The 60,948-nt window shown below is 39.9% G+C and overlaps 3 protein-coding genes and 1 long non-coding RNA gene across 4 annotated transcripts; 3 read left to right on the top strand and 1 right to left on the bottom strand.

The window, feature by feature from the left end:
• Positions 1 to 1,867: 1,867 nt before the first annotated feature.
• LOC111223127 (histone-lysine N-methyltransferase 2B-like) lies at positions 1,868 to 27,435 on the top strand. The gene is made up of 36 exons (XM_022747154.1): positions 1,868 to 1,873; positions 2,278 to 3,778; positions 4,208 to 4,374; positions 4,948 to 5,037; positions 5,356 to 5,512; positions 7,964 to 8,234; positions 9,229 to 9,290; positions 9,447 to 9,698; positions 10,481 to 10,590; positions 13,871 to 13,975; positions 14,742 to 14,855; positions 15,102 to 15,248; positions 15,532 to 15,624; positions 15,880 to 15,997; positions 16,223 to 16,336; positions 16,834 to 17,024; positions 17,183 to 17,284; positions 17,483 to 17,593; positions 17,838 to 17,914; positions 18,172 to 18,347; positions 18,608 to 18,693; positions 19,270 to 19,404; positions 19,593 to 19,751; positions 19,922 to 20,039; positions 20,183 to 20,261; positions 20,662 to 20,822; positions 21,086 to 21,247; positions 21,400 to 23,749; positions 23,954 to 24,079; positions 24,398 to 24,516; positions 24,854 to 24,979; positions 25,074 to 25,326; positions 25,493 to 25,603; positions 25,735 to 25,818; positions 25,908 to 26,037; positions 27,143 to 27,435. The coding sequence occupies exons 1-36, from the start codon at positions 1,868 to 1,870 to the stop codon at positions 27,416 to 27,418; spliced, it is 8,439 nt and encodes a 2,812-aa protein (XP_022602875.1). The 3' UTR covers positions 27,419 to 27,435.
• Positions 27,436 to 30,701: 3,266 nt separating this feature from the next.
• Positions 30,702 to 34,767, top strand: LOC111222977 (trypsin-3-like). The gene is made up of 5 exons (XM_022746920.1): positions 30,702 to 30,757; positions 30,964 to 31,117; positions 32,027 to 32,280; positions 33,076 to 33,212; positions 34,437 to 34,767. Exons 1-5 carry the CDS (start codon positions 30,718 to 30,720, stop codon positions 34,584 to 34,586), a joined length of 735 nt encoding a protein of 244 aa, XP_022602641.1. The 5' UTR covers positions 30,702 to 30,717; the 3' UTR covers positions 34,587 to 34,767.
• Positions 34,768 to 34,916: 149 nt separating this feature from the next.
• Positions 34,917 to 38,145, bottom strand: LOC111222979 (40S ribosomal protein S19). Its single transcript, XM_022746921.1, has 6 exons — positions 38,047 to 38,145; positions 37,735 to 37,805; positions 37,027 to 37,127; positions 36,047 to 36,230; positions 35,905 to 35,959; positions 34,917 to 35,201 (listed from the first exon to the last, which is right to left on the bottom strand). The coding sequence occupies exons 2-6, from the start codon at positions 37,803 to 37,805 to the stop codon at positions 35,154 to 35,156; spliced, it is 459 nt and encodes a 152-aa protein (XP_022602642.1). The 5' UTR covers positions 38,047 to 38,145; the 3' UTR covers positions 34,917 to 35,153.
• Positions 38,146 to 41,169: 3,024 nt separating this feature from the next.
• LOC111223498 lies at positions 41,170 to 53,697 on the top strand. Its single transcript, XR_002665174.1, has 3 exons — positions 41,170 to 41,236; positions 44,377 to 44,434; positions 53,654 to 53,697. It is a non-coding gene; the product is annotated as an uncharacterized LOC111223498 (long non-coding RNA).
• The last annotated feature ends 7,251 nt before the right edge of the window (positions 53,698 to 60,948 follow it).

The following is a 60,948-nucleotide window of genomic DNA, read 5'->3' as shown; positions in this document are numbered from 1 at the left end:
GAATAAGCTAACCATAGCATGTCAGCTGGATTGGTAACAATGCGGCTAATGGGGCATATAAAGACAGTTTGTCTAAAATAACGACATTTAAAAGAATTTGTTTTGCTATTCCCTAAAAGTATTTAAGCTAACGTAGAGCTAGTTAGCGGTAACTTAGCTTGCAAACACTACCCCAAATAAGCGTTGCAGCTAGCTGTTTGCCTGCAGGGGATGCTTAAGAGAGGTTGATGGGTGAACATTTACAGTGTGTTTGCTTCTGCAGGTAATAGGAATTCATTGTCTGTTTTGAAAATGCTATAAGTTGCAACAGCCATACATACACGGAGATCAGTGTCTGTCCAGCTGAGTTTGCTGAAAAGGGCATTAGGCGGAAAGTTTAGCGGTATTGTGATAGCCACGGGTGCGTTTTGTTGTGGAAACCATGAGATGTCTTTGTTTGTTCATCCACCTGACAAAATTTGGTCAGTTGAAGTTCCCACCTAGTGTTGACATCCACATGCTGCTAATCTGGTCGTAGACAAAACGTCGTTGCTGATAACTTGAGGACAGTACTCTCAGCGTCGGAGCTGTCAGCTGACCGCTCGGTGTTTTGAACTTCAGCTCAACGTGGGGTACAACGGGACGAGCCAGGACCGTTACCAAGGCATTATAATCACAAAGCTGAATTTCGATCATACTCCGAGAAATCTTGTCCTGTACCCTTTTTTGCATGGTCCATGTCAACAAACATTAATCACTCCCATTCATTACTGAAGATGATATAAAGATTAAGGTAATCAGGAAACATGTTCTACCCTTTTTAGTCAAACGTATGGGGTCAGTCCAATTCAAAGAAAAAGTAAATTTCCCTGTTAATGCTATGCATAATGCAACACAATTCCTGAATTCAGTTTGTTTGCAAGTTATTGCAAGTGTCATTGTACCTGCAGGTATAATAGATTGTCATACATGATTTCAAGTCTTGTTGATTGTGTTGTGTGAGAGTATTGGAGTGATTTAGACCTAGGTGACAGTTACACTTTTACATAACTTTTATTTTACTTTGATTTGAATATTCAAATGACAAAAGACTAGAAATGCTGGCAAAAGTCAAAACAATGTGGAATAATACATTTTATGTATTTGCTTAAGCACAATATGAGAGTTCAGCCTCTTGCTTTTTGCACAGCTTTGCTCTCTTTGTAGTTAGTTGTAAAAGCTAGAATCTAGTGCTTCAAATTATTAATATTTTAATTAGTGATTAATCGTTGATTCTTTGAAATATCAGAATAGTGAAGGAAAGCCCATAACAAGTTCCCAGAGTCTTCAGATTTGCTTATTTTGTCTAATCAACAGTGCAAAGGGCCAACAGGCTTCATTTTAATAAAGGTACCAGATGTTGACCTTTGGAACCAGAAAATTTTTGACATTGTCGCTTGATGAATAACTTGTGTCGATTCACCAATCATTGTTGCAATCATTCATAATATAACTCATATTATACTGCAAAAAGAGAGGATTCAGATCTGTCAATATGCTTTCATATTTTTTGTTCATAGAAGCCATAGTGTGATGTATCATTCACTTCTAAGGTGGTTTACTTTTAGCACCAGCTACGCAGGTGGTTGGTGATAATGATATAATTCCAAATTGGATCTAATAATATTATTTAATCTCCAGCGCAGAGTCTGACATCAGTCAGACTTCACTGATGCAATCCCTTTAGTATGGACTGTAACAGAGTCACATGGCTGACGCTAGAGCTTGTGGGTGATGCTCAACTGTCACTTAATGCCACACAATCACTTGCTCTGCAGTGCTATGGAACAGATTTCATTAGGGGAATTTCATCTGACAAATTTACAGAGTCCCTATTTTGTGTGTGAAGATGGATGTGAGTAATTGAAAATCAAGTTGAAGTGTGATTTTGATATGCTGTAGTGGGCAGTCTTTGCATCTGAGATAGACGGGTGCTTGAATTAGAGGATGCTGGAGGCTGAGTGTGTTTCAAAGGTTCTTCATAAACTTTGGTAGTAATCGATTTGACAAAATTTTTTATAAGTGGCCATATTGAAATGTTGAAGAGGAGAATTACGCTAAAATGTGCAATTTCTTAATTTCACTAAACATCTCAAGCACTACATTACTGTTGGATAGTGGATTATTTAACCGTATTAAAATGATTGTATCTTACTGAAAAAAATTACACATGTAGAGAGATGGTGCACAGGTAGAAAATCTGTCCAAAACATCCAAATATTTTGTTACAATCATTTAATTGTTGTACTTTTTCTTCAGGAGGAAGATTTCACTGGATTTGGGACCACAACCGTTCGTCCACAGAAAACTTCTGGCACTGTTCCTCGGTCTTTGTCACTCAGCCATTCTACAGGAACAAAGTCTCTCATTGGAAAAATTTTACCCAAGTCCCCAAAACCAGCTCTGATTGGGAAAATTGTACCAAGGGCTCCTAAAGAAGGCCAGGGTGCCAAAGAGAGCCCAGTAGAAGACAAAGAAATACCCAAGGTGGTAATTAAACTGCATGGCAAGCAGGTAGGTCTCACTGCAAAAGCCAAACATGCAGATGAGCAGGCCTCAGGTAGACAGAGCAGTAAAAAATCAGTTGACTTTGTAAAGAAAGCAGGAGAAACAGCCGACTCAGGCAACTCGCAAAACCAAACAGCCGCTACCTCAGCTGGTGGCACTAAGCAAAATAAGCTGGTGAGCACTGTGACAGCAGTCAAGGGCACAGAAAAAGCTTCCAAGGTCAAAGAACAAGGTGAGGTGTCAGAGGACTCAGACACAGACCAATCCCAGCCACAGAGCTCTGTGAAACAAATGAAGAGATTTCGATTTGGGCACACAAGGCGCACATCTCAAGCAGTCGCTCTGTCATTTACATCCTTTCACAAACGGCAGAAGAAGAGAATGGCTAAGGGTATGGGTGCCTCTCCTGAGGCTGGAGCTGAGGCCGGCGCTCAGAGTGGAGAGGAGGCAGCGATGCCCCTCGAGTGTAAAGCTGAAGTTTCCTCTGAGAAACGAACAAACAAAAGACCACGCAGGTCTTTGTTTGGGCACAGGCGAAAGGCTAAACCAACTATTAGACGTCCAAAGCTGGGCCGTACTCGCACTAGGCGAGTTTTTTACACCTATATAACTGAGCCCGTTCCAGCCACACCGACGCAGGACGGGAACGAGCAGCAACTGCAAGGTCAAAATATCACACCATCAGAAGGTGAACCCAGCTCATTTTCTGAACAAGTCCAGCAGAGCTCCAACTCCTCGACTCCTGTAATGAGCGCACGGTCCTCCCGCGTTATTAAAGCTCCGAAGAGGTTCTTGGACGAGGAAATGATTCCCTTTCCAAAGGGCCCTCTGTCAACATGGCTGAAGAGTCAACAGAGAGAGGATGGAAAAGCGAGTGCATCACATCCTGAGTTAGGTTATGATGGCAACTCATTACAGTCAGACAGTGACTCTTTATCTGCTTTTGACAGCCCATCTGCTGTGCCGAAGTTTTCATCAAAGCCCAGTCCAGGCACGAGCCACCTGGAGATCTACAAGAACCTCAAAAAACTGACCTTGAAACTGGCGGAAAAAAAGAAAGGCCAGCCCGACACTCAAGGGGATTATACACATCATGGTGACGGCTTGACCTCTCATGTCAGGAAGAGGAGGAGGTCAAAGCTTATGATGGAGGAGATGGAGTCTCCTGGTGTTGTGAGGAAACTAGCTGTTGTGGTGAACGCTGATGTGGAAGCGCCCTCTTATATGCCGTTTGAAGATATTGGCAACAATAGTAAGATTTTTTTTTTCTTTTTGGGTAATTATTTATGAAGATTGTGCTACTTAATTGTAGCCATAATTTTGAAAATGCCTTTTCTTAATTGGGCAAAACAGTTGATTTCAGGTTAAACTGAGAAAGAAAATATGGTTCTCGAGTCAGCAGAGATTTCAGTCCTTGGTTAGTGTTTTTTGATTTTGAGCTGTTTTAGCTTTATTTGACAGGTCAAATTCACTGGTGAAATCACCAAAACTGGGTCTGAGAATGCCATGATGGGTTTTTTAATATCGTGGAAATTGCAAAGAGATAATTTAACACACTGACACTGTGTTTGCTTGACTGTTTAGTTCATAGGAGGGTTTTTGATAAGTGGTCCTACAATTATGGGATGTTGTGTTGTACATCAGCTAACCACAGTTGCTTTTTTCATGCCAATTGGTACAGATCAAGCAGGAGGCATGACAGGGGACAGTCAGGAGGCTTTAGAAGTCAGTGGACCAAGCCATCGAATTGGTCTCAGTGGTGCTAATAAGAGGATGCTCCACCTGCTGAAGAAAGCCAAAGTCCAGCTCATCAAAATTGATCAGCAGAAGCAGCTCAAGTTGTCACAGGTAAGAATCCAAGTTCTCAAATCTGTGCAAATTTTGTGGTCTTACACATTGTAATTGACATTGATTGTAAAGAATAATTAATAGATATTTAAGGACGGCACCTTGGGCTCTGGAAAACCGTGAGGGGGGGCTTTTCACAATTTTCTGACATTTTATTGACAAAATGATTAATCAGTTAATTGTAATTTACTGAATAATCGACTGTGAAAAAATGTGAGTTGCAGCACTAATCATTTCACATATGTGCACAAATGCAACATTTCTTCTTGTAAAAAACGATCCCTTTTTTGGGCACCATCTTGTTTACTAACTAGTATCAATATACCAGATTCATTGTGGTAATGACTGCTGGCTAAAACTTTCAATTGATAAGTGACATCAGCCAAAATCATTACGACCAGTAGATCAAAGAAAGTACATGAACATGCACATAACATGTCTTATTTGAGTCTGAACCATACAGGTCAGATGGCAAGTGACTTTGCTATTTATTTAGGAAGGTATAGTAAAAAAGTGATGTTATAGTATATCTTACATAAAACCTTTGTTTTTCAACCTTGTCTGGACCAAAAGTTGGGCTCGAGAGAATCACGAGTGCCGGTGAGTGGAAGGAGGAGGAGGAGGAGGAGAGTTGGCGCATCTCCCAAAGATACTAGTCCTCAGGTAATACTTTTATCTTGTAAATGTGCATTTTATGTTGCTTGTCTGTGTTTGATTAAATCCAAGTAGCATCAGTCTGCTGAATATGTTGTAATCACCTGTGTTGAGTCTCATCTTGATCATTTATTATGTGCTCGGGAGGAGCTTCTCTGTAGTACATAAAGCTGTGGGAAACAAGCATTACCTGCTACAGTTTATCCACTTACCAGGAAATCAACTAAATACCACCTTTTGAAATAAATAAATGATCAAGTGATACTATTGTAATTTGTTTTTTATCCAGGTGATTCCATGTTTTTTCTTGTGTGTGTTTGTTTGCAGGAGCAACCGTTGGGTGGTCCAAGGATCAAACATGTCTGTCGGGCAGCAGCAGTGGCTCTGGGGCAGCCCCGTGCCATGGTGCCAGATGATATTCCCAGACTCAGCGCCCTGCCACTGCACGAGAGAGAGGGCATCACCTTCTCTCCCACAGCAGAAGGTACAGTGCAGCTACATGTGTTGTTTTTAAGCATAAAAGCAGAAATTAACTTCCCTTTGCTTTTACTTAGAGAAGGGCGAGCACTTCGGTACATTTTGAATTACATTGTCTGTGTGTGATGATTTCAACTAAGGTTTCACAATCCAGGAACTGACATTTTAAATTTTACTCAAAATTAACATGTTAAAACTTGTAAATCAACTTATTCTTACAGTGTGCATATTCTCAATTCATTACAAGAATCTCCCCACTGTGTAAAGTTGAAGTTAAAGTGAATGACCCATACAAGTACTATCAATTTTATATAATGGTAAATTGCTTGTTAACTAAACTTAGTTTGCATTGTATTTGAAAAGTCAAATGTGTGTCTTCTTTCCTTTGGACCAACCAGTAAAAACAGGAGGGAAGGCAAAGCAGTCATGGTCTTTGATGACATGAGGGAAATGATGTTGCTAACAGATGCTTAATACGCTTATTCGCTGTTTAACTCATTGGCTCTGGATATGATCTGGTTGTGATGTCCAGAAACTGACACACAACAAAACACAAAGGAGGGACGTCAACCAGAGAAGTACAGCACATATGCTGGTCTCAAAGTCTTAAAAAGCATTGAATTCAGTTTCCTTAGTTTTCCCTAGAAGGCATTTTAAAAGTCTTAAATTTAATTTACAAAAGTCTTTGATATTCTTTGTTGCCTGCAGTAGACAGTAATGTTGGTTATAAAATGTTTTTGTGTCTGACTGTGGGTTGTTGGAAGACATTGCACACCTATAAACTAATAGAAGGATTGTAGCTACAGTGGGTTGTGCTGCAGGAGGCTGTTCAATCCTTTCTTTTGAGTTTCAGTCGGCACCATCAGACCTGTAGCAAACACTGTCACTATTGCCAGTTACAGCATCAAGCACCTCAAATGTTGATTTCGCACAAAGTGAAATGGGCTCAAATGAATGAATCATTTTTCATTGGTCATTTCGTCCATCCATATATCGATGGATATACGACCGCTGATACGTAAAACAAAGAAATACCAAATATATCTTTTGAAACAGTGTCACCATTGCCCAGTACATTCCTTGGTTACAATTATTTAAACAAAAATCTCAAAATATGTTTATTTATGTTATGGGTTGTGTAAAGAAAATGAATTACCGATATATTATTAACAGATTTATGAAACTCTAAAGGATATCACTATTGCTGAGTGTTATGATTGTGAAACAAGTAATAAATTGCATTCTGTTTGGTATTGAAAAGTCTTAAAGTCTGAATCATCATCATCTTTCAAAGACAAGTTCAGAAGCTCACATCCACACAACATATTGAAACGTGTGCAGCATCAGCTGTTGCAATAGGAGTTACTACAACCCTGGATTAGTCAGGATTACTGCATCATTTATAGAGTGATTGTAAAAAAAAAAAAAAAAAAAAAAAAAAAAAAATAGATGGACTTGATACTGTACATAACCATGATTTCAGGTAGGTTAACTGTTTTTCAATCCAATTTGTGAAAATGCTTCATTAGCATTGTCCAGACTTAAATTAACTTCTGCCATTTTTTGTTTGGCAAAGCTGCTCTGCTAGTGTATTATAATGAAAAAATTCACCGGCTAAAATATTCTTTCAAACTGGCATAATTAAGCTTCTGCAATTATAAACACACCTTCAAAAAAACAGAATTTCTTTTGTAAAAGAGCACAGTTTTGATTGCTTTTGGCAAAGTTAACCTGCTGAGCAAAAAAACCTGCTTTGTTAGTTCAATGTAGTTGTAATTAAAATATTTGCCAGCCAAAATATCTTTTGTCACACACAGATTAGCCACCGCTGTTGGAAAGCTATACCCAACACTGGTCAAGTGAGCATCACTCAGTATGAGGTGAGGAAGTGCTGTTTGACAAATAGACTCACTGCCCTGTCTCTTAATGAACACATCTAGTGCAGTTGGCAAAAATGGATCCTTACTCAAGGTTATTCCAGTTACATTATTCTTTTAAAATGATGACAGTCACCACCTCTGAGAAATTGTGTGAAGTTGCTTTGTGCCAGCTCGCATTAAAATATCACCACTGGAGGATGCAAGAGGTTGTAAATCATTTCCAATCTGCTCTTAGTACTTTATAATCTAATCTAGTCAGGCAGGGGGATTTCCACCAGCAATGGGTTTCTCTCAGACTCCTGATGTGTTCACTCTATCCAAGAGTGTCTTCTAGATGTCCAACACTTCAGGGAACCAATAGTAACCTGTAGCCATAGAAACCGGGTTTGCTTGTTGGACAGAAGACCACTAAATGAGAGTAAATGAGTATGTAAGCACCTCCAATCACAACAGTTAGACCTGTAATGTCTCCTGCCGACTGGCATCCAAAGATGTCAGCCCCACATCACATGTACATAATGATGTTTGAAATGTCTGTCGTGGCTCTTTTACCCATCCTCTCTGTGTCTCGCTTGCAGATGTGGCAGATGATGACGATGACATCTCTGATCAGGGCAGGGCTCAGTGGGTTGTCTCTCAGGAAAACATCCAGCGGAGGAGGAGGGGGAGGGGAAAGGGCCACAAGTTCAGAAAGAGGAAGGTATTGAGTCGGTATGCACCTGGGGGAGTGCGCGCCCGGCGCTGTGGACGCTGCCCAGGCTGTTTGATAGAGGACGACTGCGCAAAGTGTGTCAACTGCCTTGACAAGCCCAAATTCGGAGGGCCCAACACCAAGCGGCAGTGTTGCATGTAAGTTAAACCAATCACAAATTCATTTTGTTTTGTTGTTCTTTTTGGAATAGAGACAGGCTGGTGAAAATGCTAATTTCACTGCATAAGATTAATTTGTTGCGTGGGCATTTCTCACAGACCACTTGTGAACTATTGATGAACTCTTAGGAGATGCTTTAAAGGCCACTCGGATAGGTGGTCTGCAAGATCTTGATTTTTTCCTACTTTGTCATGGAAAATGAACTTTGGGCGATCAGACGACTGGAAAGTGAAGAAATGTCTCAAAGCTGAACCGTGTATTAGCTTGTTATCTAACTGCATTGTGATTAACCAGCACTCTGTGTAGACACAAATGCTTGCCAGTAGTTTAAAGGAATGGTTTGACATTTGGGGAAATTTGATGATAAGATCAGTATCACTTTAATGCCTGCACAGTAACTACGACGCTACAGCCAGCAGTGGGTTAGCTTAGCTTAGCATAAAGACTGGAAACGGGGAAACTGCTAGCGAGTTAATAAATGTTTTTTTTACACTCTCACTCTCACTCTCACTCACTTTTACAACAAATGTTTCCGATCTTTATGTTAAGTTTAGCTAATCTGCTACTAGAATAGCATCATATTTAACATGCAGACATGAGAGTGAAAGTGAATTAGCATATTTCCCAAAATGTCAAGCCATTGCTTTGAAGATAGGTAGCAGTAATCATGTTTTGGAGAAAAAAAAAATAGCAGAACTGACATCATTTACATTTCGGACTGACTAAACTAAGTTAACTTCAGTTTCTAAAATGTTTGAGTCAGTGGTGCCTAAAATTCTGTTTAACTTCTAGGTTAAGCGTTTTTGTTCATGAAACATGAAAATACTTCTTATTTCTTTCCAGTAAAACATATTAAACTATCCAGTTAATGAAGGCAAGTCGACTCTTACAGTTAAACACATTCATAGATGGGTACACATGAGCTTTACCTTGGAGATATAATTACATTTGACTCTTTCTCCTGCTCCCCAGATATAAAAAGTGTGAGCGGATTGAGAAAGCAAAGATTGAGCGCATTGTCAGACCATTTAAAGGTATGTCTCATTATAGATGCTCCTGCTGTAATTTTTTCTTCTCCCTAAGTTCATATTTCTTATTCAGTTTCACCAGATACATTTTTGGTAATTCCAATAATAATATCGAAATGTTTAATTTGTGTGCATAATAATCATGAGGTTCCTTTTTCTCAGTCCAGGCGAGGCGGTTGTCAGGCTCCGTGTCAAGCAGTGATGACGCGAACTGGGGCTTTGGAGGAGCAGGCGAGGGATCGTCCTCGATGGCGCCTGGAGTCAGGAAACAGTCACTGCGTAACATCACACCACGCTCCTACAGCAGCCTGCTTAAATCCGAATCTGAATCTGAAGGAGAAGAGGGAGAGGGAGAAGAGGACAAGACGGATAAATCAACAGCCAAGCCAAATGTTGCTGCTGCAAGCAACCAAGGTAACTTAAGCTGTGTTGCTGTTAATGTGACTCAAATCTTTGTGTGTCTTTACTTTTTACTGTTGATTTTGAAGGCATTGGGTTGGAGCTGTGATTAATTCCAAGCCTTTTTTGCTCTGTGGGGGAATTTTGATTTATGTTAAAGTTTTACAATATGATCTCAAAAGTAAGATAAAATCACAATAGGAGCATATCACATCAGAAGTTGTTAGATCAGATCAATTGATGAGATTGGTTTTGAGTCGATAGCTCCTGAGCCTTTTTCTCCAGATTCCATCTGTTTCCAGTCTGTTTTCATTTTAATCATGAGACCTTTAGTACATATCTTTCACACCTCCCTGCTGTTGCTTTTATAACTTTGTGTCATTGTGTTGGATTACCTGCTCTGTAGTTATCTTTGATATCGCTGTAGGTATGTAAAAGGTTACATAGTGATAGAAATAATCTTTTCCAAAGTTGTAACTACACATTCACCCAGATGTTGTAACATTTACTTCCTAGGCTGCACACACATCTGCACACTGTTGGCAGAGCTACCATACAATAAGGATCGGTTTGTTTTTTTTTTCTGTGGGGTAGTGTTGTTTTAATAGTGCACACAAGATAATTTTCTTGCGCAGGTTTGATTTAAAATTTTAGGATCCTTGGTTGTTAAATTTATATTTGAAAGGATTTTATGAGCCCGGGGTCATGAATGATTTGCACAAAAAAGGACTATTCTTTCTGAAACTCTAAGGAAGATTTCAGAATTGTGTCTTAAATCTGTTAATCTTCTTTTGGAGATCTTGCTCCTCAAGATGGCGGATCAGTCCCAGATGACCCTCCAGCTGAGGCGGTGAAGCATCGCCGGCCATTCTCCAGAGGAACCGGGAGCAGACCCAGAGCTCACAAGGTAAAAACATCCGGCGAATTTCCCTCCTCGTCTCCAGTGTACCACCTAACCAAGCCTGGGTCAGATTGTATTTTTGGAAAATGGTTTTTGCGTATATTGGTTATCTGCTACATTTTCTTATAGGTGGTGTTAACAAATTTTAACAATACAAAACCCACCATTTGAAATAATTTATTTCCAAAGTAAAATGGCCACTTTAAATGAAATGGTTAACTAACAGTTTGTTGTCTGAATCATGATTATTCAAACACCCACCAATTATTTCCAAATAATACTTTGCCCAGGCCTTTCAGTTTTTTTCTCATTTTCAATTTATTCTTCTGTGTTGGAATGAGTGATTTCTAATAACTTTTTTGAAATTTAGCCTTGCTTATCTTCTGTTTCTGACTCTTAAGTTTCTCCTTCGTATTAAACACCTTGCATGTACCTAACTTCAAGCTCTCAAGCTGTGTTCATGGTAAAATGCAGTCCATTTTTCTTTTTAGTACAATGCACCCCGCCTGTTCGGTTTGTTTTGGAGGCAGTACATAATATTGATGGTGTCTTGCACACAGTTTCCTATGACTATCCAGGCTCCACTTTGGAAATGTTATCTCTATCTTGACTATCTTAACTGGAAGGAAAAACTCAAATCGTGCTTCAGTAATGTTTTTTCTTCTTCACACATGTAGCCAACATAGGCTGTACAGCATTATGCACACATGGTTTACAGCAGGTTTTTAAATTTTCTGCCTGGGACAGATAGAGAGGACCCCAGCTTAAGAAAATAGCCAGTACCAAAAGAGAATAAAAAACACTACTCTTTCTATTATACTGTTGTAAAACATGATACATTTTCCCATATCCATATAAAGACGCATTCATGTCAAAACAGTCATTGTATGTTCAGTTTATTTTGAGAGAAATCCAATAATGATATACAATAATGTCAAAATCTGACTAACGATAATTGTATAATTTCAGTGTCATACTGTGTCATACTTCAAGCTAAGAGCATCAATAGCATCAATCTTGGCTGCGCTGCCTCTTTGCTCCGGCTGATTGTAGTTGAAATGTACATTTGACTTCTTCAAATCACATGGCAATCTAATCAACCACATGATTCATTCTCTTTTTTCTAACCTTTAAATCTCCATTGCTTGAATCACCTGCCAAGCTTCATAATTTTTAATAACTCCTTTAAGATTGAGAAAAGTTGTCCTGTATTCATGTAAAGAGGCTTCTTTCATGTGTTTTCATCTGCATTTGTTGATTGTGAATTTGTAGTGCTGGTTATTACATACATATGCACAATGTTTAAAACATCACGCTCTGAGATCATGGTGATTGTGTGCTGCTTGTCAATGATCATAGAGGCACAGGTTTTTGTTGCTGTAAGCCAATAACCCCATCTTCCTCCTCCTTCCATAATACATCAGCAACGAAGGAAGCCACCATATTTTGAAGACTAGAATAAAGAGGAAGCAAGTACACAGACTCAATCACATACGGTTTATATTAGTGACATTCTAAACAAAGTAACATGCAGGTTTTCCTGGTTTTGCTCAATTTTGTGCGGCTATCCCTTTTGTTAGCTGTAGATTTGTCCACAGTGCTCGCTCACTACAGTGTAGGAGTGTAATGCCAACTTTCTCAAGGGGAAGAATGTAAACAACAGTGCTTGTGGCCAGCACACTGGTGGGTGCAAAATAAAACCCTTAGTTACAGGTTGTTAGTGGAGGTCCACTGGTCAGGAAATGCTGTTTCATGCTGTTTCATCTATTTGGAGTACCTGCATGAATGTAATTACGCATGCACCTTTGAAAATGCAGATATAAATACCCGCATGTACATGCTAGGCACTTTTAAACACATTGTATGTGCATGTGTCAGTAGTTTCATGACAATTTTGGTTTCTTGTGGAAGTTTAGGTTTTGGTGCGAACTTGCAGGGGATTCATGCAAGTTGCAGGAGACTGAAGATGTCTTTATATCTCCTATTACAGAAAAAAGCCTATTTAACAAACTGCAAATTTCACAGATCGTTAATAGCCTTACAACATAGGAATCAGCTGTGCTATATTTAATAATATAGAATTATAGCAGCAGTACATTGCATATTGCACAGGGAGAATGGACCAACCCCTCTTTTGAAACTAACAAACTAAGAGAACAACACTATGCATTTTGCCATGAAGCTGACTTTCTAAAGGGTTGTCAACAAAGTAGGTGTTAGTTTTTTTTAGTTTTTTTTTTTTTTTGTCATTATGTAGTAGTTTGCACTAGAGACATGAATACTTTGCTAATTGCACCTCTCTGTCTGTATCTACTGAATTCATTTGCATTTTTCTAGATTCTACTTAATCTTTTCTGATTTACTATGCCTTGCTAACATATTCTGGAGGTCATAGTGCTCCCCCCTTTTTCTGTCACTTTGGCTGCTGCCGGTCGCCGCCTCTGCATGCCACTGGTATTGGTGTCACTGTGGAACCTGTCTTGCTGGTTGGCTTAGGCAGTCCCCTCCTTCACAGGAACAGGAGAATACGGAAGAGACGGAGCCCAGAGAAACTTTCCCCGAAACCAGCCCATCCAGACGCCCATTGCCGAAGCTGCAGCAGCAGCTACAAATACACTTACTACGTCTGCCTGATTTTATCCTGCAGTCTGCTCTGTCTTTGACGGAGAAGTTGCCCCAGTGTCTGGATCAGTGTGCTGCACAGATGCATCCAGAATTGTCCCAGCCTGTAACACAGACCACTACACCTTCTTCTTCAGAATTTTCTGAGCCTATAACACAGACCACTACTTCATATTCATCACACTCCACCACACCGTCTCTTCCATTGTCCCAGCCTGTAATGCAGCCTGCTTCTCCACTTTCACCACATGCCGTAACAGACTATCCACAGAAATCTCTGCTGTTGCGTTTGCACCGTTTGCCCCAGTCTGTGGTGCAGTCAGCTCTGCATTTGCACAAATGTACACTGTCATCGTCTCAACAACATCCGCAGTCCATACTGCACTCAGCTCTGACAGAGGTGTCATCAAAGTTGTGTTTTCAGGGACATCCAGAGTCTGAGGTGCAGCACCCAGATGAGAGTGAGACAAACAGAGCTAACAAACAAACTGTGCCAGAGCCCCCTCAGACTGTCGGTCCAGGCACAGAGTTACAGGAGGGCAAACAGGAGGAGCAGGAGGACGAACAAGTGGATCAGCCTGAAGAGGAGGAGGACGCTTCTGTAAAAGAGACAGTGCTGAAAACCTGTCCAACAACTGACCCACAATATGTCCTTCGTTCCCAGAATCCTGCAGAGTGTGCGTCAGTGAACACCCTGACAGGGTTAACTAACGGATTTCCCCAAAAGGGCCTGTTGCAGAACAAGTACAAGATCCGCGTGGACTTTAAGGTGGGTGTTAGCACTTGTGTTGTGTGGCATTTTTATATTACCACTCACTGGGGTATATGATATTGACTGTATATTGCTTTTCAGCACTGAGACTATGTTTACATTTCACATTTTTCCTAAATGAAAGAGATTAGAGACTCCACAAGAGAACACTCTGTAGTCTGAGTTCAGTATTGAAGAGAAAAAATACATCTCTGAGGATTATGACTGTTTTTGTAAGAACACTCAGCTCTAAATAAAAGGAAAATAAACAGGTGTCTCATTTCAGTAAGAGAACTTGGTGCACTGCAGCTGACGTTCTGTAGTTTGTTTGATGGAGCACAGCAGCCACATCTGGAGGTTTGATTAACATTTGGCTTCTCTTACTAGAAGTGAAGACACACTCTACTGTCAAGAACTTGTGTTGAAAGTGTCCAGCAAGTCTTTACATTTGACATGTTCTCTTTAGCATAAATTAGTAAATTAAAAGCTTTATTGTGGTCGTATAAGAACACTTTTTAGCTTGAAAGCAAAAACTATGTATCCGTTTGAGATTTTTAAATGGCTTTAATCCAGAAGTTACATAGGTAAAAGACTCGAGCAGTAGGCATGTTTATTATTGTAACATGTTGAGGACCAGCTAATCTAAAAGCAGTTATTGGATTACGGCAGCCGCTTATTTTGATACAATTAATTCGAATGAAGAAGCTCATAAATCCTCAAACTAATAGAGAAGAAAACTCCGATCACTTCTCTTATGCAGTTTTTTTTTACTTGTCTGTACCAGGAGGACTGTGCCGTCCAGAATGTATGGCTAATGGGTGGCCTCAGCGTCCTCACATCTGTCCCTACCACACCACAACCCGTCTGTCTGCTCTGTGCCAGTAAAGGACGACATGAGGTAATTCAGCTCTTTAGATACTTTGCTAGATTGCTCAGTCTCCTGTAAAGTGTTGTATGTAATGATAATTAGAATATTCTGAGTAATTTTGCTGTTATCTTGTGTTCTTATTTTACACTTGTAAACTCATTACTGGTTTGAATATTTGTTGCAGTCTTCAGTAATGGAGTCATCATTTGGTTTAGTTTATAATAATCTCGTCATTTTGGTGCGCTGCAGTGCAAGTAATCTTTTGTCTCTCCACAGATGATATTCTGCCAGATCTGCTGTGAGCCTTTCCACAGTTTTTGCCTCTTGCCAGAGGAGCGCCCCAAGGAGGAGAACAAGGAGAACTGGTGCTGCAGGCGCTGCAAATTCTGCCACGTGTGTGGACGTAGAAGCAAGAGCACAAAGGTATGCAACCTAGCAACACTCTCACAACATCAACATATGTGTGATTCCTGATAAAGGATAAAAGTCCCCCAAAGTCGTCTTTTTTGCTTTCCTCTGCTGAAAACAAATTTTGATGGAAGTAAAAATTGTATTGCATTTTTATGAATTATATATAAAAGTGCTACTTCTGCAGCCAGCAGAGACAGGAAAAACTGGGAGAGTTGACAGATGACAGAGGTGCTAGCCTCACTCTTAACGGCTCTCCTAATATACCCTTCTCTGTGATTTTTTTTTTCCCCTCTAGCCTGTGTTACAGTGCAGGAGATGCCACACCTCCTACCATCCTTCCTGCTTGGGACCAACATACCCTAAACCAATGAACTGCAGCATGCCCTGGGTATTTGCTTTTATAACCTTAAAACTATGGTCTGCCATGGTCTTTGCAACACTAACAGAAAATTCATAAATGTTATGAATAATTGTAATAATAATTGTAAAATTATGTAAGTTTTATCCACATGTGAAACCTACATGAAATAAGATATAACACAAAATAACTGTTCATCATTGAGAATCTGTGAGGTTTTGGTAGGGAAAAAGTCCCTGGACTTCATATGTGTGTGTGCTATTTTCTGACTTTGTGTTTATGTAGGTGTGCATGACATGCATTCGGTGTAAAAGCTGTGGTGTGACTCCTGGAAAGTCCTGGGACTTGGCCTGGAACCACGAGCAGGATCTCTGTCCTGACTGCACTTCTCTCCACAGCAAAGGTAAGGCCTCTGAGTGACACCAGTGTTGCCTCAAGGATCTGTAGCCATAAATGTGAATACTCAGTAAATACATGGTTCATTGGTTAACTCATGACACGGTCTGGGAGGTTTACAACCAAACACGTCCACTGTTGCTGAGAGGGATGACCTGGACTTATATATAGTTCAAATGTGTGGCACTGACAAAGGATGATGTGACTGATATCTGATCTGTATTTACATCAGGTAATTTCTGCACTGTCTGCCACAAGTGCTATGATGACAACAAACAACATACACAGATGATTCAGTGTTCAAAGTGCAACCACTGGATTCATTACATATGTGAAGGACTTTCAGGTGAGTAACACTTTATTTGTTAAATGAGTTTTCATTCAAACTAAACACTAGATCTTCTTGACTGACAGGTTTAGTGTTCATAAGATTAAGTGACAGTATGTGAAAGAATTTGATAACTGATATGGGGAATTAATAAAAATAAAAAAAAATAAAACATCTGTTTGGCTATGTAAAATATTACAACATAGAAGCACACTAATAAATTAAAATTACATCTTAACCACTTCAATAAACAATACTTAAATAGACAAAAAATAAACTCTTAATATGTCTAATAAATCATAATTTTGAGACAATTTATACACATAGATATAAATAGATTCACACATAGAAATGTATAGTACATAGTGTTAATGCGGTTCTGATCTTGCTGGATGCACATTGCTCAAAATGATTCATAGCCTTTCAAATGTTAAAACATAATGTGCTGATAACTGGATAATTTATAGTTTTTATGAATTTGCACTGAAGCGTTCATGTTTTCTGTGTCATTGCAGAGGAGCTGTTTGGATTACTGTCAAGCCAACGAGGACAGGTGGTTTTCACCTGTTCACCCTGTGGCCAACGCCGGACTGAACGCAGGAGCCTGAAGGAGGAGTTGCAGAGCAGGCTGATAGCCGGGCTGGGGGACGTGCTCACCCACCTCCTCAACGACGACATCACAAAGCACCTCCTTATCTGTAAAGCGGTGAGAGATCTCCGCAGCCCTGTGAAAGACAAATATCCAAAGAGAGAGAAATGAACACTACAGAAATTTGCTTTTATTCATAAAAATGTTAAGTTTTGATCTTTTTTTATTATTCGGATGTTGTTTTATTATTACATTTTGTCATTTTTGTCTTTCAGTGTCAGGAAACGAATGACTCAGGGTTTGTCAGGGAACAGCGTCCAGTCTGCGATCTGCAAGTCATGGAGAAGAAGTTTAAAGGGGGCGGTTACACCTCAATAGTGAGTCTATTCTCCATTATAATCTGCTAATTATGGGAATCAGTCATCACATTCAGTTCAGTGAAATTAATAAAATGAGTTATGTCACCTAATTATTTCTGTCTTTCTATGTCGCTCTTTTCTTTTTTGAAACCCACTTTTGTGAGATGCTCTTGATTGAACCCTTGGCCTCTTTTCTTTTTTTTTTTTTTTTTTCAGAAAACTTTCCATGCGGATGTCATCTCTGTGATGAGGAAGTGGCTGAAGAAGGAGGAGCTCCTCCCTGAGGATCAGAGATTGACCAGTCAGGCCAGGACACACTATGTCAAAGTAAGCTCTCCCACGGTCTTAGTGTATTTTTAAAACCCCCTCTTTCATTGATTTCCTGTGGAGTTTTCTATTTTTTCCCTCCATTTTAGTTTTCATGGCCACATGATGGAATGTGGAGCTGAGTCACTAGACACCGAACTATAAACAGACTGTTTGACTAAAATATTGTCCAAAAATAGACAGTGTCCTTGACCACAATTTAACCTTGGTTTGCCTTTGATCTTAAATGTTGTGTTTCTGACAGTTGGTGGAGCGAGTTTTCACTTGGTTTCCTGCACGCGTTCTGAAGAAGTGGAGCTCGTTCTCTGAAGAATTCCCAAGGTAAATTTATTAACAAGAACACTAAACTTAACATTGTTCCCTCAGTATATATACATTCACATTATTCCTTCATTGTGCATATTTGAATGTTATAGCATAGTTGAGGCTTTAGGTGAGAGTTCAGTCTATTTAACTACAATTGAAATGACTTGGAGAATAAAAGCGTCATTAAGGAGGCTATTGTAGATGGGCTTTTGTCTCAAATGTCTTCCCCGGTCCTCCACTCTGTTTGACTGTTCATATCTTTCCCTCTGTAGTGGCATGCTCCCTGAGGCAGTCCTCCCACCATCTAAGGAGCACAGCTATGCACAGTGGCTGGAGAGGACATACCAGCCTAAGGAGTCCAGGGGCCCAACGGCGGGGAAAACTCTGCTGTCGTCACTCACTGCACAGCAGCCTGGTGCATCGCACAGCCTCCCTCTGCATTCACATGGTATGGAGAATATAGCAGCCTGTTCTGTGTCATGTCTGTTCAGGAATGTGATCTTAGTCCGAACCTTTGGACGTACAACTACCGTCAGTTTAATTCTTGGAGTTAAAGATCACATCTGTTACAGGTTGTGACATTTGCAAAAAAAAAAAAAAATGCAAAAAGACTGTGCGATTTTATTAATTGTATTGATTTGTTTATGTTGTTTTTTCAGGTTTCAAACATATAACAAAATATAAACATTTGGTGCTCCTCCCTCACAGGTGTAAAAGATGACCTGGAAGCTACCAAGAGTAAAGATATGAGGCAGTGTGCATTGTGTCAGCAGTACGGAGACTCTGCTCCCAATGTGAGTTTTGCTGTTTTTCAGTGTCCACAATGCAAGGGCTGCAACTAATATTCTCATTATCTTTGAGTCTGCAGATTATTTTCTTGATTAATCAGAAAGCAGAAATCAACAACAAAAATTTCTTACTGCCAAAGGAGACTCTTTTATTTTTCATCTGACAATAGTCCCAAACCCAAAGATATTTAGCAGTTTTTATAGAATGTAAGTCAAGGACAAGCAGTTAATCCGTATTGTCTTATGTTCTTGTGAAGATGCAACATTGTGGTCTTAAAATGTAATCAATTAACAAAGTAGTACCAGATTAATCGACCAGTTGTTTCAGCCACCTTACTTTTCACTTCACTTCACTTCTACTGTCTTAATTTCACATAAAACGTATATAAATATTAATATATATCAAAAATCAAATATAAATATTTGAAATATTTTAATACAGAAACAGGATGCATTATGTTTACATTGCAGCAGTTGCGTTGACTTTTTACTAAATGTCCTTGTCATACTTGTTTTTTATATAAAAATGGTGACTTTCTGCAGCTTATTAAGTGACATGAATGTATTTCTTTATCCCAATAGGATGCAGGACGGCTGTTGTACTTGGGACAGAATGAGTGGGCCCACATTAACTGCTGCCTTTGGTCTGCAGAGGTGTATGAGGACAACAGTGCACTTTTGCAAGTGCACAGCGCTGTCTCAAGAGGGCGCCACCTGGTAAGATACTATCAGGAAATAAATTAAATGTTTATTATGTCTTTAGTAGCTGGATTGTTACTTGTCACTCTAGCTCTAAATGTTGTTGGGATTGCAGTTTGCAGAAGTTACATAACTCTGTGATAAACCTGTGTGAAAATGATTATGATAGATAATTAACATGAATGTTTTTGTCCTTCATTCTCCAGCGTTGTGATCGTTGTGGACAGTCAGGAGCCACTGTGGGCTGCTGTCTTGCCACCTGCCAGAGTAATTTCCATTTCATGTGTGCTCGCGCCCAGAACTGCGTGTTTCAGCAGGACAGGAAGATGTACTGCTACAAACACAGGGATCTTGTCAGTGCAAAGGTATAGGCACAATATTCCTCTCATCTTTTTGTTTTTAGTTGTATTATAGTTATGAATTACGGTTTACATTTATGTCAGAGCGGAAAGTATTAGTCTTTCATTCACTCACCCCTCACACCTGCTGATGTTCTTTTCATTGTACTGATTTATGATATACCATATGTTTCCAGATGGTGTCTGGGAAAGGGTTTGAAGTCCCTCGACGGGTGTACGTGGACTTTGAAGGGATCAATTTCAGGAGAAAGTTCCTCACAGGCCTCGAGCCCGAATCAATAAACATGACCATAGGTAAAAATATCTGTTTGTTGTCTGTTCACCACTGTACAGGATGTGTGTCTTCATAAGGGGATAAAATATTACTACTACAGTATACATCACTATTCTCAGTTGGCTGAACCCCATCATTAAGGTTTTTTTCCTCATTTTCCCAGGCTCTCTACAGATTCAGAAACTTGGTGTGTTGTCAGAGCTGTCATCTAATGGGAGGATGCTGTATCCTGTCGGCTATCAGTAAGTGGTCATTGTCATTATGAAGCCATATTCAGGTCACTTAACGCTGTTTAAAGATATATTTTAAGTGTTGTTCTCACAAAACATGCCAAGCAATTTTGATTGGTTGATTGGTTTACACTTGTGGCATTTGAGATAATTGCTAATCTTTTATGTTTATCTTTTTTTTTTTTTTTTAAATGTTGTGTGTGTATACTACTTTTGTAGTATACACACACAACATTAAAAAAAATTCTTATTCGGCATGTTTGAGTAAAAACCAAAATACTTTGTAGGACAACATTCATGATACTTTTGGGAGCTTGCTCCTGCTACTGTTGCATCATCAGAATGACTCTAAATAACTTCTTTGTCTTTATGTTTATTTATATAACACATTTGTCTTCCCTTTATTCTCTAGATGTTCTCGGTTGTACTGGAGCACTGTGGACCCCCGCAGGCGCTGTAAGTACACCTGTAAGGTGACCGAAGTGAGCACACCTCTCCCTGGTGAGGAACAAGATCCGAGATGGGACCAAGAAGAGAATCACACCATAGTTCACAGTCCCAAACACCACAGAGGTGAGCAGGACCTTACAGATCGCTCTGTTCTGGAAACAGTTTTGATGAGAGCAGTGACAGTGAAACAAAACTTAAAAGTTGAAACGCAAAGGCTGAAAGAAGCGAATACAAATTGTATATTGGAGGTCTGAGTGAGGGTTTTTGTCGCAGTAAGTGACACATTACACAACAACTTCATCAGTTTTAATATTTATTACTGCAGCTTTAAATGCATTTTTCATGTAATATGACACAGTGGTTGGTAACATTTTCTTCTTTGACAGATATGGAGTCCCCTGATCGCTTAAGCTCCACATCCAGCCCAATTAAGTCCACTACCCCATCACCCAACTCTAAACTGCACAATACACCTGGATCCAAAAGTCCTGGTTATACACAGACCAGGAGACCAGCTGGAGGATCATTTCGACCTCTCCCATCTCCAGGTAAATAGTTTCAAAAGAAATTTTACAAAATACTTTTTTGTTTTGATAATTTACCTTGTTTACACTGACATTTCCTCAGTATTTACAGTGTTATATCTTAGTGTATTCGTGAAGTAGACCGCATTGTTCACTCTGTTGTTTGATGCTCTCAGGGTCCGCTCCCCCCAAATCCCATCACATCCTGACACTGAGGGACTTGGAGGACACCCGTCGACCTCGCAGGCTGTCATCAAGAAGCCGCTGCAGTTCCTCACCAACAGACAGCGACCCATCTGTACCGATGACCCTCCGCTCCGGTGGCACCGTCCACTCCAGATGTGCCCTGTTCAGTTCCCCACCAAGATCATCAAGCTTCGGACCAGCCTCGCCTCCTCTGTCTCGACAAAACTCAACATCTCCAGTCTGGAGCTCCCCACCTAGGTCCAACTCCAGCATTTCTGCAGGGCTGTCACCTCGGCAAGGAGCTATCACTCACTCCCCCAAGGGGAGACAAAACTTTAAAATCACCACTCCAGTTTCTGCCGAGGTTCCCCAAGACTTCCTAGCATCGTCTGAGGCAGAAGACGCAGCCGTGGCCACAACCAATGGGATCTCACTAGCCCCTGATAACTTGGAAGAGGAAGTTGCCCACCTGATGTCCCAGGAGCTGCCTTACACTGTGTTTGACACTGACACAGAGGTGGCAGTGGCCTCCATGCTGAATGCAAAACTCGAGTTTGACGAGGCTCTGCTAACTGAGAATGTCGTACTTCACTGCGGAGCACAAGGTGGTAGAGGAGAGGTGGAAGGTGTTGTGCAGGATGTGGAAATGCAGGAACATAATCAGGAGAACGACTCTGAAGATGAAGACTCAAGCCATTACTTTAAGTTTTCACGTACAGTGGTGTGTGATGCAGCTAGTGGCTCAGATGCCTCCGGTCAGCTCGCTTCAGCGCAGTCGATCTCGCAGTTAGATGGGGCGGACAGTGGGTCAGAGAGTGATGAAAGCGAAGTCGGCAATGATGAAGCTCAGGACGCTAAAATTCACAATCATAATACACCTACTAAACAGCTGACGATTGCACTAAAGAGGCTGGAGTCAATCTACACTGTGTCAAAGTCAACAGTCCAACAAGGAGCAACTGAGCCAGAGTTTCAGGAAAATTCTCCACCATCTGCTCTTCTTGAATCGGATTATGTACATGATGAGATGTCGGTTCAGGAGGAAGAGGTCCCGATGAGCTCTGAAATACCAACATCTCACAATGATCTATTATTGGATTCGGCTACAGGTCATTTTGTTTCTGCTGGAGATGGCTCTGTATTACACCAAAATAATGAAGGTGATGATAAAGATGACAGCGTCTCATCAGCTGACTCAGCTGACGGATTCAAAGACGATTTAAATGACCCCGACTACTCACCAGAATCTAAAACCAAAAAGTCTCCCACAGCGCAGATGAAAACCATCGTGTTGAAGACAAAACGTCCCACATCAAACCTCAAACGCCTGTCGCCAAAACCGTATCTTCCGCAGCAGCATAAACTCAAATTGCTGTTGCCTTCTCCACCCACACAAACTGTAAATAATGCGTCTGTTTCCTCTGCTGCTGCCACTTTTTGTACAGTCCCACGCACAGTGAGATCCCCCATTGTAATCAATGGCTTAAATGCTTTACCTATTCAACCTGGTGCCAAACAGAGCAGAACCATCGCCATCCGCTTGGACAGCTCCAAGCCAGGAAGTCGGCAGCAGGTAGTGACTCCGAATCAGGCTGCAGCCACTGACTCGCCTCCATCCTCTGCTCCTTCCCCACAAGTCCTGCTGGTCAACCGTCAAGGTCAGATTCTCATCAAAGACCCGAGGTCAAACACTTACCAGTCACTCAATACAAATTCTCCTACTTACAGTAAAATAAGCCAGATAGCCAAGATTCTCCACAGTGGAAACGCTTTGCAGCGCTCTGTCCCTCGTGTCATAATAAAGCCTCGCTCCAACCCTTCTGCCACAAACGCCCCTGCTGCCAGTAACCACACAACAACGGCGGAGAGAAAAATCATTGTCAGAGTGGTGCCAGTGAAAAGCGGCGGCACTCCCACTTCTACAGCTCCCACTTCTACAGCTCCCACTAGCGTCCGGAGCGTAACTGAACCTGGTCTCTCCAACATCGAAGAAAGCACTGCTCAGGCTATTATTGACAGAGCCATGGCTACCCACCGCCACGCGCAAAGGACAAAACCCATCATCCTCAGTAACCCTCGACAGCCAAAGGTCAGACATCGAAGATCATCCCAGTTTCAGGACGCAGAGGACTCAGATCAGTCACCAGAGGCGTGTTCAGAGTTGCCCAGCAGTTTAATCAATGAAGCAGATTTGAACTCGCAATCAACACCTGCCTCATCACGCCACCAGGTGAGAGTTAAGAGAGTGTCATCAGTGTCTGAAAGGCCCTCTCGGAAGAAATCCAAGATGGACTTCTTGATGGATCCCTCAAGTGAAGTGGATGACGTTAATGAAGCCAGGTATTGAAAGACTTGTAATTCTTTTCTTAGTAAATAAAACAGATGATAAAAACTAATATTTGTACTGGTCTAAATGTTGACACATGATGAAGATATTTAATAGTTTGTGTATTAATCCAACTATTACCTTCAGTGGCTTCTACGGCCTCCAGAGAGGTGGAAAAGATGTTGAAATATAAAATACAATGTTTTGATTTCATTCAGCAGATCCAGTGGTGTGAGAATGAAAGCACCAACAATGAAGGACATTCTTGATCTAGACCAGAAAAGATTTTCTGATGAGCCTGAGCCACTGAGAATTACTGCTCCACCACCGCCTACACCCTCCAGGTTAGTTCATCTTCAAAGTGTCCTCATTTAGATTATTATGATATAAAGTAACAAAGAGGTAAATGTTAGAGTCAGATTACATAAAGTTGAAGCTCAATATTTACCCACTTCGCAAGTCAGCTAATTTTAAAAGAAAAAGTTTCCATTTGCAACCTTTTAAATACTATTGGAAGAAATGTTCTGAATCAAATTCTTGCAAAATTTAGTTTTTCTTTCCTGAACAGGGCTATTTTGGAAGTGGTATTGAAAGTACCTGCCAATCTTGTTGCTACATTTATTGTTTATACTATTATTTATTTGTTTGTCCTTTCTGCTCAGGCGTTCTCAGGTTGAGAGTCCACCTACATCTGAACACACCAACAGCCACAGTATGAGTAATACACACATGTGGGTCAGCGCTCGCCACGGAGACCTCTCTGAATGGGGCCCTTATTCAGGTTTGTGACTGAACATTAAATGTTTATTTATTTGGAGCTCTATCAGTGTCACCAGCATAGCAGCTGCTCTTTTTAATGTTCACAGTAAAAAAACAAAAAACAAAACATGCAACAGCAATTAAATGTGATTAAATGATTTTAAATATTTCCAAAAGCCACTCAGAGACTAATCCCATTATAGTGTGATGTTATGAGATGGTATCTTGTTCTTAAATTTGCCTGACAAAATCTAATTACTCAAAATCTAATTAAGTTAAATTATTTAACTATAATCATAGCTGGAAATATTGGAAATATTGTACATATCACTTTCTTGCAATTACATTTAATTCTACAGGTTTCAGCTCAGAAGAAGATGCACCTGCACCTAGATACAGAAAGAGGACGTACATGAACCAGCCCCATCTGCGCTTTGAAATCACCAGTGAAGATGGCTTCAGTGTTAAAGCTAACAGTATAGAGGGTAATAGCAGTTTTTTGACTTCGTGTTGACTTCGTTTTGTGCATGTGAAGTGTTACAGAGCTCACACACCTTCCTTGTCTCTTTCCTCCCTCAGTCGCCTGGCGTGCAGTGATTGACGGTGTCCTTGAAGCCCGAGCCGCCTTCCACCTGAAGCAGCTGCCCCTGGGTGGGATGAGTGGGCCGCGGGTGCTCGGTGTGGTCCACGACGCCGTCATCTTCCTGCTGGAGCAGCTGCAGGGGGCCGCAAACTGCAAACAGCACCGCTTCCGCTTCCACCGCTGTGATGACATCGAGGAAGAGCTTCCCCTCAACCCGAGTGGCAGTGCCCGAGCTGAAATCTACACACGGTACCAACACAGCCCCAGTTACTTTCTGTTAAAACTGTTTTTAAATAAACTCGTTGATAAGATTTATTTAAATGTTATTAGTTGATGGCTTTACTTTTATTTCTTGTCTGCGATTTAATTACACCTCAAATAAATTGTATTTTTTCTTTCCTCTTTTCCTAACTAGGAAAGCAACTTTTGATATGTTCAACTTCCTGGCATCGCAGCACAGAGAGCCCCCTGACATTATAGGGCCCTTTGATGAAGAAGAAGATGAATTCCCACTGAAATCTTCCAGGTTAGAGCATTTCAGTTTTGCCACTTTCTTGCTCCTGAACATTTGAATTGTAACCCACTACACTCCATGTTGAATATGAGTTTAAAATTTGACAGATTCAGTGCCACCTTTTCTTTGTTTCACTCTGACAGGCGGGCCACCAGCAGTGAGCTTCCCATGGCTATGAGATTCAGGCACCTGGAGAAACTCTCCAAAGAAGCAGTAGGAGTTTACAGGTAATGGCAAACAAATAGCAGAAAAGAAATTTATGAATTTAAAACACACCATGTGTGCTCAATTATATTTCCTACCTTGCTTCTTTTAGATCTCAAATTCATGGGCGTGGACTTTTCTGTAAGAGGAACATCGAGGCGGGAGAGATGGTGATAGAGTACGCTGGTACCGTCATTCGCTCTGTCCTCACTGATAAGCGGGAGAAATATTATGACAGCAAGGTGACTAAACACAATACGCACTATTGTATTTTGAAATCATCATCATCATGACATACAGAGATTGTTGCTGAATTCCAATGTCCGATGCACTTTAATGCGTATGCTCCTGGGAAGTCTGCATGTCAAGGTCCACATGGGACCTCAGCTGGACCTTTTGCAGACTATCAGAGTCACAGAACTTAAGTTAGACCTTGGTTCCTCCAGGGAAATGCAGGTAGGAGGAACTGAGATCCTCAGAAGTTTTCTGTTTCCCAGGAAAACACCTAATATTTGTTCAGATATTGGCAAATTGGCACCATTAAAAGTGCCGATTTTGCTCTTATTGGCTATTTATAAATAATTAGCAATTCCTGGTTGGAGGGAAAAAAAGAAAACCTCAAAATGTGATGATTTTCAGGTTCTGCGGTTATAAGTCCTTTTTCTATAATTCCAAAGTGGATTGAGCGGATTGAGAGGACAATCGTCCCGTTGTTTTTACAACATTCTTCATGCACCTGTGCCTCTGCTGTACGTTTGCCTTTATCTCCTCCTGCACTCTCCCCCCTTCAAATCTACAACACTCCCCTGAGAAGGTCTTTGAAAACACCTGATTTATCGCAGATTAGATGATGTAGAAGAAAGGAATACTAACAATAATAATGTAGCCTCCCATATTTATTTCTGAGGCAATTTGTATCTTACATTTTTGATGTGCAAGTTAATTGATACGGTGAGGCTCAGTACTGGACTAAGTGAAGCAGAAACTCCTGCACATATCTTGTACAATTGTCAGTACAGTTCAACCCCTCACGGCCCAGAGAGTGTCAGGGTTCAGTCCACAAGTCGGGGGGTGAGCATTCGGATTCAGTCCCTGCCTCATTATTTTGCAAGTTCATTTGTGTTTCACTGATGTGACCTGCTGTTCCTGATATCCTGTGCGTTTTGAGCATGTCTGTTAAAATGTAAACGTATATCCACTTTTGAAAAAAGAATGAACTTCAAATGACTCTGACTGAATAATAGTTGCTTTGAGCAAAAGCAAACCACTGCACAAAGTGCAGTTAAGCAGTTAAATGCGGTTAAAATGTGGAAACATTTTGTAAGTCTGTTGTTTAATCACTCTCAGGGCATCGGCTGCTACATGTTCCGAATCGACGACTTTGACGTGGTGGACGCAACGATGCAAGGCAACGCGGCTCGTTTCATCAACCACTCGTGTGAGCCAAACTGCTACTCTCGTGTCATCAACGTAGACGGCCGCAAGCACATCGTCATCTTTGCCCTGAGAAAGATCTACCGGGGAGAAGAGCTCACCTACGACTACAAGTTCCCCATCGAGGACGAGGACAACAAGCTGCACTGCAACTGCGGGACAAGACGCTGTCGACGCTTCCTGAATTAGTACAGCATCTCACTCACTCACTCACTCACTCACTCACTCACTCACTCACTCACTCACTCACTCACTCACTCCCACACACACACACACACACACACACACACAGACACACACACACACACACACACACACACACCCACACACACCATGTACCAATAGCCATCTTGTTAAATGCACTTGAATTCAGGAGGTGGACTTTTATGAGATGTTGAAGGCGACTGATGTGACGTAGCCATAAGAGTGAGGTTGCTGATGCACACAAACTGATCTACTGAGTCTTCACTTCATTGGAAGCGTAATTTAAAAACTGGGCGAGGGCAGAATTCAGTTGTTTATTCTCTGTCGTCTGAAGTGATGTTAACAGTCACAGAAACCAGATTAGAGCCATATGTCAAAGCTCGGGATGAAGACTATTTATAGAGTTTCAGACTGCTGGATTGTTGTTTTTTTTTTTTTTTTCTTGGATTCATGTACTGTTTGACCATCTCATACACCACACTCTTTCAGTTTTACATTACCAAATCTGTCATCAATAGCTCTTTGCTGCAACCGGAGCTAGACAACAGCCAGAAGATTACTGCCAGCTACAGACGGTGCAAACTAAAATAACCTGATTGCAGTTATTACTGTGTAAAGAGGGATCCATTATTATGCTGGTGTCTTTGTAAATACAAGGTCTCAGAGAAGGATGAGGTGAATTAATTTCATTCAACACCTTACTTTGTCAAGACCCTCTCTGGCAGCACCGGTGTCCCAGCAGACGGGACAAATTTTATTTCAGAACAATATATACACGTTAGACTCAAAGCACCTCATGTACATTGTTGTGCAGCTACGTTTTAATGTCACTCTGGATACCACAGGGACAATGATGTTTCAGGTGCTGGTGACATTTACCCTAAAAGGTAGTTTTAATATAGTCACCCAAACCTTTTCCCTCATTCAGTCAGTTGAAATGTCTTGTTTTTATTTGTAACGGCAGATATGCTGTGACCTAAATGCTTTTATCCCACTATAACAGTCTGTTCTTTATTTGTTCATTTGTGCCGTTTGTGTATTTTAAGGTCTATGAGGGAGTTTCCGAATATAGTGATCTTGCTCTACTCAGTCCCTTATAAATCTTTTTGTATTTTTGTATATTTGAACAATAAATGTATATTCAACAAGCTGATGGAAATAAATGTGTTTGAACTTTTAACTTTCTGTTTGTAAGTGAAGGCTGACTAATAGAACTGAAGCTACTGCTGAGTAATGATCCTAAGTTAATGTTTTTTGGGGTTTTTTGTCCGCAGCTGTTTTGCACCCTCTCCCTCCTGTTTTTGTCTTTCACTGGTGTACTACCTCAAAGGTGTTATGAAGCAAGATTTAATTTAATTACACAACACATTTGGTGGAAAAAATGCTTCCTCATTTCCTCATTGTTCAATCTTTCCAATCATTACATCTTTATGGTATGAAAACAACCAAGATCAATACTATTAAACACTGACTTACTATTATGCCTGCAATTATTTTGTGAATAGAGGTGGCCACTCTTTTTTTTTTTTTTTTGTGCCCGTTTATTCCTGCGTGCATCCCTTCCCAGCTGATTGATGTAGATAGGATCCTAAACTTCAGGCTGAGTGCTGTGGATGTATGTTTTGTTTTTTAGGATTAATAATTGAATTTGACACGCAAAGCTTTGTTACTTTATCGGCTCACAATGAATCCTTACCTGTACATAGTTGTATAAAGAATTTCTAAACCTGTTAAATATTTTTTTATCTGCAATTTTTTTTTTTATTTATGTTCAATAAAAATTTGAAATGTTCAGAATTTTCTTTTGCCCGTTTTTTTTTTACCATTCAGTATATATTGAATGAATTAAATTAAATACAATTTGCGATTCTCAGGCGAACATACATAAATACACATGAACATTTATACATCACAATGCATCAATATTACAAATTTTAGATTAATTCAAATACGCCATAAAACTGGAAGACAAATTTGATAATTGATCAAAATCGGACAATTTCACTTTCGCAAACATTTGATGGTAGAGATTGTCAGGAGAAAAAATACAAGAAAAACTAATAAGCTACTGGCCATTTAAACCCAGTCATCTAAGCAAAAAGAAAACAATATGAAGACAAATATTTTCTGGCAAAGACAAAATCTATGTTCCTCATGCTGATATGGGACCTATGAAAAAAAAAAAAAAATCCTGCACACTGTTGATGGCTTGTACTCACTTCATCTAATTCATATAGTCAAATGGCAAAAAGTATTAGACTGCATTGGTTTTGGCTAATTAACTGTAAACTTAAGAACTATGCTAAATACTAGTGGCAACCTGGGGTCAGGACCCCTATTGGGGATTGTGAGATTATTACTTGGGTAGGAAATACACGAGAACTAAATATATTTTTTTGTGTGTTTTTGTTATTCTGTTTTTTTTTTTTTTCTGACATTCTGTGTAGGTTTTCCTCTTCAAGTGAAGTAGTCTGAGACAGGTAGTTCAACTCAAAAACATGCAACCTCACATTTTAACACTGGTTTGTATAAGAGGGGCACAAACAGTTTAACTTAATGATGCTTAATACATATACAACCTTCATTTCCACCCTTTGTGACCACCCTTGTTACCTTTTATATCTGAGCAATGCTTACTCATCACAGGCTGCATATGTCCCTGAGATTTATCTTATGTCCCGTTGAGGGGGTCCTGAACCTCAGGTTGGGGGACACAGTCATCTTTCTCTTACGCTGCATTTTCTCCTGTGTTGCTGCTGCAGTTTTGCAACAGTCTTATCAGGTTTTCTGTGGATTAGGAAGACACAGAATAGTGACTCCTGCAAATGGTGAACTGCTATCAGGCATTACCACAGCTGAAGTACGCTACTGTATTTCTGGACAAATAAACACGCTATAGGAGATGCAACATCTGTTTTATGACTGAGTCTAAAACTGACAGTAAAGATGTTTTTGATGTTAAGTTCCACAGTGTGTGTGTGTGTGTGTGTGTGTGTGTGTGTGTGTGTGTGTATGTACGTATGTATATATGTATATATGTATCATCGTTGAAATTACATAATTGCTGGTTGCATAACTATCAGTTGAACACTTAAATCAGAAATTCCCTTAAGTGACCTGGTGGTTTTTATCCCAAGGTCTTGCTGTTGCTTTCAGCCATATGGCTCCTTCCCAGAACAGTTTTGCCTTTTACTTTCCTGACCTTGAGAAAGTTGGGAATGTAAAATGCTGGACAGGTGTATAAAAGGAGTTTCAGTGTGGGCTTTCTCTTACATTCAACGACCATGAAGGCCCTGGTATTCCTTGCTCTGCTTGGAGCAGCGTGTAAGAGACTAACAAATTTTATTCTTCTTTTCTGTTTTTGAAATATGAATGTGGTAAAGTTATTCTAATGCACTTGTTTCATTACTATAAAAGTTTATTCAAGTACCACTCTGTTATATTTTCTGGAGATTTTTTTGTTTTTGTTTTTTTGAGTGTTCCTAGGGGTTTTTCCATATGTCATATTATACATTTTTTTGCTGTTTCAGTTGCTGCAGCTGAGGATGATAAGATTGTTGGAGGGTATGAGTGTCCCAAACACTCTGTCCCCTACCAGGTGTCTCTGAACGCCGGATACCACTTCTGCGGTGGATCCCTCATCTCCAGCCAGTGGGTGGTGTCCGCTGCTCACTGCTACAAGTCGTAAGTGCAGGAAATGACATTCTGCATGACCTTGCATGCTTTACTGAGGAATTAGTCCAAAATATACATCAAAGACCACCTCCAGACACGTTTAAGACATACAAAAATACTCTGCCTCTGAATATGTTTCATTTGAAAAGTTTAACAACTTCAATGAAAAGTCTGTTCCCAGTGTAAGTGCACTGGGAGTTTCCTCATCACATTTGTTTAAGTTGCATTGGCTCCTAAACTAGTTGTGATGCACCAACACGTTTTAAACTGGGATTTAAGTTGAGCCCAGAAAAATTTTCCCCTTTCAGCAGATTAATGTGAAAAGAGCAAACTCTGCACATGCTTAACACACTTTTGAAAGGACGGCGACTTTGAATTTAATCATAGCAAAGCACTGGGATCATTTTTGATAATGCATTAATACCAGGGTTTTATTGGTTTGCAGCTAAGTGTAGTTTGCCCAATGACTTGTAATGCATACTGTACTTACAGACCTAAGACACTGTTGCATGATTTAAAATACAGCATAAAAAGGCTCTTTAAAAATCTCCCAACTGCTTGTGCTAATTTCCAAGGTAAAACAAGTGTAGATTAATTTGTGCTATATTTAAAGCACGACTAATGTGAGATCTTTGGAAGATGAAATAACACAAACTTTTTGTTACCAATTTTAAATTGAATTTATGAAAAATAAAACACATCCTTGCTCAATTCAATGCACTCACAGGTTTGGCTGTTTCAGCCTTACTTGGTCTGGTATGACCAGCAGCTTATGGTGGCTAATGTTAGGAAACTATTGATAGATGTTGCTTTGAAAATGAAAACACTCAGAGAAAATGTTCCATAGGCTCATGATGATCAAAATGATGCAGAAATCATTGTTAGGAAAACTAACTTAACTTTCATTGCCTCCACCAGTCGTATCCAGGTCCGTCTTGGTGAGCACAACATCGCTGTGAATGAGGGCACCGAGCAGTGGATTGATGGCGCCAAGATGATCAAGCACCCACAGTACAACAGCCACAACCTGGACAACGACATCATGCTGATCAAACTGAGCCGCCCCGCCACCCTCAACAGCTACGTCCAGACTGTGGCCCTGCCCACTCGCTGCCCCGTGGCCGACGAAAACTGCCTGGTGTCCGGGTGGGGAAACATGTCCGCCAACGGCAGTAAGTTGAGTCTGAAAGCTCAGACACAAAGAAGTGGGGTGGTTGAGGTTGTAAATGTGGTCAAAAATGATGATGTAGGTTGTGATTCATTCTGCACTGAGGTAAAGAAAACAACTGATAGACAGCAGCTGGAAGAGCCTAACCATGTCATTGTGTGGGTCTGAATGAGTTCTGATCATAAAAGACAAGCCTTATTAATCAAAGGAATGTACTGCTATAACTAGCCAGGTTCAAGCCAGGTTTAATACTAAATAGCTGGGGTACCTCTTTAACATAGAAAAAGTACATTTAATTCATACAGCCCATACAGCCGTGCACGCTGACATGCATCTCTATGTCTCATAGTTTAGGCCTGCAACAAATTAGAGCTGCTACAGATTGTTATTTATTTTTTAGTGTCAGTGTTACTGATTAATCAAGTAATTGTTTAGTCCATAAAATGTCAGAAAATCAATTTCCCAGAACCCAATGTGACATCTTTATATTGCATTTTGTTCGACCAGCGGTCCCAAAACCAAGTGTTTGTAGTTTACAACCATTTGAAAAAAAGAGGAAAGCTGCAAATCTTCACAAACTGGCAACCACCAAACATTTGGCATTTGTTCCTGATAAATTAAGGATTAATTACCAAAGTGGGAGTAAATAAACTTTTCATCTACAAATTAGTTAATCAACTCATCACAACATTACTCATATCATACTTGATATCTCATAATATCCATGTGATACAGAGGAAATTATAGTATTTACATACTAGTTGATCCAGAAACTGAGACTTGCCTTCCTGCTCCCCAGGCAACTTCCCCGACAGGCTGCAGTGCCTGAGGCAGCCCATCATCGATGACAGGATCTGCAGGAACGCCTACCCCCACCTCTTCACCGAGAACATGGTTTGCTCCGGATTTATGCACGGAGGCGCCAGCAGCTGCCAAGTGAGTTGGACTAAACCACAGTGAACACGCAGGGAGTCAGGTGGTAGATGACGGTGCATCACCTTCCTGCAGTGCAAGCAGTCTGTGACTCAGGGGTGTGGTACTAAGCGCACAAAAGTACACAGTACGGCCCTTATTTTTCACTGAGCCTTGGTTATGCTTCTTTCTTAAATGCAAATTATGCATATATCTACTCTGATACCCACTTTTTGAATTACCCCTACACCACTGCCACTGCTGTGAATGCAGGAAGAAGATGCAACAGTATTGCAAGAGACACATTTACCCTCTGATCATGTTTCCTCTTCTAGTTTATTTAATGCTTTATGATCAGTGTAATTGAAATAAAGTGGAAGGATCATATAAAAGCATATATGGGAGGATACTCAGTGTGTAACACTATAATCATTAAACGGTACATTAATATGAAACAGTAAGACATTTTATTTCTATGAGTAATTGACTTTGAATATCCAATTCACAACCACCTACACCAGTATTACATTATGTGGCTAATATCTGCCGACGTAGTGGTTTTTATCATAATACATTGTTGATATTGATATATTATTGGCTGAGTATGGCTGTTAGCTATCAGTTTAATATCTTTGGTTGTATTGGGTCATTGTTGGCAATGTTGCAAATCAGTGTACACAACAGCTTTATGGCAGCACTGGATTCACAGGAACTTTGAATCTACGTGATGACTTTATTTGTTGGGTATTTAATGACAACAGTCATGTCCTTCTGATTATTTTATCTATAAACTGTTCCCATAAAATTTACTATAGTGCAATATTCTTATTTTTTACTCATGCTGTGAAAGAAAATCCAACACAGACCCTCCTGGTTTTGAGGATTGACAAGTTAATTCTGTGAATGTACTTTGTTGGATCTTAAAGAGTAATTTAACACCACCTTAAAATCTTGTTTTCGCTGACCTGTAGAGGTTTAACTTGTCACCTTGCTGCTGTGATGCACATGTGTAGACCAGGACCCCGTGAAAACTCTCTTGGGTGGTTACAGTTGCAACAAAGCACACTTCTGACCACACCCAAAGGTGAAACAGGCTTGAGACTCTCGACCAGAGAGGGCAGCAAAACACTTCTTTTCAGCCTGGTGTTATGTTACTCTATTGTTCTCGAGTTACAGAACGTGCTATGTATTAACTGAGCACTCACAGTAACATTTAAACCCCTGTTCTTCCTCTGCCTGTGTTTGCAGGGAGACTCCGGTGGTCCTCTGGTGTGTAATGGTCAGCTGCAGGGAGTCGTGTCCTGGGGGTATGACTGTGCCATGCAGGGACACCCCAGTGTCTATGCCCGTGTGTGCCGCTACAACAGCTGGATCAGCACTGTTATGCGAAACAACTAAAGACACACAGTCACCCATACATCCACATGCAAGCTAACACTACAACACCATATTCAGTATTCAGACTCAGTTTAATCAGAACACCTTATGTATTATCATGTCATTCATATACATCTCATAAATAAAATGTTTGAGCATAACATTCTGTAACCAACACTGAAGACAAAGAATTGAATAAATTAATAAAAATATACATTAACATCCATTTCTTTCTTTTTTACATTGAGTTTCACAGTTGTTGTCAAAACAACATTAAAATGCTTTTGCTTAGAAATACTGCATTCTTCCTGTGCCCATTCTGTGTTTTGGTGTCGCAACACCACAGCTGTCATGAAATTCATAATGAATTTCAAACGACAAAGAAACCTAAAACTGTTGCCAAACATCCATGTATAATATTTAATTTGTTCTTACAGTACTATAGACACATGCATACTATAGACACATCTCTATGAAGTGCCTTTTGTAATGTGGGCACTGGAGTGATAAGGGAAACAAGCGAACTTGAGTAAATAAGCAGTAAGGCATAACTGCATTTCACTCGTCTGGATTCTTTGCATGCATTCCTCAGATGGCGCTTTGTAAACTTCGCTGTTTCTTGTTTGCTGAGGCAACCTAAACATACAGAGATAAAGAGTGAGAGAGCAGGAAGGATAGTCATGCCGCCATATCAAACAGGAAAGCATGTGCACTGGTCATAAAAAATATTTAGGGATGGCATGAATGTAAACATGTAACTTAGTTACATAAATACAAACATTAAAGCAGTTTTAGTTTAATCATTGTCATTATGGCAATAACTGACACAGAACACAAGAGGGAGCCACTCATTTGAGGAGCGGACATGGTGGCAAAGTATTCTTACCGTTTTGTTTAAAATGTGTTTTAAAATAAATATTTTCAGTTAAACATTATGACAAGTAATTTAAGAGTAATTTAAAACTATATCTACTTTTTTGAGTCAGTAAATTATTTGTATAGTTACTTTATAATACTATCAATTCACTAAAATTATACTTCTTTTTTTCTAGACAAAATCATATAAATTCTGTCTTCTAGACCAGAAAAAAATTAAATGTAACCTTACCCATGATGCACAAAGGGGTTGCAATCTGGATTTGAACACATTTTATGAATGCATGTAAACTAAAACTGAGTGTTTGGCTGCTATTTAAAGTATGATCATAATTCACTTTCATTTAAATAATTACTGAAATAATATATACAGAGATCACGTAGGACAGGATAACAATAAAATGTCCTATTGGCTCATGCATATACATACATATAAACTGCAGTTGCCGCAGTAACAACTCACCTGACCTGCGATCCTATCAAGATCTCTCTGACCCTGAGGAGTAAGTCTCCGTCCACTGTAAGCAAATGTTAATGAAAAAATCATCCATTACCTCTTCAGGTCACCACTTTACAGTCTCATACCCAGCATCCACCTCTCTTACCCACTGGGGTCCTTCTCTACCATCTTGAGGCCCTCCAGAGCCTGGAGGACCTTCCTGGCCACATTCCTGGAGCCCACGCTGAAGTGGGCAGGGCAAACACCGTTCCTCTGACGCCCTCCGTAGATCTTGATCATGGAGCCCACGCCCACCCCTCCGCGAAGGTACAGGTGACGGGCTGTGGATGCTGGTGAAATGTACAAACAGTATATACTTTACTTTGCAATATGTCCCTGTTTTATCATCTGAAACGCTCTTGACTTGTTCACCCAAAAGACATGAAATCAAACATTCCAACTTATCAAATGTGTGAAATTCTTCTTATGCTATTGTTAGGTCAATAAACCTGAGGAGATAACATACACAGCAGCTGAGGGAGGATTGTGTGCATATGCTTTTACAGTATATACTGTACCAGTTGTGGAAAACCTCATAGGACGGGCCAATATTACACAAGGAGTATTATCATTTATCACATGGGTTCCTGAAATAGGGTCCAGAGACCAGCAGGAGTCCTTGTGATGATCACAGGGGTGTCTAGGAAAATGTAAATAATTTTACATGTATTTCACTCATTTGATGTTGGTGAAATCACATTTGATGTACATATCAAGACACAGAGTTGTTTTATTTAGTGTAAAATCACATGATCAGTGGGGTTTCCCAAAACTAATCTTTATATAAACAGGTTGATCTTAAAAATATCTATATGGGTGTGAGGGAGGAAGGAAGGAAATGCTGAAAAACATTTAATTTCACTCATTTTTTGGTAAAATGTTTTGTCTTTAAAATGCAAGGAAACATGGACACATGCCCAGAACCCAAGATGTTGCAATTCAACAGTAAACAAAATCCCACAGGGACAGATAAAGAAAAGCTGCAAATCCTAATATTAAAGAAGCTGGAATATACAGATTTTTGGCATTTTAGCTTTGTTACAGCTGCTGCAGATGAACTGATGAAACACTTTCAGTGTGACCAACCTGCTCTGGTGTAAAACCAGTTGTCATCACAGGGTGCCAGCTCCTTGTGCCTGGCAAGCTTCACTGTGTCAACCCACTCTGGGACCTTCAGTTTGCCAGACCTGAAAAATCAATTATCAGTTGATGTGATGAATCAACTGACGGGCCATTAGCTCAAACAACATATGGCACAGGAAGACAGGATTTATTCAACACATACTGTATGTATTTTATTTACATATTTATTAATGTTTTTTTTCCTGAAATATCAACATTTAGGCTTATTTATTATGTAATTTAGGTGAGATGAGACTGAAGATTGAATGAGGCAGTATGAGTAGAAAGAGATCCCACACGTTTAAAATTTAAAATAAGTGATTCTGGAATCAATAATGACATGAATAAATACAGAAAGATATATGTAAACCATGGGATTTTTAAAGCTGTGGTCAATATGCTCATGAAATAAAATTTAACTCTGCTGCTTTTCACTTTTTTATTTCACAAGGTAACTTTTAAAAAAAAAATTACTTTTCATCAAAAAGTTTATCTTTCAATCGTTAATAAAGAAACTCCAATTTTAAATTAAAATGCAATGAATTTTCTCATCACATTAAAGTCAACTCTTTATTTTTGCCCTTTACTTACATTCACCGTCAGCCTGAGTGATTGACAGGTGGATACCAACCAGTCATGCAGCTGTAAGGCTGGTTTTTCAGCTTTACTTACTTTTTGAGGAAAGCTGAGAGAGCCCTGACAAACTCCTGCTGGTTGACATCTTTCACCGTGACACTGGGCATCTAAAAGGCAAATTGGAAACAAAGGTGAGTTTAAAATTGAATTTTAAATGCTCTCAGAGTGACCTCGGGAGCCAAATGCGCCGTTGGAACAGTCGGAGTAGAGCTGTGACATTTTTTGCTAACGTTAGCCACTAGCTAGCTAGCTAAAGTAACTGTAACTGGTGGCAGGCAAGACGTAACGCCTCTGACAGCTACCCATATATACAGCTCTCATAACATCCAGTAATAACCAGTGTCTTACTTTTCATATACCCTGCTAAGCAGACGGCCAGGTGGTCAGGTTTGGGATGGAGTTTAGTCCCCGTTTAGCCGATGGCAGCTAATGCGGTGAAGCAGCAAAAGAAAGGATGCTGAGGAGGGAGGGAGGGAGGGAGACTGCCCTCATTTGGAAAGGATGATGATACCGTAGCCTGAATTAACCTCACCAACAGCTGCAAATTCCTGCTTATCCCTGCCCTTAAACCAAAGTAACTCGAACACTAACGGTAATATTCTCCATTTATATTTTAATCGCACGGTATGGTTCATATATGTGTAAAAGTGATGGTTAAACAATGTTGACACTGAGGTTTTCCACTCTGATGCTGGATGTGAGCTATCCCTGTTGAATCCCGGCCACAGTGTCTCAGCAGAGGGTAAAGTTGTGGCACCTTTTTCACTTCTCTTGCCCATTTCTCTGTTTTATCAGACCAAAAGGCTTTTCAGGAAGTGTGCTGCAGTCAGCAGGAGAGGAGAAAGCAGCTCAGTGAGGAAGACACCACCAGTGAAGGGTTAGTAACCCTCACCCACTCACCCGTCTTTATTCCCTTGAATGAAATATGTCTGTAGCTTAAAAGCAATGCAAACATTGCCAGTAATCATGATCTTCCTATTGAAGAAAGCTGTGAAAGCTGTTTGCCACAATAGGGCAGAATATGTCATTTTCTTTAGGTTCAGTCTACTGTCCAGGGCTCTGTTTGCCAAAGTGACTGCTGTCCTTGGAAAACAAAGCAGTATGCAGTGACTAATATCGGTATTTCATAAATAAAAGCTTGTAATCCTGTCACAAATGTAGTTATGTGTAAAGACAGCATAGAGACAGAGCTACCTAAGCAAGGTGACCAGTTTTTCAGGCACATTTCTTTCTTGACTTCCCATGACCTGGCTTCCTTCTCCTCTGTTTGGACCTCTCTCTGACATCATATTAAATTCTCATAACTTTCATTTTAATTTTTCATTCATTCCGCCCTCTGTCTACCTCTCACAGTATTTGCAGACAACCTGTAAATTGAATTGTAATATAAAAAAAATGCTAAATTGTCATTAGATTAACTGTAATTTAAAAATAGATTTTTAATTTCACAGTATCTGAGACACTAAAACACCTGTTTGACACTCTGGGCTGGTTAAATACAATGAGAACTGCCATTTATTATTACTGTTGACAAGTCGGCAGATTATTTTATGCACTTTATCATTTAGAGTATAAAATATAAAACATGTGCTGATGTGTGTACGTCATGACAGGCTTGCACTGAAATTTTAAATAAGTATTACGGTAGATGTGTTAAAGCTAAAATTAGTCAAATACTTAAAAAAATCCCTTTTGGTTTTGTTTTTTTGATTTGTAATGATTAACTGACAAAATGATAGATGGATTAATTAACAGTGAAAACATTCAACATTCATTCATTCCTTGCTGCACTGATCATATTATGTTGTCTCCAAAGCATTGCTTAATTTTAGTACTTTCTTATAAATGCAGTTTGACACTCTAGATACTGAAAATACAGAAAATACTGCTGTTTTAATTATTTCTTTCCTTGTCCCCAAAAAGTCATGTAATTCTTCTCTGGTATGTCGGCTAACATCATATGTGGATTACCTCCAGCATGTGAACCACGGCATGTAAAGCCTAGGTAGATGAATGCTTGTTTACAAATGCGAAGACAAATACACACAAATACACACACACCTACTCATACACACACGCACGCACACACACACACACACACACACACACACATAGACACATACACACAGAGCAGCCCTGTGCTCTCTGTGTCAGCCCGTCTAAGCTTCTTCCCCTCCCCCCCTCTCAACATCTCTCTCCCCTTTTTTGTCCCCCTCACCCTCTCCTTTTCCCTCCCACTTGCTCTCTCCTGCCTGCTAGCACTATTTCAAGCCTCTGCCTAGGAGAGAGAGAGAGAGAGAGAGAGAGAGAGAGAGAGAGAGAGAGGGGAGGGGAAAGCAGACAGGATTTAGAGTTCAAGTGCACGTGCAGAAAATAGGCTGAATAGAGGAGAGTCGGAGCAGAAAGGAAACCAGGAAAAGGAACGGCAGGGGCGGGAGACAAAGCACACAGTAGCTCTTTCTCCTCTTCTTTCTTCCTCTCTATTTTCTTCTCACAGAAAGAGAAGGTATTAGCAGAGGAATGGGGGTGTGAAAAAATGAAAAGCCCAAAATTCGAATACCGTGAGCGTAAAGGAAAAAAAATGTATTCCTATTCCTGCCCCCTCCTCTTTCCTCTCCCCACCGACACACTCCTCCTCTATCCCTCCCTCTTGGATATTTCTCCATGAACCCCCCGGTCTCTCTCTTTCTCTCTCTCTCCCTCTCTCTCTCTTCTCGCTGGCTTTCCTTTCTCTCCCCTCCCACCTCACATGCACACACCCCGGACTCCTTCCTACTCCTTCCTCTCACGCGCGCTTACTATCCACTTTCACTGGAGACCGACTGCAACAAGCTCGGTTTTTTCCTCTTTTTTCTTTTGCTTGCCATTCTTTGCTTTTGGTTATGCCCTCATGTATGGAGGCAACGCGACACAGACGCTTCACCCCTACTATGCGTGGCGCCCCAGAAAAACGCAGGCCGTGGATTGTCTCTGCGTTAGACTGCATGCCACAAACCTCTTGTCCTTTCCTGTAAACAGTTTTTTCTCATCTGCAGTATTTTTTGTTTTTCAACTCAAAACTCGACTTCTGTTTAGAAACCTTTTTTTAAAATTTTTTTTTTATCTCATCTGTATTGTGAAGCGGGAGCTGAGGGTTGAAGAAAGAGAAAAGAGTGTCCGATGAATGGACAGATGAAGGGGACAGAGGCAAAGAATGAGGGGAAAATGGAGAGCATGGTCTGCGGAAGAAAGTGAGAAAGACACAGAGAGAGAGAGAGAGAGGGAGAGAGAGAGAGAGAGGAGAAAGAGTACCGGCACTGGCAAGAAAAACGGGAGGGGGAAGAGAGGAGAAGGGGGACCAGTAGGGGATAGACTTAGGAAGGAGGGACGGCTGGATAGGAATTGGCAAAATCGCGGGAAAAAGGAGAAAAAACAAAACTCCAGAATGAGAAGAAACAGGACTTCTCACCAAACTCAGACTCGCCGTCTATGGTCGCCTCTCATTTTTATTTTTTGACATGATTTTTCATCACTTCTCCGGTCACCCTCTCACTCATCTGTGAGTATACTGTGTGTACATGTCCTTTTCCTTTCTCATACATGCATCCTCTCTGCCTTTCCTTTTTTCTTTAAAGCCTTCTCCTCTCCCCCGCCTTGCCTTTGCTTCATTTTTCAACTCTCGTCTTTTTTTTTCTTGTTTGAAAAACGTGTTCCCTAGGTTGCTAATCCCCCCATCCTGTTCGTCTATCCCATCTCGCGCTCCACCTCTCTCCCTCTTTCACTGTCTCTCTCTTTCCTCCTTCAGCTCCTCTTTATCATGGGTTATCGCTGTTCTCTTTGCCTCTCCTTGAAGGATTACCTCTGCTCACATTTAGATGAGGGCTTTGGAAAGGGATCACTGAGTGCACACAGTTTTAGGGGGCCCAAGTATGGGAGGGTAGCACATGAAGGAGGCAGGGTGTGTGCATTTGTGTGTGTATCTATCTGTATTAGTCATGTGTATCTGTGTGTCTGTGCATGTGTGTGTTAGTATGTTGGGGTGTGATTTAGAGTTAAAGGAGCCAGCAGCAGCAGACGGTCACTCCTGCTTACGCATGCGTGGATTTGCACAATCACGTTTCATGTTTCATATTCAGGGAATGAGTGTGCGATGGTGTTAGTTATAAAATACACAGAAATTAAAGGTGAAGTGTCAAAATGAGGCGAAATGAAGAGGTGAAAACACTGTAAGTACTGCGGGTTTTCTTCTTCTACTCATTAGATTTTTTACTCCTCCCATGCTTTCCCCCTTTTTCTATCCCATCTTCCATCCATTCATCCGGGTATCCCCAGTTTATGTGTTGGTCCGCCTGTAAAGACAAAACCCGCTGTCCAAGATGTGATTCGGTGTCAACAAAAGATAAGGGTGGATTTATTCGAGAATGTAAGCTAAATAAAAAACTGGAGTCAGTTTCAACAAGTTTTTCATTTTTACAACCTTCGCATTTGGCAGAGATTACTTTTGTCTGATGTGGTGAAGTTAGGTAAAGATGGAGGCTTTGGTGCAAATCCGTGATGTGAAGATGTCGACAGTAAGAGATTACATGAATGCATTATTGTACTCTTAGTACAGTAGACATAACGCTAGGGAGTAGACAGAGGCATGCGATATATAGCGCAAGCCTGCTATCGTCCATTTGCAGTCCATCTGCTGTAACCTCCATCGAGTACCTTTTCTCCCGTGGTATCAGCCTCAGATATCTCTTGGCATCTCTTTCCTTTCCCTTTTTTCCTATCCTTTGTTTTATATCTGCCTTTTCTGTTTTTTATTTATATAGCATCCTGTTATCTCTACCCACATTTTCTCTATCACTTGCCACAGTTGTTATCTATTTCCGAGATTGTTCACTGGTATCGTTCCGAGGGAAGTGCACACATGTGTGTCTTCCTCCGCCGTCAGTGTTCTTTATGGTTGTGAATGTGTAAACGATAAGCTCTGAAACCCCTTTTGATTCTGCTTGTTTTTGGAATTTTTGTCTGGTTTAAAATCTCTTATTATTATCTGTTTGCGAATGAGGTCAGATCACTGAATTTATGCGAGGATGTGGTCTTCTAAAAAGTTTTGATTAAAAACAGTGCAGATTTAAAAAAAAAAAAAAAAAAAAGTTCTGTTGATATAAATAAGACAGAAGCCAATTGTATAGCCGATGCCGTTAGATAACAGTTACTGGCCTACTTCTTCAATAATGTTCAGTGTCTTAAGCGTGTGCTAGATGAGTTCATATGCAATGATTTGATTAATACACAATGATATGACATTTATGGGCAGACAGCATCACTGCATTCTGTGATAAGCCAAGGGGGGAGGATGCTTTTGTTTAGTAGCGTCCCTGGCTTGACCTTTCCGTGACCTCCACTTTAGCTCTCAAGAAAATGAAGAGAAAAGTCGATGATGTCAAATTTTTTCCTGAACCAAACGTCTGCGCTTGACAGCTAAAGACAGAGAAAAGGTTAGGACAGGCAAGTCCCCTTAGTGCCCACAACTTGCTCTTATTTGTTTTCAAATTTGACTTTTACTTTGCCAGACCTGCCTAGCACCTTTGATTTCACTCCTAAGGGGATTTGATGGTAATGCCAGTGTAGTCAGACCCCCAGGTTATGAAATATTACTCAGACAGACCTGGTGTTATGTAATCTTACATAACTGAGGCGGCAGCTCAGCAGGCTCGTGATCAGGGGCTCTGGAGGAGAGGCTATATGGGTCTGCTTATGGTATGAACTCACTGGCAGGGTCAACACACTCCTGAATACCTGGGCCTTAAAGGGGAAGAGGCCCCCACTGCAGTATCCACACATATGGTCTTAAGTGCCTGACACCTAAAGGTTGAGGAAGTAGAATATCCTCACCTATAGCAGATTGCAGGCTTTTTGTCCCTGTCATTGTATGTACCCTTCTGCTTCTGTTTAAGTTGAGCTCTTATGTCCTCAATTATCTTAAAATCATTTGCTTATCCCTGATTGAATTCAGCCTCTAGTGTAATGATTGTTCTGCTTCATCTTCTGCTTCACACTAAACTAGCTTACATCTGACTGCATGGCCCAGTCTTCACACATTATGTTAAAGATATTCAAGCTTCTACAATCCAGTACTGTTCCCATGTTTCTGTACCAGCTCTCTGTGAATCTTGTGTGTTTCTCATTCATAATTGATGACATTCAACCGCAGCATACATTAATGGATCGAACAGACCTCAGGAATTCCCATGCAAGCTGCTATTGTGTATAGCAGGTTTGAATTTGTGCAGCTGAATTTGCTGGAAACCGACAAACTGGCGAGTACAACAGCCTAACAGGCCGGGTGTGAAACACAAATAGTACAAATGCCTGCAAGAGTGTTGTATTCAATGAAGAATCGAAAAGATCTTAAAATAATAGTAGATGTAGAATCAAATAAAACAAATTCAAATGTACATTCTATCTGATACCATTATATGTTTATAATAATTTTTAATTATTCTATTGAATTGATCATATGGTTAAATATGCAGTAAGGGTATGAATTGAAATTAAGAATTGGGTTGGATCCAGGGAGGTTTAACACACGAATAAAAGACACGTAATCCAGAATCAGTTCATAAATAGTATCAAATATCATATTCTAGAGAATACCTACAATTCTCAATGTAATGATAATCCAAATAATGTATGTCTGTTTTTCAGATTGAGCCTCGAAGAGAACCAGAACCTTTTCATCGTAGATGATGGTGATTTTCATCAGGTAAGGAAATATTTTCTGTTCATTTATTTAATTCAAAAAAAGGTCCAGAATAAGCAGCAGTTGCTTTACTTTTTATTTTTTTATTCTATTTCTTCTTAGATAGATTGAGTGTGTATGTATTGAGAGTGTATGTATAAATTTGTGTAAAATCAAGTGCTTTACTGACCAGGTTTTTGCTTAATGGCACTCAGCAGTCAGGAACACTTGGTCAGCCATTTTAGTCTGTGGCCTGATCGAAACGCCAATACACCATCAGAATAATTGAATTACTCTTCCCTGAGTCATTCTGTCGTGATTAACCTCAGAGATATGTGCTAACCGCTGGCCAATGTGAAAGCAGCAAGCAGACAAGCTTTCATTTTGCTAGGACACCTATTTGAGTCAGTTTGGTGTAACACTGTTGGCTGTGACTTATCTTAGTAAGCAACGAGTGAAAGGTCATCTGTTGGTCACATCCCGATTATCAGATGTTGCTGAAAAGTGAGAGAGTGCGGGTATAAAGAGCGGCCTGTGGTCTAGCCTTGAAGCTAGCTTTGGAGATGCCTCACATTACATTTTTGTCTTTGTGCTGATGTCACCCCCATGCCCCCGGTCCAGCAGCAGGAGAATAAGAGCTACATTCTGCCTCCACGACACAATAGAGCCCTTCTTGCCCTGATATTTTCACAATGTGTTTTTGCAGGGCCCTGTGCATACACACATTCTCTGCAGGCGGCACAGAACGTTGATTCAGAGCTGGTTGAGCTGTGCACTCTACCCGATATTTTAATTCTTGTCGAAGGTGTTTGCTCAGTTTTAATTTGAAGTTAACTCTGCTTTAAAAACTGCGTAATGTCGACAGCATGTGTCTGTCCGAGATAGATATATCTCTTGGGTCAGTGACAGAGAAGCCATGTAAGCTACTGCAGTACAGTATGGTGGTGTGGCATGGGTTAACGTCTGAGGACCGGAGGAATGTGTCCGGGTCGACAGGGAGAATTCCTCAGTCCTGCGCGACTAGGTCACTGCACTGACAAGAGTCTGCCACCTATTTCCGCATGCGCACTGCCGCCCTGCGCCTCTGTCTCATTGCCCTCCTCTGTCTTTTTCTAATTCTGCCTGCCTATCTGTCTCTCGCTCCCCTCTTTCTCTCTCTGTCTGGCTCCAAGTCTGTCCTTCTCTCTCCCCTTCCTTTCTTTTGCGTTTCATCATTTCATCTTTTGTTCTTCCTGCTCGCTCTTTGTCTGTCTCTGTCTGTCTCATGTGTGTCTCTTTTAGTTAATCTGTCTGTCTGTCTTTCAGTCACGCCATCTATTTTGCTGTTCTATTTTGCCTCATATTTTTTCTCACTCTTCCTTCTGTCTTTTATTTGTCCCCATGCACTTTTTGCTGGTGTTTTTCATCTTCAAATATTCATGCCTTTAGGTATTTATACTCCAAACGTCATTATCCTGTCATTGCTGTCTGGTTTATCCATTCGCCAACCCTTCACCCTCCAATCTTTTTTTGTATTAAGTCTGTCTCTCCCTTTCTGTCTCACTCTTTTTCTGTGGCACATTGAGTTCAGTGCTGCAGGTGCTTTCAAGAGGACATGTCGGGAGTGCAGGGGAGTGAGACAAAAGAAGACGCAGAGATTTACATTCTCTGTATGCTCGTAAATATGATACTGGCATGCTTGTTATTAATGCAGTGCTGTTAGCATGCATATGGTGCCTGGTGGTGCTGGTCATGTATGATTTATATGGTGTGTTCCCACACACAGGCCGAGGGCTTTCATGCCAGCTATCAGTATTCCTGAGTGAAGGAGTTTGCAGAGTCTCACCTCTTCATTGGCTGACAGCGGGGGTGACAGACAGACCCCCAGGTACAGGAGTGTTTCCGCTGATGGCAGACGTGGTGATTTGACACGGTCTGAACCTTGCACACATGCTCACTGAATGGAAGCACATTTCTTTTTTTTACACAGATATAGAGTATGCACAGCTTTATAGCTCATGCAGAGGCTCATCTGGACATTCTCATGTTCTTTTTACACTACATCCACACGTGTGAATTACTTGTGTTGTCACTTTAGTTCAGTGACAGATGTTCATGGTTTTCCATAATAGGACTGTGAGAAATTTAAAAAACAGAATTAAGTCATTTTAGCACATTTTTGCACGTTATTGACAAAAGACTACACCATCTGCATTACTCTCTTTTCCTTTCTGAATTATAGCCTATATAACATGTTAAATTATTGATTGTTCCATCATGCCCATCTTGTAGCCCATTTAGGTCAAAACCATCTGAATTCCATAAAAGGTATTCACCATTTCAGAAATTGACATCCACTATAACAAAGTCATTGCTTGTATCAAAGCATGGGATGTAACAATTTGTCAACTGTTTGAGTCATCAGTCAAAACAAAATTATCGCCAACTTTGGTTTGGTTAATTGATTAATTGATTGAATTAATTATCAAGCAAATGTGCTAAACATTGTCTGGTTTTAGTTTCTCAGGTGTTGAGGATTTGTTGCTATTCCTTTGTTCTAAATGACTGTAAATTGAATGAGTCAATTTGTACTGTTTGTTGAACAAAACAAGACATTTGAAGATGTCAACCTGTCCTCTGGGAAAGAAGACATTTTGTACATGTACAACTCATATTTTACTGTTTGACCATACCATTATGTCATGTTGAATTATTGACTGTGCTGTCATGCCCATCTTGCAGTCATTTTAGGTTAAAACTAACCAACTGAATTATTAAGTGAAGAGTTTAATTCCATTGAAAATATATTCAACATTTCAGAAACTGTCCCCTACTGCAACCAAGTGATAGCTTGTATAGAACCACATTACATTTAGAGCTGAAACGATTAGTTGATTGAATACTAGATCAACAGAAGATCAAACCACAACTGTTTTGATGATTTATGAATCATTTTATTTTTAAGCAATACTGAAAAATTTCACTGGCTTCAGCTTTTTAAATGTTAATATTTCTTTGTCTTTTATAATAATAAAAAAAATATCTTCGGGTGTTAGACTGTTAGTTGGACAAAACAAAACGTGAAGACAGCAACTTGGGCTTAGGGAACATGCAATGGGCATTTTCGCAGTTTTCCAATATTTAATTGGCTAATCAGTTAATGGATACTTGAAAATAAAATGGACAGATTAATCAGTAATTGAAATAATGGTTAGTTGCAGCCCAAATATTTATGCGTATGTATATAAAAATCATTTTACATACAGTACTGTGATGTGACTATAGTGTGTAGTTACTGTTCTGTGATGTCAAATTATTTATTGTACTGTCTAACTAGTCATCAGAATTATTATATGTAGAGATTAATGCCTTGAAAAAGATACTCAACATTTTGGAAACCAGACTAAAATGATTTCATAACTGTGTGAGACTGAACTATTTTAGGTAACAAAATCTCCAAATGGGATTCAGAATTATAGCTCTTCAAATAATATTTCATTTAGCTCTGACAACATGGGTGTCAATCTGTGTTTGTTTGTTTGTTTGCGTTTGTGTGTTCGTCGGCCTGCCACCAAGCACCTAAAGCCCTGACAGTTTCAGACAGTGAAGGGAGGTGAGACGTGAGTAATAACAGTGACTGATGATGTCACAGACAGCATCGCGCCGCTTCAGCTGCCCCCCTGACCCGGCTTTAGGATGGCGGCAGCAGCGCGCAAGCACCCGTGGGTAACACACGCCAAAGCACATTAGAGGCAGGGAGATGGAGAGAGGCGGGGATGGAACACACAGAACACAGCTCAGGGGGACAGAGAGAGAGAGAGAGAGACGGAGAGACAGATAGAGAGGGGGGAGGCTGTCAGATTAAAGAGGAGAGAGAAGAGGAAAAGCTGAGAGACATGCCGATGTTTGCCTCTCCATGCTTTTTTTTTTTTTTTTTTAGCAGACTGTCTGGTTGGAGTTGATGTTCTACATCACTGCCTCAAGTATCTCTCACTGTCTCGCTCTCTGTCCGTCTGCAGCTCTCTCTGTAGGTTTTGCTTCCTCTATCACTTAAGAAAAAGATAAGGGAAACATTGATATGTGGTTTGTAAGAAAATTAAACAACATCAACTTTGATAGTCAGTTAATTGTTAAAGTCATCTAATGATGTTTTGCTGTTTCTCACATTTTGATGTTATTGTAATTGGACTGATTAATAGAAATCTAGATAATAGGATGTGTCTTACTCACTTTATTGGCCCTTTTTGTACGCAGAACACACTTTTATCTGCAGCATCTGTGTCTTTCTCTGCCTCTCTCTTTATCTCGTTTGTATCCATGGTCACTGTCTCTCAACTTCACTCACTGTTCAAACTTTCCAAAGGTGAAAATGATAAAAAATGATAGTGTGAGTTCAACAAGGGTGAGCAACAGTGATGTAGTTAAAGGACTGCTGATGTCACTGTTTCAGACATTATTCTCTGCACAAGTCTGATAGAATGACTCAGAGGGCAGCTGTCACTGGCTGCAAGTCCTCTTAACCAGCCCCTCCTTTGCTCCACTGGGACCATTCTGTGCTACTAAATATGAAACTTATGACGATTCATATGAAGAAGTAGTAGCATCTATGTATCGCTGAGACTCACTGAGGGATAATAGAATGTATAATCTAAAACAATATGATACAAGAGCCAATACTTTGCATATAAAGTGAGAGAAATTTTTACACTTTCATGGTTGAACTCAAAATCCACATTATATGGCTATAGAAGGTTAGTAGTGCTAGTATTCAGGTTAATGTAGGTATCCTCTTGAATTAAACAATATCACTTACACCATACAGAATATTTTCTAAGGCATCAGATGCCGCATTCAAAGCTAACTGAGACATTAATCATTGAAATCCATCTCAAGAGCCGAGGAACCTTGAGCTGGAAATGAAGAGTGCCCGTTCGCAAGCACTCAGCAGCCATGTGTTTGTTTTTGCCACAATCACTTCAAAGTCTCATTCAGTTCTGACTCCCAAATGGCTCTTGATGCTTTGATCTCACAGCCGAGAGATGAGCAGATACACAAAGCCAAGCAATCCTGTTTGCAATTTCATGGCGATACTACGAAGCAAAAGAATCAAATATTTTACAAGATAGGTGGAAATCTCTGCTCTGGTATGCCATACTGTCTCACCAAAAAGAAAAATGTAACTGAGATAATGAACAATAGAATATACAGTAAATGTACTGAACAATTTATACGTTAATCTACAAACAACAACACAAATACTTGATGATACTCATAATAGACCGGGAAGATGTTATCAATACTGCTGCAATTCAAAAATAGATGGATAAATAAAAAATGAAGACGTCATCTTAGACAGACAAAAATTTTAATCGACATTAAAAAAAAAACTGTATATTGTCACCCTATTAACATTGATAAAGAACATTTGTTAATAGTGTAAATTGTGTTTCAAGCCAAGTGTTAAATCATAGTACTCTCCAAACCTTCCAGTAAGACAATGAAGAATTGGATGGGAGAAGTCTAGACTTCTTTCCAATCTGAATGCATTAGGTCCTTATAGGTTTGGCTTCAAATGTCAAGCTCCAACTGGGAGTTTAAGTTGAAAGGTCACAATTAAATCCTCTCTAGCCTGAGATTTCTAATCTTACCATGCTAGGCAAGAAGGGAATGTGTTATTTAGGTGCAGAATAGAAGTAAAGGGGTCAAAGTTCACTTTGACTACAGCTGCTGTGTGCAGACAGTGGCAGATGATGTTGCTCTGAGATCTGAGATCAAGATTTGTTTATTTACAGCCATGACCCTCTCACCTCAGTCATCACCAGATTGGTCTTTGACAAAAAAATATGCAGTTTCAAAAAGGGAATACCAAATTACTCTAATATTGGAAAAACACTGGTGATTGATTACTATTCACTACTCCGTAAAGCATCAGAAGTACGATGCTTTATTGAAACAGTGGATTGAAAAAAAGGAAATTCTAGTTAAAATGTTAATACACAGCGGTTAATTATTTTATTTACACATCATTTTTACTTTTTAGAGCATCTTTCTGTGAAAAATAAAATACAACAAAGAGAGGGCAAATGTGTGACTTAGTTTTCTTAATGGAGAAATAGAAGCACTATGCAGCTTCATTTCACTGATACATTCCATTAAAACCGATCACCACCAGCGATGCAGGAATGCTGGGTTTTTCTCCAGTGCACTGCTGCTCTCATGTCTCTTTCTGTTTTCTCTCTAACTCGCTTAACCATCCATTTTAACCGTCAGTGACCTCAAAGCACCGAGGTTTTGGCTGTAGAAATGAGTGGTCTCTCCCAAGTGTGCAGTTAGTCGCTGAGCTGCTGGTAACACATCACCCCTCCAACCCACCAACACCACCCCACCCCCTCCTCCTCCTCCTCTCTGGCGCATCACCCCACTCACTCGCTTTCAATCTCTCCTTCTCTCTCCTTCACTCCCTGGCTTCATATTGATCTGAATTCATTTGTTTCTTATTGATCTGCCACTCCACCCTCTGCCGCATTGAACAAACACAAGGACACACACCATGTGCACACAAGCCTCATGCACGCACTTGTAGAGAGAGAAAACACCCATTTACAAGACTGTTGTACGTAAGCTGCTTTGAAGGTCAGTATGCACACCCATACATTGCCGACAGACACACCTGCAATCACACATTCTTCATGTGAGAGTTTTCAGCGGCTGAGAACACAAAGGTTTGGAGGGGTCTCAGCTCAAGCATCAAACAAGCTAATGACATACAAAGGAACCTGGATTTCGTATTGATCCAACACCTCAGGAGAGAGATGAAAACACAGGCAGTCCAGGACTGGCACCGATAGGCAACACAATTACAGCTGCAGTTCATTTCTCAGGTTTGCTGAATTGTACTCAGAATAATTAGTGCAACAAATTAGAGGAATTCAGTTTGGTGCCGAATATTCACAGGTATGTGAGCCAAGGTGTAATTTGTGGTAGTAATTTTGTATTTAGTCTTCTGATTACCAAAAATAAGTCAGTCAAGTTTAAGGCTACGCAATGTTGCATTGGCTGTATTGTTAGCAATACAGAGGAATTTAAGAATAGGATATGTTTTATTGAAGGTTCAGAGCAAAAACCTAAAAAAAAAAATCAAAATTACACAGAAATAAAACATATAAACATGTTTGTTTGCCCATATAATTATATATATATATTTTATTGTCGACAAATCCCATATAAAAGCAAAAATCAGCAGCGTGTTAGTGGGTGTTGAGACTGAAAGTAGCCCTGCCTTGTATGTTGCTTCAGGTACTGAAGTCCAGTCTATGAATTTGAAGGTTTGTCAAATTCCAAAATGCTGGTTTTTAATACTCATGACACACACAATGGCAGTATGTCATGGCAGCAATTATTATATCTCTTGTTGTGACTTGTGACTTCATTCACATTACAAAATACTCTACCAAGAAATTGCACCTGCATTTATGTGATTTGTGTTTTGCAGGATGATGTTGTGCTGTGGTCTGTGAAAAGCTGAGCCAGGTTCAACTTTTTTGTTGGATGAGTAGTACAATTAGTGAATTAAGTGATAAGTTGATTGAGAGGAAATTAATTGCTGTCTGTTTTGATAATCAATTGGTCGTTTCTAGTAAATTGAAGAATTTGGGTTGGACGGTCATCTTTAGGAAACTAGATTGGACTTTTTTAACTTTTTTGAATGTTTCATAGAGCAAATGATCCATTAATAAAGCCAAAACCACGAGCACCCTGTGTTACCACCTCTGGTGCATTGCCAGATTGGTTGAATTCAAAAAGAGGCTATATTTGAATTAGTCTCTCTCTCAATACTTTTCTGCTTCCTTACCCTTTCCTGTCTCTGGCTAGAGGCCCGAAGTGTGTTGGTTCCTTCTAAAGTCATAAATCTATAACAATGGGTCACAAATGTATACTTCGATTTAAAAAACAAAACAAAAAAACAGTTGGACAATGTAGAGTTTAGCTAATGTTACTCACGGACGAGTAAATAGTGCATTTACTATATTCAGCTGCAGATTAATATGTGCTAGTGAGTATTTATGTCACCATGACGTTGTATGTGGGGTCGACTCAAATTTAGCTACAGAGGTCATGTTCATGGTAATGAAGGAACATGTCATCCAGTTCAATGGTGGGGCCCATTGATGTGTTTTGAATAGTTTTTGGACAACAATGGAGCTCTACACAGGAAGAAAATCATTAGTCATTAGTTGGTTGTGGTCTTTCCATAGGAGCTTTTGATACAAAAATATATGTTTATCCTTAAAGACTCAGTGTTAAATTGAGCATTTTGAGTGGCACCTCTCTGTCTTTAATAAGCTGTGACAGGTTGACCAACCTTTCCTGCGGCCCCACCAGCCACTCTAAACTTTTGGTTGGTGGCATCAAGTTGCCATGACACCAGACTGTTTGTCCTGCCCTCTGACCTCCTTTCAGGACATGCTGTGCTCAGTCAGAATGCATCTCCAGCAGCGGCTTGAGTTCAAAGGGCCGGGTGGGGGGAGACAAGGGGGAGAGGCTGTGCTTCCTCTCGGTAATATTAGATAAGATACACCGCAGGCAATATTCGCCCTCCCTAAGTGCATGCAGACAGGAACACACAGACCCATATATACGTACACATGTGGGAATTAATGAGCGCACACTAACACAAAAGCAGAACATTGCCATCTTTGTTGTCTTTCATTGTGTTGCAGTGTCATGATTATTGCATTTGTTTGCCTCACTGCTGTTTAATTTATAATGTCTGATTGTATTTTCCAACATTATTAATGTATTATTCATCACCATTGTCTTTAACTGTCTCTGCTGTACATGTATTTTTGTACCACTCTCCCATTCATGCTTTGTTGATGGCACAGTATTCATTCTCACCATTATGTCCCACTTTGTTAATCCATTTCATACTCTGCACACTATGTTTGATACATCCTCTGTCATAAATGCATGTGCTTCCATTCATTTCTTTGTGCTGCAAAGTGCTTCATCTCTAATCAGGGATTGGTTTATTATGATTTAATTGTCTTGTAGTATTCTTTCATGATCGAGTCTGGGATGATTTTTGCTGCAAACAGCATTACAAGGCTATGTGGCCTGGATAAAAGCCCAGATAGGGTCTTGTCTGGGTGGCTGACATTATTTATTTACTTATCCCAACTTCATGGCTCAATGTGTTTATTGATGTTCCCCTTCCTATCCTGTGGTATGCTGATAATCTGCATGATGCTCTGCTGATTTCAGGAATGCCGTGGTCAACCACAGAAGCTCCCCAGTGTGAAGAGAGCCATGGGAAAAACCTCAAACTAGATCCTGGTTGTGAGGTAAATGCTTTGGCAACATCTGTTTCTTCCCGTTTATACCAACAAAGACTCTTTGAATCTTACTGAAATGAAAGAGAGAGCAAACAGCTTGAGAGATCAGAGCTAGTGATGGAGAACGTCAGCTCCAAGTATACAGAGAGTCACTAGCATTTTTATGTCTCTCGGGTTCTTTTTTCTTCTCTGGCTGCCTCTTTCTGTCTCCTCTTGTCTCTTTTATTCTTATTCTCATCATAAAAAACAAGTTTGTTCTTACTGACGGTGTGTAATGAAGCAAAATTGTTATATTGCCGCCACTATAACCAGACTACTTCTCAACTATTAGCTATCACACAATAAGACCTTTTGAAAAAAGACTAAAGCTCAGAGCCATCATGCATGTTATTCAAAATAATTGCATATGGGACCTAACATAACTGCTTGCTAGATTATTCTCTGTCCCTTCTTTCTCTTAGACAAACACACACACTTTACCAAGAAAAAAAGGTTAGAGTATATTAGCCAACAAAAGCTGCCTCCCACCATTTGTCACCCACAGAGTCAAACAAGCAATAAGTAAACCAATTCAAAAAGGTACATATTATTTAAAATAATGACATATTGGATGCATATAAAGCCCTCATTATGAAACAAGAACATTAAATTGTTCATTTACATTTTTTTCAAGCTGTGAAGTGGTGTGTGCATTGTACACATTTGTGAACACACATACACCAACATGGACACAGTGCCTCTCCTACTCACACACAACACCACACACATATATGCAGGACATGCACACACACACACATACTGGCCCACACAACCCAATAGCCATTGACAACAGTGCCCTAGCAACCATTGGGCATCATGCCAAGCCACTGAGGTTGCCTAGTAGTGTGTTCCCATGGTAACATTTTCTGCCTTTGTAAATAAGGTACAAGGAGGGTGGGGGGTGGGGGGGTTGGGAGAAATTGCACTACAGAGTCTCATTCTATCCTGAGAGAGCTAATAATTTATGGTTTGTGAGTAGCAGATACTTATCCTGTCCCTGCACCAAGCTGTCATCTGACTGAAGAGGTGCATTAGCATCAGTGGGGATCTCAGGTCCGAGTCCTCGCGACACAGGGTCAGATCCAGTTTTGGAGGGGACAGAGGAGAAGTGTAATCTTCTTTCTCAGTCTCTAAATGACTTCTTTTTTAAACGATATTACTGTGAAAGTACTGATCCATTCTGTTGTAGGCATTAGTAAAGTTAAATGTAAATTTTTTACACGTTTTCTGAGAATATTTCATTTAGGAAATTATCTGTGTATGTGTCTGTTTGTTTGCCTATCCACATACTCATTTTTTCTTGTCACATAGTCACTCATCCTAGTTTTATTCTGTTTTACTGCAATTTTCATTCAATTTTTTGTAATTATCTTATCCTATCCTATCTAAAACAGTTATGTTCACCTAAACAGGTTGTGCCCCTCTATAAAATCAACTGGACCATCAGCGGTCCTTGGCCCTGAGTTTGAGAACCACTGTCTGAGGCCTGCATTCCTGTTGAGGTGGCACTTGCCAGACGATTCATAGCTGTGGTTAACAGTTTATTTGCTGTCACTGGGCAGATTTCGCTCCTCTGTGCCCCTACATTTTTTGGGTGGTACTCTTTGTGCGTCACTTCTCAAAGACGATGAGTGGTTGAAAGCCACCTGAAATCTTTGTTCTATCTTTGACAGCAGAGCCTAACTGTTCTAGGTATTTTTTTAATAATGTTTTTTTTTTTATGAGTGGTTGAAAGCCACCTGAAATCTTTGTTCTATCTTTGACAGCAGAGCCTAACTGTTCTAGGTATTTTTTTAATAATGTTTTTTTTTTTTAATTGACAGAAATGGCAGCTCTGTGCTTGCTTTAAGTAATTTTCTCTGATTAAATATTTCTCCTGTTAGTCAATCACTCAATTTTGTTTTTTCTTTTTTGTCGTGTTTTTCATGTAAAACACCACAAGGTCTTCTTTTCCTTCCTTTCCTCTCTGACCCTTCACTGTTGTTGACAAATTTCATGTATTTTATACATATTTTTGAAGATTTCAGAACAGAATATTTCCTGTTGTCACGTCACCAGTTCTCAAAATTTCGTAATTGATTGCATCTTAGAAGTCATGGCCATAAATTTTACGTCTAGTTTAGGTGAAATGAGGAAACAAAATTTCTGATTTTAAGTGTTCACTTCTTTCTTGAATATGCTTATTATAAATTGCGTGCCTTTCCTTAACCAAAATCCTTCTTATCAAAGGAGCAGAGATTTTGTTGTTCATAATGGATAAGTACCTGCTGACAGTTTTCAAACAAAATCTGAAACGTATGCAGTGGATAATTCCTCAAAATACAACTAATTATTTTAGCAATGATGACTGAGAAAGAATATGTTGTCACTCAGTATTGTTTCAGCTGTTGTTAGGCAACAGTACGTGATGATCATGTACATGATTATCCATATCCCCAGAGTCATTATTGGATGTGATAACAATTTAAATTAAATTAACAAACTTTCTGATAAATTTCTGATAAATTAAATTTGAGAGTTGTTATGTTGCTCATGGGCCAAATTGTTTATCGTCAAATAGTTTGGACACTAATCGAATGTTGTTATAAATTATGAGAAAGTACAATTGCTAATACTGATTTAACTACTTACTAACTTACTAACTAATGTTTGACTTAAGCCTCACGTTTTCATGAGGTCATGGTAGTAGTAGTCATGACATGACTATACATGTATATATAAATTTATATCTTTGGGATTCTGATGCGCTGGTAGCACAACCAGTTTTCTACAAATTTCAAGTTCATTAACATTTTGGTGATTTTGGTACCTAGATATATACTTTGCTTTGCTCTCTCAAGAGGGTGAACTGTAATCCTCACAAAGCTTCACCTGAACCGACACCAGCCGGGGTTCGGGCTTATCTGCCACCTCGGCCTCCAGTGCAGGGACTTCCCACCAGACTCGCATTGGCAAACAAACACACCCAGGCAGATTGGCAAAGAGCTGGCATTGGCACAACCATGCCGCATTCATGCGTGATTCGACTGCGAATGAGACGGTGAGAGAGGTTTAAAAAGGGGAGGAGAGGAATCAAGGGGATGAAGGGGGGGAGACTTAGTTGGTATGAACAGAGAGATTGTCTGAGAAAAAAAAAGTTGTAAAAGATTTTGAGGCCTGAAATGTTCGGTGATGAAGGACAAATAAGAGGCACTTAGAGAGGCAGGAGGACGGCCAAAGAAAGAAAATGAAGGGTAGGCGGAGGGTGGGCTTTTAGCATGGCAGAGGGCAGTGGAGAGAGACGAGGTGAATGGGTTTGCATTTGGAAGCTGGCCAATAAAAAAAACAATCTATGTCTCTATTAAGCACATGGTGCTGCCATACATTTTGAAGTTAACACTTAGTTGGTTCATTTTTCATTTAATAATAGTAAAATGGTAAATCTTTAGTACAGTCAACAAGTTGAGACTGGTTACAAATGGTTTTATCCACGTAACGTAATTGAACAAGACCCAACACAGCCATTCATCATCTCTCATTTACCTGTTCTTTACCATACATATTAGTATGCAGTTCTGGTCCCGGCAGACAGTAGAGTGAGTAACCGTTTTGAGGAATCAGTGATACACCTCTAATGTGTTTGAATCCAGCTTCATCAGTGAGGTCCCAGTCATCTAAGACTTAAAGGTTGTATTTTTGGTGCAATGACCAGGCTAAATGGGAGGCCTAGCAACTCTGCTGTGCAGCAGCTATCAAGTAATCAATGAGTCCTTGAGGCACACAGGAGTGTCAAAATACAGCCATTGACTGCTAACAACAGCCAATTTGCTGCTTTTGCAGGAGATCACCTTAGCTTGATGTCGAATGTGTGGGTGCACCCCATTATTTATGGAGCATAATGAGGGAGATTGACTGGATAGTGCTGTTACTCCAAATTGCCATCCAATTACTCACCCATTAGATCCTATTTGTTACATCAAAAAGTGCTCTACAATGCACCAGTTTCTGCCTTAGCCTTAAAGTGCCGTATTAAATATTGCAAATCAAATTGCCCTGTTTAAATGTGTTGAGATTCCTGACACCATTCCCGAGATTCTGATGAAGAAAAAGTAAATAAACAAACTGACACACATTAACTGAACTCAATCAAGATAAAATGCTGCTTTTGTATTTGTATTTTCAAGTTCATTCCACTCATTCATGCACTCACTCATATGTCCCACCCACCCACCCATATATCTATGGCTGGTAAGAAGCATTGCCATTTCTACAGGTGACACCATGTGCCACCATCATTTACTGGCTTCTTTGTAGGGTGCTTCACATCTGTGACATTGTTTGGCCTTGTTAATACAAAGACCCTCACTTCAGCTATTCTGTTTGGTAACATTTGATAATAATCCACCGCCACAAGGTCAGTTGGCCTTTTTAGGAACACAAAGCTTTTTGAAAAATATTTTTTACCTTGATGTGGTTGCTAGGTGGAGAGAGACAGAATTGGAGAGAACATACAAAAATGATCTGAGAATGCTTCAAAAGAACCAGGGGCCTTTTTCATAAAAGTGACCTGCAAGCTTACAAATTGCAAACTATTGCAACCTCATAAACTTCATAAATAATTGCTTGTAATTCTGAGATAGATTTGCAAGTCCCACCGGTCTCTCACATGCTCATGTGTGGGTCACGTGTCAAGTGTGATGTTTGTCTTGATTAGTAAAAGGTGCAAAATTAGTAAAAAGAAAAAAAAATGTTGCAAATCACAGATCGAAAGTTGTAAATTTGGTGAAACGTGTCCTAAGTTACACGACAGGCAAAAGTGAAATAGGACAAAACCTGACGGTGGGGCAAAAAAGCAAAAAATACAACTCACACTTAATTTGAAGCCTGGGCAATGGAAGGTGAGGTTATTTTTATAGCACCTTTCAACAATGCAATCAAAAGGACTTTACATACAACAGAAAAGGCATTAAGACAAGATATAAGTAGACAGGCATATAAATAGAATAGAATACATAGAAGATAAAAATAAGCTAAAATTGAATAAAACACTAGATTGGAATAGTTAAAATTACAGTGCAGTCATAATGAAATGGGAGGTATAACTGAACAACCTTGTCTCATAGAAAGTACATTTATATACAACTAAGCAACAGTAAATACTTTTTGAAGGAAACATCTTTGCGACCAGATTACATTTTCTATTAATGTAATTGAAATCTTAATCTTAATTGTACATATTTTGCAGATTGCAAATATGTTTATACTGAAGGTATCAGTAAAATGTTTGCAGACGATGTATTTGTTTTCTGCTAAAATAGACAATCTTGCAGTACACTCACAGCACTTGGTAAAAGTTAAGGAAGAGTTGTAGTCTGGTTTGATACAGAAAAAGCACACATTGATTTAAGACACGATGTGTTTATTAACATTTAACCAAAACCACAATATTTCCCTAGCCTTCACCAAAGGGCTTTTGTTACCTAAAACCACAAACTCTGTGGAATGTGGAAGCAAAATCCAGTCTGACAGTTGTGCACTTTATACGCCTGCAATCCTCCCTGACCACATCCTGGTGACTCTGTTGCATCAATAATAATAATAATACAATAACAATATATAATATATATAATATTGATAATGAGAAAGAAATGTTAGTTGCAGCTTCAATATATAATTAAATCTTAATATTTGTTGTTTAATATGTTGAGGTAAAATACTACCATAGACAGTTAAGAATTCACACAACAGGGAGAACTGTTGTTCCTTCGACCAGCTGAGGCTGTGATAGCTAACCTACCTAACAGACCAGGAGTATTCGACTTTAACCTCAGAATGACAATGAAGTACTGCTCAGTAGTGCTGAATGGAGTCTTTGAGGATGTGGAAGATTCCACCAGCTCCACTTGCAGAAGTAGGTCAGGCAGACGCCTACAGTAAGCAACTGCAGGTTAAGTGCTTGTCTTTGTATTCAGAGACAGCCTTGGCCTCTAGTGGGAGGGGGGGTGGTCTATGTTCTGTGTCTACCCACAAGAGGGAGACAAGTCCACAAAAATGCATGGAGTGCAGTAAGTGGAGTGACTCTCCAATATTATCAGTTTAAATTCCAACAATATCACAGAATTATACTTGAATCTTGTAGCCACAGACTAAGCTTTAAAAAAAAAAATCCAACATATTACTTTATTAGCTTTTGGTTGAAACTAGAGATATGCCACAGTCTAATTCTTGTGATGAAATAATATTTTCACATTTCTTGGAAAATATACTCAAGTATATAGTGATTGTGTTAATCTGAAACGTAGCTTTGTGATGAATGTACACGATTATGAATGAAATGGAAGATAAGGGTAGGACATACGACAGGTAGAGACAGACAAAGACAGACAGACAAAAGTTATAGGAGGACCCTGCGAGGAAGAGGAAGAGACTCCAGTGCTGACCCTGCTCCGGTGCTCTGCAGCGTGAGGTAGTTGGTTGTATGGTTTCGCATAATAAACAGCCTGGAGATAACTGTACAACCTTCTAGCTTTCCCTGCGGTGTCACCCAGACTTCATATGAATGCCGTCAACCTTCATGCTTCTTCAAGTGGTGAGTATGAAGACTTACATGGACAAAAAGGACAAAAAGTTCTAAAAATGACGACTTTTTATAGGAGGATAGGAATAAATAAGGATGGGAATAAAGGTCAATGCAGAGGGCTGTAAACTACATTAAACAAGAATAATATTCTGAGGTTGATCCACTTTGTAAGGTGTAACACAGTATATTCTCTTTTTGTCTGTACAGTTGAAAAAATTTTTTTTCATGGTCTGCTTTACTAAGTGTCTGGTGGATGTCTTTTACAGTGATGGACAAAAGAGATGCACTGATAGTCCTCGCCATTAAATCCATTAAAATAATTGTACAGCAAATTCAATTCCAAGCTCATAATAATAATGACACAAAAACAAGGTTCAAAACTGTTTCTGCACCAACTTTAAATCTAAAACATCTGAAATACTAATCAGGTTTTGCTGTCGAGGTCCAGCTAATCCAGACATCAATATACGCACCTTGCTCTGCAGTGCTGTTTGATTTGTTATTTGGTGCAGTCCAATGGGGTGTAGAGCCAACTATCGATAGCTGTTTGTTTCTTAGCATGCCGTGCACAAAAACACAGAGCGTCTCTTTAGACAACATTAAGCTGGAATGCTGAAACCAGTAAA

The sequence above is a fragment of the Seriola dumerili genome, unplaced genomic scaffold (assembly GCF_002260705.1).
Source record: "Seriola dumerili isolate Sdu_G_001 unplaced genomic scaffold, Sdu_1.0 BDQW01000110.1, whole genome shotgun sequence".
NCBI lineage: Eukaryota > Metazoa > Chordata > Actinopteri > Carangiformes > Carangidae > Seriola > Seriola dumerili.
Note: the sequence above shows the minus strand (reverse complement) of the source record. Positions and strands in the feature narration are given on the sequence as shown.

Bases quoted from the DNA above. Each gene is read 5' to 3' on its own strand.
- LOC111222979 (XM_022746921.1), bottom strand. From the start codon at position 37,805: ATGCCCAGTGTCACGGTGAAAGATGTCAACCAGCAGGAGTTTGTCAGG. The intron at 36,231-37,026 runs GTTGGTCACACT...ACATTTCACCAG, and splicing joins CTGGTTTTACACCAGAGCAG to CATCCACAGCCCGTCACCTG. The intron at 35,202-35,904 runs GTGAGTTGTTAC...CTGTATGTTTAG, and splicing joins TTGATAGGATCGCAGGTCAG to GTTGCCTCAGCAAACAAGAA.
- LOC111222977 (XM_022746920.1), top strand. From the start codon at position 30,718: ATGAAGGCCCTGGTATTCCTTGCTCTGCTTGGAGCAGCGT. The intron at 31,118-32,026 runs GTAAGTGCAGGA...TGCCTCCACCAG, and splicing joins GCTGCTCACTGCTACAAGTC to TCGTATCCAGGTCCGTCTTG. The intron at 33,213-34,436 runs GTGAGTTGGACT...CTGTGTTTGCAG, and splicing joins GAGGCGCCAGCAGCTGCCAA to GGAGACTCCGGTGGTCCTCT.
- LOC111223127 (XM_022747154.1), top strand. The intron at 15,625-15,879 runs GTATTTGCTTTT...GTGTTTATGTAG, and splicing joins TGAACTGCAGCATGCCCTGG to GTGTGCATGACATGCATTCG. The intron at 25,819-25,907 runs GTAATGGCAAAC...TGCTTCTTTTAG, and splicing joins GAAGCAGTAGGAGTTTACAG to ATCTCAAATTCATGGGCGTG.